This window comes from Lathyrus oleraceus, chromosome 1 (genome assembly GCF_024323335.1).
Source record: "Lathyrus oleraceus cultivar Zhongwan6 chromosome 1, CAAS_Psat_ZW6_1.0, whole genome shotgun sequence".
Classification (NCBI taxonomy): Eukaryota; Viridiplantae; Streptophyta; class Magnoliopsida; order Fabales; family Fabaceae; genus Lathyrus; species Lathyrus oleraceus.
This window is the reverse complement of record NC_066579.1, coordinates 419357800-419429888: the sequence shown is the minus strand read 5'-3', so window position 1 is coordinate 419429888 and position 72089 is coordinate 419357800. Positions and strand designations below refer to the sequence as shown.

At 36.7% G+C, this 72089-nt stretch overlaps 4 protein-coding genes and 2 non-coding genes across 6 annotated transcripts; 2 read left to right on the top strand and 4 right to left on the bottom strand.

Annotated features, from left to right (window-relative positions):
* Positions 1-4452: 4452 nt before the first annotated feature.
* LOC127078214 (derlin-2.2) lies at positions 4453-7358 on the bottom strand. The gene is made up of 6 exons (XM_051018770.1): positions 7004-7358; positions 6634-6733; positions 5302-5516; positions 5137-5220; positions 4958-5011; positions 4453-4863 (listed from the first exon to the last, which is right to left on the bottom strand). The coding sequence occupies exons 1-6, from the start codon at positions 7100-7102 to the stop codon at positions 4681-4683; spliced, it is 735 nt and encodes a 244-aa protein (XP_050874727.1). The 5' UTR covers positions 7103-7358; the 3' UTR covers positions 4453-4680.
* A 23278-nt stretch (positions 7359-30636) lies between these two features.
* Positions 30637-31540, bottom strand: LOC127078198 (15.4 kDa class V heat shock protein). The gene is made up of 2 exons (XM_051018769.1): positions 31228-31540; positions 30637-31003 (listed from the first exon to the last, which is right to left on the bottom strand). The coding sequence occupies exons 1-2, from the start codon at positions 31367-31369 to the stop codon at positions 30729-30731; spliced, it is 417 nt and encodes a 138-aa protein (XP_050874726.1). The 5' UTR covers positions 31370-31540; the 3' UTR covers positions 30637-30728.
* A 396-nt stretch (positions 31541-31936) lies between these two features.
* LOC127078166 (uncharacterized) lies at positions 31937-34514 on the bottom strand. Its single transcript, XM_051018767.1, has one exon. The coding sequence runs from the start codon at positions 34123-34125 to the stop codon at positions 32227-32229; it is 1899 nt and encodes a 632-aa protein (XP_050874724.1). The 5' UTR covers positions 34126-34514; the 3' UTR covers positions 31937-32226.
* Positions 34515-34815: 301 nt separating this feature from the next.
* Positions 34816-38392, top strand: LOC127078182 (RNA-binding protein L). Its single transcript, XM_051018768.1, has 6 exons — positions 34816-35228; positions 35410-35887; positions 37377-37432; positions 37551-37681; positions 37767-37863; positions 37955-38392. The coding sequence occupies exons 1-6, from the start codon at positions 34977-34979 to the stop codon at positions 38144-38146; spliced, it is 1206 nt and encodes a 401-aa protein (XP_050874725.1). The 5' UTR covers positions 34816-34976; the 3' UTR covers positions 38147-38392.
* Positions 38393-47119: 8727 nt separating this feature from the next.
* Positions 47120-47225, bottom strand: LOC127116191 (small nucleolar RNA R71). The gene has a single exon (XR_007801164.1). It is a non-coding gene; the product is annotated as a small nucleolar RNA R71 (small nucleolar RNA).
* A 17308-nt stretch (positions 47226-64533) lies between these two features.
* On the top strand, positions 64534-64640 carry LOC127117134 (small nucleolar RNA R71). The gene has a single exon (XR_007801894.1). It is a non-coding gene; the product is annotated as a small nucleolar RNA R71 (small nucleolar RNA).
* Positions 64641-72089: the final 7449 nt, after the last annotated feature.

The window sequence follows — 72089 nt, the reverse complement described above, 5'->3', positions numbered from 1 at the left end:
GCAATTCTGAATTTTGATTATGTTTATGTTTAAGGATTATATATGTATGATTAAGTTTAAAACTATTTCCGACTAAACCTTTCGACATCGGTATGTAAGGACCGTCGTTCCGACATGATTCGGGAATAATTAATGATAATTTTATGAGTTATTTTTCTGACTCTGGTTTCCAATTCTAATTTTAAAAGGTTTTTGCACGAGAGTGAAAAGTCAATAAGGTTATAAATCAACAGAGCAAGAGTTTGAGATTTTAACCGGATAGTGGTTTCTAGGCATTAATCCTAAACACAAGGAAAGCGCTTTAGGATTAATTAGGATTTATCAATTTCCAAAAATTACTTTTAATTCAGGTGGGTAAGCGAGAGCAAAACATTTTGACTTAAGAGTATAGCTCGGGCCAATAACACGAGAGTGTGAGACAAAAAGTGATTTATCTTATTTTAATGTTAATTGTATATCGAATCCTCGAAGAATGATGTGATTTACATATTGATGCCTCTTTATTTAATATTTTAATTATATTATTATTTCCAGTTAAATTTGATTTCCCCGTTTCTCTTAATCAATCTAAAAAAGAAAACAATCATTAGCCTTAGCTTTACATAGTAACTTTAGATAACGATAGTTTGATTTTCGGTCATTTGGGTTCGATATCTTTTTAAAACTACGCGATACGACTGTGCACTTGCAGTGAACCATTTCGATAGACACACTAAGTCGCATCATGACTTTCCTAGTTTTGAATAAAACGTACATACAGTTTCATCTGGTAATGGTTTGGAACCCATCACCTAACTTAATTCTAAATTTGGTATGGTCTCTACCTGCCACCCTAACTTATGAACCATGGACTTTTCAATGAAATTATGCGTCGTGCCACTATCAATTAACACCACCACCAGTATGTTATTGATTGTTGCTCCGAGTTTTAGTGTTTGAACTTTGTCACGCTAGGACTCTTCTAGTTTAAAGTGACTCAAAAGACTCATTTCACCACCCTTCTCCTCTTCAGGTTCATCCATATCTACCGCTAACAACTTCTCTTCAACATCTCCTTATTCTTCCTTGTCCGCAATCATGATACGAAGTTGTTTATCTGGGTACTGATGGAGAGGGTGATACGCGCCTCCACATTTGTAACACAAACCCTTTTTCTTTCGGTCCATGAGCTCTTGATAAGACAAATGGGTAAATCCCTTCTCACTCGCACCTCATTCCTCCTATTTGTAAGGTCGTGTCTGAATTCACGAGTTGGGCTATTAACACCTTTAGGCCCAACCCCATTATGATTTCCACTATTTTTCCCCCTTTGACAAAACCCAATTTGTACCTCTTTGTCTCACATGTTTAACCCGATTTGACCCACCTATTTTTGGATTTCGATTCCAACCCGACCCATTACTTATCTCTTTTTCCACTGCTCTAGTGACGTGAAGTAATTTACTCCTCTTAAGTTGTCCCATCACCACAAAACTTTAAACCCTTACATCTGATTTCGTCTTTCAATCCGTGCAATAAATACCCAAGGTACTGTTTTTCGGGCAACCTTGGAATTTAAGCAGTTAGATACTCAAATTCTTGTATATAGTCTTCCACTGTACCCTTTTGAAGAATCTCTGTAAGTTGCTCATAAACGTCACCTTCCCCCAAACTTTCATACCTTTCTAGTAGCTTCATCTTAAGCTCTTCCCATGTCAGATATGGGTTTTCTTTTGACAACGAGTTAAAGAAATGGATGGCCCGTCCATTCTCAACTGATTCAACCTTACCTTTATTGTGGCACTCGTGTCTTGAACACGGAAATATACTTATTCTCTAGATATCCATTCAGACGTACCGTCGCGGAGAACTTTGGTAGCTCCAAATTCTTAATTGACCTTCTAAATTCATCCATAGCTTCACCTTGAAACTTTGTGGTTGTTGTAACCTTTTTCAATGATGTCATTGGTGAGTTTGTGGTAACAACACTATTTACAGCTGATGTTATACCATCTTCAACTTTACAGCTGATGAACCTCAGCGATGGAATCATAGAAAGCAACCTTTATCAACGATAACTCTTGCTCCAAATTTGCAATCTTCTCCTCCATGTTTGCTACTGTTTTCTTCTTCGGTGACATCAACTGACATTTCCTTCACTGGCTCCCTCTACGGATCCGGTAGGTCGGACCAATGTTAGCTTTTGACAAAAAAGGTAAAATTAAGAGAAAAGAATAAAGATTGATGGAAAATAATGATTGTTTATTATATGATTGTAAGAGAGTTTACAGAAGATTCATTGATCTAATTGCCACAGTATGCTCCTATGGAGTGCTTGCTCCTATGGAGTGCTTAATAGTCCTCCATCCAATGATTATTTTATGATTCTTCTAAGATAAACTCTTAATTCCCTTCCCACATTATTAATGGCTATAGTCTAATAGGATTGGCTAAGATATCTCTCTCTCTCTCTCTCTCTCTCTCTCTCTCTCTCTCTCTCTCTCTCTCTCTCTCCTCTCTCTCTCTCTCTCTTCTCTCTCTCTCTCTCTCTCTCTCTCTCTCTCTCTCTCTCTCTTCTCTCTCTCTCTCTCTCTCTCTCTCTCTCTCTCTTCTCTCTCTCTCTCTCTATCTCTCTCTCTCTCTCTCTCTCTCTCTCTCTCTCTCTCTCTCTCTCTCTCTCTCTCTCTCTCTCTCCTCTCTCTCTCTTCTCTCTCTCTCTCTCTCTCTCTCTCTCTCTCTCTCTCTCTCTCTCTCTCTCTCTCTCTCTCTCTCTCTCTCTCTCTCTCTCTCTCTCTCCTCTCTCTCTCTCTCTCTCTCTCTCTCTCTCTCTCTCTCCTCTCTCTCTCTCTCTCTCTCTCTCTCTCTCTCTCTCTCTCTCTCTCTCTCTCTCTCTCTCTCTTCTCTCTCTCTCTCTCTCTCTCTCTCTCTCTCTCTCTCTCTCTCTCTCTCTCTCTCTCTCTCTCTCTCTCTCTCTCTCTCTCTCTCCTCTCTCTCTCTCCTCTCTCTCTCTCTCTCTCTCTCTCTCTCTCTCTCTCTCTCTCTCTCTCTCTCTCTCTCTCTCTCTCTCTCTCTCTCTCTCTCTCTCTCTCTCTCTCTCTCTCTCTCTCTCTCTCTCTCTCTCTCTCTCTCTCTCTCTCTCTCTCTCTCTCTCTCTCTCTCTCTCTCTCTCTCTCTCTCTCTGTGTTGTCTTTGAGATCCTCTTTTCTTTCTAAAATAAACATGTCGGATCTTAGCACTCTTAGGCCCAATATAATTGGTGACTTCCATATGAGGCATATTCATCACTTGGTCCGTGACATCTTCAAATTTTAAAATTTACATTTCTTTTTCAAAACTTTTTAACACTGTTTTGATATGTCTATTTACTTGTCATTAAGCATTAGAGAAATTATCATGTTTTCAAGCTTTTTGGGATAGAAGTATATTCGGATCTATAAGTTGGGAAGAGTACATCGAACTTCTTAATTTGAATTTTGATGCGAAAATGGTTACATATTTACATATATTTCGAAATGACATAGACTGAAATATCTTCCAGGCATTCTTGTTTATGGATATTTCCTTGCTAATAGCCTTTATTCCTAAGCTTTCAGAGCTGAAACCAATAAATCAAAGAGAACTACTTTTACGCCCCTGCTGATTTTGTAAAAACCGCAGCCATCTAGACTTGTCAATCTGAATGGAGAAAAAAATCATACTTTTCTCCATCTGAATAGATAAACTTGAACAAAATGATATCTACAAAATAATGAGAATTTTAAATGCAGACCTAGCAAAGTTAGCACTAGTTTGGAACTGCAGTGACTGTGCATTTCGTCACTCCTTCAAATTGGAGTTGGTAGTGGGATGCTAGAATCGTGTATATGCTACTGCCTAACATAACAAAACAGTCTTTGTATATTTTGCACCTTTGGATCGTATTGGGATGCTAGAAAGAATAATAATTTTCCACGTTTTGATCACATTGGAATGCTAGAATGTATACGCAGTATATTTTCCATGTTTTGATTGCATTGGGATGCTAGAATCATGTATATGACACTCCCTAATTAATCTTTGTATATTTTACACATTTTGGTCGTATAGGGATGCTAGAATGTATAAGTCACTGCCTAACCAAACATAGTCTTAGTTGAACATTAAGGCTGCTATTGACTCTTCCAAACGCAGGTTAGATCCACAATCATTTATACGAAACCGCAACTCAATCTATGGAAGACTTCTTCAAATACAAATGCACAAGGACAAACTATTTTTGTTTTGGCTTAAATACAGTTTTTTTGTTCTCCTAAAACCATTTCAAAAATCAAGTTTTAGACCCTTATTTTACAAATTTTGGGATTTTTGTCCTCACCATTTTTGATAATGTTACACAACAGAATTGAAAATCTAGAAATAAAAGTATAATCTATTTGTGAACTCAAACTTGTCAAGCTTTCATTCAATAAAGACAAATAACAAAACAACTGTAACTAGTAAAAGGAATGATAATATTATATCTACAAGATCAGAAAAGAGAAAATCTATCATCTCATTTCTGTAAAAACTTTGGCCATTTGTCGCGGTGCAACTAAAATCTTAATAATAACAATTGCACACACACAAAAAAAGGTTTGAAAATATTTATATATTACAATGTTTGGAAGACCACTTTGTTGTGTATTTTCTTGTATGTTCTTTCACAACAGTGGAATGGACAATTCAATCTTGGTGAAGTTCGTCAGCTTGTGGGGCAGCAAATCTAACATTGGCAGGTCGTGCCACAACAACTGGGTCATCAGCAAATAGCGCTTTGATGAGTGATGGTGTTTTTAGGGGCCTACGATTAGTCATCCTAGGATAGACATCTTCTAGAAAATAGTATGCATGGCCCGCAATCATTCCCTGGAAAATGTTGTCAAAATATACATTAGTTGTTGTAGAGATAGAAATCAGATGTCCACATCATGGTATATTTATTCTTTGAAAGGAAACATACCAGTAGGTCTACCCAGGCACTAGCACCAACAAGGACAGAGAACCCCAAGAGAACCTACATGTATTAAACTATAAGATTAGATTTCCTTTGATTATAAGTTAGAACTAAGTCAGAGAAAAAAAAGATCTTCCATACAAATCAAACCAAAATGTAACAGCTGTATAGTATAGCTTACGCACCCATGGAAGGTAGGCGGCGGTGAAAGTAAAAAGACCTAGGAAGCTCATGTGAATATAGGGATTCTGTTTGCTCCAAACATAAACCTGAAAAAGATATATCGAGGTTTTGAAATTGAGGTGGATTTGAGGGACTCGACAAAAAAAATTACACAAAATGTAACTCACCATCATAAATGTCAAGGAGTTGCTGAGGAATATAATTTTTGCAAATGACTCTGATAAGTAAGGTATCATTCCACCGAGAAGAACGATTCCAGTCAATACAGATGCACCAAATAAGAGCATGTAGAAAAAATCAGCAGTTCTTCCCCTGAATGAATTCTCTTCTAGAAGCTTGCAGTACCGAGCAAGAAAAAACATATGAAACAGGAAATCCAAGTCTGCATATTCCATAAGAAGATACAATGATGAAGTTAAATGTATGATTCACAATTTCAAATTATAAGGATTGAAAATAAACCCCATTGATCATCTAGTCCACATAGAAAAGGCAAAAGAAATCAGAGGTGTAAGGGGATGACGGAAACATCTTGTACACCCATTTATATCAAGAGATAATTGATTACAATAAATATTAAACACCAAACCATCAATGTGAGTCTCAAGTTTCAATCCTCTTATTTTATAGAATGCATTAAAAAATCTGCATAGTGTATCAATGTAAATGCACCATGACAAGAAAAGCATTATCTAATTTGCAATGAAAGGGGGTTCAGCAAATGAGGTAATTAAGGTCATGTGTAAATATGAAGCAAGAACTATGCTATGATCTAAGCAACAAAAATAAGTATGATAAAGAGGTTCTATTGCTTCTGATAAGTAGCACGGGTAAACAAAAGCTCACATCCCATAATCCAGTAGTTTAATAATTGGAACTATCTACATCCAACCGCCCCATGTTTATATTTTTGAACCAATCAATTGACACCATACCCAATAGGTGTGTACATCTCCCTATAGCAACAGCATCTCCTCCCTCGTGTTGTTTCCCAAACATAACTCTGATTTTATTAGTCCATTGCTCCTAAAATGTAGTTTTATGATGTAATAATCAAGCTTGTGATGCTTGAAAAAAGTCGACATTTATTTCAACAAATTACTAATGTGCGATACTCCTTTAATCACATTGACACACACATGTTGTATAGGAAAAGATAGATGCATCAGTATACGGTATGGTCTAGATAAACTGGAGTAAAATGAGCTCTACACATGTATCAGCTAGTATGGTCTTGAAAATCAGAGTCACGTGTATGTAAACACAAGAAGTTGCATAATTACGAAAACCGATATCTATTAAGTAACTGCCTCGCCAATCAATCACAATGGACAGCAGTCCCGTGTAGGCAGCTCGGTTGGTGAGCTGAGGGACACCAAATGAGCTCCAAGTAGGAGGATCAAAGTTCAAACACATTGAACAAACATAACACATCTAATTTACTAACAACTAACATTCCCCTAAAATTATAACAATGTGAAGAGTAAAGAATATTTTACCCATCTTCCTGAAGTACAAGAAATTAGTAACCAAACGCCAAAACTGATATTGCTTCACAACCAGTCTAGGGTTCAAGTACAAATGATAAGGAGAAATTATCTGCAAAATCGTAAACAAAATCATAAACAAGAGCACCAGACAAACAAAACAATTTCCAAAATCAGTATAACAAAAGAAGAAATCAAACCCTTCACAATGTGCGAAATGAGAAGAAAAGAAACCTAAATCACAATAAAGTAATAATCTGAATTCAAATTAGTGTACTAACGATTCCAAATCGAGAAATCAAAAAACAACAACAATTCCAGATAGCATAAAAAGGATTGAAACCCTAAAACCTAAAAACCGAAAAGAAAATTGGTATTATACCTCGAGGGAGCATCCGATGGTGGTGACAACAGCCGCAGTGAGATAGGATCTTGTAATAACCGGCATCTGTTTGTACCATTCTTCAACCGCTTGAGCCATTGTTGCTTTTTACCCTAATCTCTGCCTCTGATCCTAACTAAACTTTATAATAATAAGAAGAAGAACGATATGAAAAGAAAGTGAGTGTTTGGGTGTGATGCTTCAGGAAAAGTGGGAACGAAAACGAAAATGTGAGATTTGAGGGGTGTTTGATGTGATAGAAGAAGAGTGGAAGAAGAGAACGAGAGGAAGAAGAAGAGGTGAGAACACGACGAATGACAGAGGAACCACGAATCATAAAGCGCGTGGTTTTCACGAACCAATAGGGTTGTTTCTATCTGTTGTACTTTGTTTTCGGCAATACAAGAGGAGTTGGGCTATTTTTGCTGCGTGGGTTGGCCCGTATGTTGAGCCCAATATTTATTCACGACTTGATCGTGTTTTTCAGTTTCATACCAAACCAAATGAACTTTGACCACAAACAGAAAACACCATAACAATTATATGAAGGATAGTAGGGTTAAATTGATTTATTTTTCTATTACGATGAATTGTTAAATAAATTTAATGGTTATTGTTCTAGATCAGAAGTAAAAATTATTGATGAGATGATTGGGTGGTGTTTCGCTATGGAGGATTTAAACTTCTGATACGGTAGAAAGGGAGTTGATCTGAAAGGTTAACACTCTAGCGTCCAGGTTAACAAGCATTATACATTTTCTTTCATTTATGATCCTTTATATATGAGTTTATTCGGAGATTTCCAAATCTGAATCAGATGTTGGCTTCCTCTTATTAAGCTTTTCACTAACCCAAAAACAATTGCCTCTAAGGTTTGTTGTGGTGTGGTAGAGATAAGCCTTTTAGAGAACTAGGTCGGGTTCCTAGCACTGGGGTCGTCACTTTGAGAAATGGAAGTGGTTTGACATCTGACGTGAATAACCTTGGGAGCAGGTGAATTAAATGTAAATTCAATCATTGTGACGTTTTACATTATTTCTCTTACATGTAACCATAGGTTTCTAGACCAGGGAGTGACACCTCTTCACAGGGTGCTCAAGTGTCATTGTATTCCCGAGGCAAAACTCAATAGTTGCCTTTACCTCTCAATTTCCTTTCATTACGAGCTTTTAATTGATCTGTCTCACTTCTCTATATAAGGGTCACTTGGTGTTTCAAAGTTATTTTTGCCCTTTTAAACAAACTACAAGTTCTCTTTCTTCTACACACTTTGTTTTTCTTCAATGAACTTTGGCAATACATATTTCACTAAATCTCTTTTGGGTTACATATTTCATGGTCCAATGAATCTTCTTAGTCATCTTCTTTAATTATTATCTCCATATTTGAATCTCTCATGTACCATTTTTCTCTTTCTTATTTATAGTTCATTGTTTTCCTTCGTTGTTCTACTTATAGCTAATATAGGAAATGTACCTACAGATGTAATAAATATAACTAGTAGTGATTATTCCTTTTTTCTATTGGGATAATGGCCACGGGGATGTCAAATGTTAACCCTTTATAAGTTAACCAACTTATTGCAAACCTTATCGTGCTTAGCGATAACTTTGGATCTAAAAGGGTTTTTATAGTATATTTGTAAAGGACCTGACTAGAGCGATGACTATAAGTCGCCTCCTAGAAAATAAGATGATCATATGTCTCCCTCAAAGAGGTACTGTCTCGCCCCCTCAATACTTCCTTATCGCTTAGTTAAGGGGAACGTGAGATACGACGTTCCATGGGCATAGAGAAATCTGGGTTAGTAACTGATCCACATCCACTTGTAAATAGGGATTCAACAGTCCATCATTGACCAGGTGGGAGGTTACCTTTTCCAAGGAAACCTTAGGCCTAAAACCTCTATAAATATCTCTCACTCAATGGGAGAAGACAGATCATAACTTAACCAGAAATCTTAACTCATTCGCTTATTCATAAGCGCTCAACATATATAGAGAGACTCTCACCTCACTTGAGAAGGTCCTATAAGCCATCATAAACACCACGGTATAATGCTTCTCACTACCGTGGACAAGCCCCGACTACCATTATTTGTTATACACGTAATAAGGCCTTTGAGTGCCTCTGCCCTTGCGGGGTAACATGCACACATATACTTTTTGACCAGTATAGTGGCGTCGATCGTGGGGGCCCAAAAAAATAACTTATGTCACACTTCTTTCACTCTAACTCCTTCCATATCCCCTCTAAAGATGGTCGACAATATTCTATGTTCCAACACAAACACCATAGCTGGAGGTTTCTCTTATGGAGGTAGCTCTAGCTCCCCTTGAAGGAAATACACAAGCATATGCTTGCAGCAAATGTAATATCTCTTTATTTCCCTAGGGCGTGCGAGGGGAAATAGGAGTTAACATCACCTTTTTCAAGGAGGACACCACCAGAGCCAATCCTCACGATAATGAGCCCTTGTTCATCAATGTGCAACATAACAACTAGGATATCCAGCGAGTTTTAATAGATCCTGGTAGCTCAACTACGTACTATTTTGGGACGCTTTTTAAAGACTACAACTCAATACCAACGATGTTCAAGTGCTTAGTGGCTAGTTAAGAGGATTGTTAGATGAACAGGTGCAAGTAAGGGGTCATGTGACCTTGGAGATTGCACATGGCGATGGCATAAACGCTAAGGAGATTAATGTTAGCTACCTTATTATGGACTCATTGTCACCATATAACATCATCATCGAGCGACCCGTCGTCATCATACTATGGCAATCATTTCCACCTTGTACTTAGTTCTGAAGTATTCGCTACTTGAAGGGCAAGCCGATACAACCCGAGGAAACCAATAAATCGCTCAAGAGTGTTACGAAAAGTGCCTGGAGATAGAGCGGAAAGAGCCCGCCCTTGTAGGTGCCCATTTTTCTGAATTTCAAATATTGACCTTGAGTTTTGGGATCCTAGAGTGTGCGCAAAAGCTGAAATGTTCACACCCGCATGGGACTTAAAGGAAGTCCAAATAGGCTATTTCGCCCATCAAGTCCTAAAAATAGGAACTTCACTTTCCGAGGAGGAAAAACATGATCTATTTGACCAACTCATTAAGTATGTAAACTTGTTTGCTTGGGCTCCTTCTGATATGCCTTGGGTAGACAACAAAGTTGTCAATCATTGCCTCAACATCCACCCTTATGCCAAACTTGTGGCACAAAGGAAGCGAAATATTTGTTAGGAGAAAATGGTTGTCATTGATGAAGAGGTGGGGAAATTATACGATGTAGGGTTCATCACAGGAATAAAATACCCCATATGGATAGCCAATATGGTTCTAATACGAAAAGCTAACAACAAACGACGCATGTGTGTAGATCTCACTGGTCTGAATGACGCTTGTCCTAAGGACATGTACCCGTTGTCAAACATTAATCGCCTTATCGATGGATACTCAGGCTATCTCACGTTGAACTTCATGGATGCATACTCGGGGTATAACCAGTTCCGGATGGCCCCCTTGGGCGCTCCCAAAATAACATTCATGTCGAATAATGGAAACTATTACAACAATGTCATGCCCCTCCAACCTTAAGAACGTTGGTGCCATCTACCAGTGACTTATGAATGTTATGTTCACCCATCATATACAGAGGAACCTGGAGATATACATCGATGACATGATAGTGAAAACTATTTAATGAAATAAACATGTGAAAGATTTGAAGGATGTCTTGTAGCCATACAAGAAATATGATATGAGTCTGAATCCCGCCAAGTGTTCTTTCGAAGTTCAGGTTCAAAAATTCATAAGGTTCATGGTGACGAGAATAGGCATTAAGGCCATTATGAATAAATGCCAGACAACTTCATCACCATAAGAAGCTCTACCAATGTCAAGGAAGTGCAACAACTTACCTTGTCACCATATCTCGCTTCCTCTAGTGTGCGGGTGACATGGATTTCCTTTTCTTTGCCTCCTTGAAGAAGAAAGGGATATTCAAATGGAACACCGAGTGTGAATAGGCTTTCTGTAAGGTAAAGGTTTTCCTCTCATCACCCTCATTCTCACTTACTCGAGGGAGGAGTAGCCACTAATCCTCTATCTCTCGGTCACAGACCATACGATGAGCTCATTCCTTGTCCAGGAGGCAGACAAGGCAAAAATACATATGTATTTCGTAAGTTAGGTGTTCATATGTGTTAAGGCACATTATCAGAAGATTGAGAAGTTAGTGTTAGCTTTGTCGTCACGGCGAACCAACTGAGACCTTATTTTCAAGGTCAAAAGGTCTTTGTGAAAACCCACTATCTTGTTGGCCAAGTATTGAAGAAACCAAATTTGGCAGGAAGGATGGTATATTGGGTGATGGAATTATCGGAATATGACATCCAATATGTCATAAGGGGAAGCATCAAATCACAAGCTCTGACATATTTTGTGGCGGAATTTAGCTTTCATTTAAACGAGGATACGCCTTTATAACGAGCGCTCACTACAAAAAATATTATTCTTTTTTATAAGAAACTACAAAAAATATTTTAATTTTCAACGTGAAAATAATGTCGCAACCTAAAATATCACGCCGCTACACTCAAATTAGCAACGTGAGCAAGCACATCGTATGAGCACAAGTCGTAACCTTCTGCGACGTGAAAAACACGACACAAATTTGCCACATTAAAATCATGTCTCTATTATGTACATATGGATAGGTGCCGAAAACAACCACCACCACCATGTTCCTTCACCACCATCATCTCTCTTCACATTTCAAACCATGTTTCTTAAAACGACCAAAAACAAATTCTTGAAAACTATCCATTCGACATAATAACATATGTATACCAAACAAGAAACAATATACAACTTATACGGATTACAAAAATACACACACAAGGACACATAAATTTCACTTTCTTTTTCATCTTATACAACTTACATGGATGGTAGCGACAATTTCTCCAAGCTTATAACAACAAAGATGCATAAATCAAAAAAGGAAATTTTAACTAACCAACGGTTGGGTTGGTAGTGACGATTTCTCAAAGTTTGAGTTTATACAAAATAGTTGTCTTACCTGCAACATCAAAATCCTTATTTCCTTTTTCGTGAATAAGCTCTAAACAACTTCGTGAACGTTAACCTCATCTTCACTAACACACCAGTCGATGATCCATAAAAACAAATCGAAGATCCACAAATTCAATCAGATCCAAAAACAATTCAATAACTCAATAACAAAAACTTGAAAGTTAACAATTGTAATGTCAATTTATTTCCTATCTTTGTTGTTTAGATGAACCAAAACTAAAATTGAAAGTGAAACTGAAATTGAAATCGAACTGAAATTGAAATTTATAAAAAAAAGAAAGTGATAAATTTTGTACAAAGATGCTAAACAAATCAATAAACTAGGAAGATGCATGAGAAATTCAAGAGAGAGAGAGAGAGAGAGAGAGAGAGAGAGAGAGCAAGTAGTCTCCCCTTCTTTTAGCGATGTGTTTTTCACGTCACAAAGTCCTTTTCCCAAATTTCAAAACCCCTCACGTGAAAACCTGATTTTTTTAATTTTAAATGTTTATCGACATGAAACGTGGTAATATCCTTTTTAGAGACGTGTTTTTCACGTGGCAAAATATGATTTTCATTTTTTTAATTTAAAATGTTAGCAACTTGGAAATCACACGGCAATATCCTTTTTTAGCAATATGGTTTTCACATGGAAATATCACGTGGTTGGAGCCTGCTTTTTTTTGTAGTGGTTATCTATAAATGGCGCCTCCAACATGAAAGGAACTAGCGCTGGGATAGTCTTGGAAGGGTCTGACGACATACTCATCGAGCAAGCACTAAAGTTCTAGTTCACTGCCAACAACAATCAGGCGAAGTATGAATCCCTTATTACTAACATGGTTCTCACCTTAGAGATGGGAGCCTTCAGACTGGAGGCCAAGTGCGACTCACAATTTAACGCCAACCAAGTCTCCGGGAAATACTAGGAAAAAGAACCCTAACTGATAAAATTTACGCAAAAGGTACACAATCTATCCTCTCATTTTACTTCTTTTGAAATAGGATATGTTCCTTGCGACCAGAACTTCATAACAGACCTTTTGTCCAAGCTTTCCACTTCGAAGACAACAAGGTTTAACATAACATTTTATCCAGGAGACGCTAACCTCCCCTAGCATCGAGTTGGGCAAGGTACACTCCTTGGATGTTGTTCTAGAGACTAGCTGGATGTCGCTCATATTTTGTTACCTACATACGAACGAGCTTCCACTAGACGGTAGAGAATCAAGGAGGATTTGAAAATGGGTTTCCAAATACATTCTCTTCTCTAAAATCTTTATAAAATGGGGATGGCTTCTCCCATGCTACGATGCCTAGGAGAGCATGAAACTGTCTTGGTGGTTGCAGGACTACACAAGGGAGCCTGCAACGGCCATATTGGTGAAAAAGCCCTTGCCCATAAGCTGTTAAGGGCAAGATATGATTGGCCTACTTTGACGAAGGATAACATTGCCTTTGTCAAGAAGTGCGACCAATACCAGAGACATGTTGACCTCACTACTATAAATAAGACATTTTACGATGAAACTTTCACCTCGAATAATAAAAAAATCGAGGGGATATATCCTTGGAGCGCCATATTTTATTTTAAAAAGAAAAAATATATATACAACATATTCCATAAGTTTTTAAAAAAAGTTGAGGGAATATAGCTATAAGGGAGTTCGCTTCGAATCCTCGTTACTACACTTTATATATTTTTTAATGGTTTAATTAGTATTTCTCGATTGGCGCCTTTCCAACATCCTTTTTTCTTTGTTAATCTTTTTTTATTATTATTAGTATTAAACTCGGTTACATGGTCCAACTAAGAGGTAACATATTTTGCATTGATATTTTCAAATCAATTTTTTCAAAAGTTCATTTTAATTTTTTATTTTATATATTCAAATCCCTCGGTTTTTTTTCAAAAACTGACGTGATAGATATTTTAAATGCATTCCCAGAATATCGCGTTGTGGTGATTTTTATATATTTTTAATTTTTAATTAATACATACACATTGTTTTTTATGGAAAACCGACGTGGTTCCTCTTTCGTATGAAATACTTCAGAGAACTAGACTCTAACTTTTCATTTACAACACTCTAACTTCATAATGGTATTCTCTTCTTAAAAATACTAGGCGATTCTCATCGTCACTCTGATCAAAACTCTTCCAAGATTAGGCGTTATTCACCAACACTCGAACATCAAAAGTCATCATGTTTGAGGTATGTTTGTTCTTTTTTTTCACATTTGTTCTTCTTCCAACAGTAGGTTTATATCACTGAAATGACTTTAGTATCACTGAAATGGATTCAGTTTCTTTTGATCAATTATTTTTCCATTTTGAGCATTTGTTTCGACACCTATTGAACCAATTTATTTTATGATTTATTTTTCACTTGCACTTGTTTTTCCATTTGGATCATTTGTTTTCACTGAAATGATGTTACTTAGTATGTTTCTACGTGTTGTTTATCACTAAAATGATGTTAGTTTGTATGTTTCTTTATTTAGATGGTCATGACAGATTCTACAAGCACCTTCCATTCAACATTTATTGCAACCTTTGTTAATACAAAATGTAAAAGAAAAACTAGAGGTGCCATGGTGTATACCAAGGTGAAAAAGCCCACGAAAATGTTGTTCGCTACCCGATTACAATTGATACTGCAACCGACAGAACTTGTGGTGAACATGCTGGGGATTTTATAGGTTACATTGTGTTACAAGGTAGAAGTAAAGTGAGTATTTTGATATATAGTTGGTACGACATTGACGAAGAATTAAAAAACATCATATGGACCAATATTATGGTATTTATTTTTAATTTTATGATTTGTTTTACAAGTATATATGATCATTTATTTATTTTTTGTTTAATAATGATAACAATTGTATTTTGTAAATATATGAGGTGTTTATTGTTAGTAGAGAGGATAGTATGGTGAAAAATAATTTGCTTACATATGTCGGTGAGTGTTTGAGGGTCTTTAAGACACAGCTCACCTGTGATTATATTAATCATCCAAATGATCAAGCTAAGCCTTCATACTCGATGTATTCATTTATCGTGCCACATCTAACTTCTTGGTTAAGAGCTAAAAATAAAGGATAATAGATCTAGAAATATCTATCCACATAGATTGTCTCGTGGAGGATATGAAAAACTTGAAAAGAAGATGATTGAAAAAAAAAGAAAACAAAGGGAATTGGAGTTGGGTGATTCTATAAGCCTTGATCACACCACATCTCCCCTGTCATGCCATGAGAAATGGAAGAGGGCATGTCAAAGAAAAGGCGATGAGTTCACATCAGAGGCTACATGTGAAGTGACTGAAAAGATTGTAAATAGATACTTTTTTCAACAATATTTATTTTAGTTAAATCAATTTGGTAAAGATGAAAATTTATATGTGTTGTAGGATGTACTCGTTGAACAATCCAAATCCGACCTCTTCGTTCCATAAGATCGTCATGACATCTTGGTATAAGCGATTAAAATCGAGGAGCATCCTGGGTGTGTTTGTGATCTTGGAAGAGACGTTGGCTTCAAGTCACATTTAAGACCATCTAAATCATCTAGAAAAGTAAACCATAGGAGAGAGATTGAATAGATAGTTGTTATAAATATGGGGGAGGTAAGGTAGGAGTGGATTCAGGAGGAGAGGGGGAGTTTGTTGCAACAGGTGCGGGAAAGTGTCTAGAAGGAGCAAAAGGAGCCAAAGAGGTTGAATGAGGAGGAGAGAAAGAAGTCGAACAAGGAAGATCTTGAAAAGATGTTCGAGAAGTGTACTCGTGATGTGCTTGAGGTATAAGTATAAGTTAAAAAATTTGTTGTATGCTATTGTTATTATTGTATGCCTATTTTAAATTTTTTTATTGTATTTCTGTGTTTTTATGATGCAGAAATTGAATTCATCGGGTCTATTCAACAAACAATTTTAAATGCTCAGTATACATTCATGATAAAGTTATGGGTGGTACAAGCATGAAAGAGAGTTGTTCTGCCCACCAGGGCAATATTGAAACCACACCACCACAACTAGATAACACTAAGAGTCTTTTAATGATATTAGATAATATTTCAGACATCTGCGAGAATATTAAATTAAGTTATGATCCAAATCAGTTTTACATACTTCATAAGACTTATATTATAGAATTTTTGAAGGTAGATGAATGGCTAGACAATACCATATTATAATTGGGGTGCTCGTAAATATACTTTTTTTTGTTAATTTTTATTTATATTCATACATTCTCGTACTTTAACATAAAGATTTGTCTCTTTTAGGTTCTTGCATGAGATTCATGTTGAAAGAAATTTAAGAAAGTATTGTTTCATAGATCCATGACACATTAGTCTTCATGGTGGTATGGTAGCAAACAATATCACGATTCACGTATAAGAGAAGTTGTTGAAAGAGAACAAAGAATATTATTTTGCCTCGTTTTACCATGTGTAAGTATATATTACTTTGTGTTTTCATTTTTAAATCAATTTTATACATATTATTAATTATTATGAATGTTTAAGCAGTAATTATTGACAACTAATTATTATATGTCTCAAGCAAAATGATGTAGTTATGTTTTGCTCGTTGCACAAGGACATTAATAAGTTATGATTAACGCTTTGAGTAGGTAAGTGATATTACTTTTAATACTCAAATTTTACTTTTAGTTTTGAATAGTTTTTATTTATGTTTAATTTTAACCAACATGTGTAGAGCGATATAGGGATACAATGCAATCAAACGTAATGCACATGGTAGAAAGTCAATATTCTATTACCTAAAAGTAAGTATATTACTTGTGCTTTTTGATATTATTTTATTTGTGTGTATTAGTGATATAAATATATGAAAACTATTTGTAGTCACAAAAATAACATGACATCTATTCTTGTGGATACTATGTTATAAGGCAAATGTTTGATATTATCTTCGAAGATATTACAAATGGATGGGTTAAGTTTAAGGTATTAGATTAATCCGCATACATGTAATTTATGCATACTTCTTAAGTTAATGTTGTTATTGTTACCTTATTATAATTTAAATTTTCTTCTAATTATAGGAGTTTCACGACAGATCGTCATTCTCACAAGAAGATATAGATGACATTCGATCATGTTGGGTCAATGTCTTCTTATCTTGTTATGAACCTAAACAACAATAGTTTTTCTGGGTTGTTATGAGCTTTATATATATATATATATATATATATATATATATATATATATATATATATATATATATATATATATATATATATATATATATATATATATAGAGAGAGAGAGAGAGAGAGAGAGAGAGAGAGAGATTTGTCATTTTTATGTGCAAATATGTAAAGTTTGTATTTTGTGTCGATGAGAACAATGTATATTTGTGCATTTGGTTTTGAAAACAATGTAAAATTTGTATTATATGTTTACAATATTTAAAACAATTTGATTTTGATTATGTCAATATTTTGTAGTTTCTATGTAAAAAATGATGCAGACCAGTCAAAATGATTTTAAAAACAAAATATATATGACAATAGATAAGATTTAACCCCCTTCGGTTATTAATTAAAATCGTCGTATCAATATAACTTATTACCACAGATATTAAATAAAACTGAGACGTAAAATGGTGCACGCTTCATAGTTTTGAAAATAAAAATATGTTGTTGCTAGAGATCAAACCAAAGACCATTTCCATTATAACATCGGTCTTTTCGAAACTGAGGGGTAAAGTGGCAAGTTTTCATGTCGCCATTCGTTACCTCAACAGTGAAACCGAGGCAAAACCCATTTCGCATTTGAGGTGAGATATGTTATTTGTAGTAGTGCCTTCACCATGCCCTAGTTGAACTTGTTTACTATATGACTTCGCCATTTCCTTTTTACTAGTGAGGCATGTACCTGGTCGACGAATTGAGACAAGTCATCCATGTCCAAGAATTTGTAGCCAAGCATAAAGCAGTAAAAAGATATAAATCCAATGTCAAACCAAGAGATATGCAAGAGGGCAACTTGGTATTACAGGAGATGGTTATACCCATACAATAGGAAAAACTACAACCCTACTAGGATGGACCATATCTCATATTCCAAAATCTCCCTCATGGGATGCACAAGTTGCAAGAGTTGGAAGGACCATTACTGCCTAAAACCTAGAACATTCTCCACCTTAAATATTGTTATTGTTAAATTATTTTTAATTTCCTAATAGGCACCATGGTTATGTACGTAGGAATAATTTTTAAGTGTTTACGACCAATATGAACGCTTTTCTAAAATATTTTGTATCCTGGAATTCTTGGCGAAGATCTTTTTCGCCCCTTGAGGCAATATTTGTATGTTGGACTTCATGATGAAGATTTTTATTTCCCCTTGAGGCAATGTTTGTATAATGGTCTTCATTACAAAGATCCTTAACGTCCATCGGGATAATGTTTATATGTTGGACTTCATGGCAAAGATCTTTACCCCCTCCCCCTTGAGGTAATGTTTGTATGTTAGACTTCATGGAAAAAATCCTTGTCGCCCCTTGAGGCAATGTTTGTATGTTGTACTTCATAGAAAAGATCCTAGCCTCCCCTTTGAGAAAATATTTGTTATACTTCATGGTGAGGATCTTAGTCGCCCCTAAGGGCAATAAAAATAAGCTATCAAATGTCTCGCATAAGGGACTTATAGTCTCATCATCCATACTACATATAACTTTGTCTGAGTGACTTAGATTTCCCAATCTAATTAAACTCTCGCCTAAGGGACTTAGAGTTTCCTTGGGCATAACCAAACATAGAAATATCTCCTAAGAGGGGCGGCCAAATTCTAGCCTAAGAAACATAGGTCTCATATAAGGGATTGATAGAAGTCTCACCTGAGAGTTCTAATGCCTCGTCTAAAGGACTTATAGTCTCATCATCTAGACTACATATAACTTTTTATAGGGACTTAGATTTCCCAGGGTAATTAAACTATGGGCTGAGGGACTTAAATTCCCAGGGTAATTAAATTATCGCCTGAGGAACTTAGAGTTTCCTCAGGAAGAATCAGACATAGAAAAGAGGCGCGACCAAAGTTTAGCCTAAAAGGCTTAGTCATAAGTCTTGTCTGAGGGCTTGATAAAAGTATTACTCGAGAGGTCCAGCGCCTCGCATAAGGGACTTATAGTCTCATCAACTAAGCTACATATGACTTCGCCTAAGGGACATAGATTTCTCATGCTAATTAAACTCTCGCTTGAGAGACTTAGAGTTTCCTTTGGTGGAATCAGACATAAAAATCTCGCCCAAGAGGCGCGACTAAAGTCTAGCCTAAGAGATCATAAATATTGTCAAATGGCTTGATAAAAGTCCCACCCGAGAGGTCCAACGCCTCTCCTAAGGGACTGATAGTCTCATCAACAAGGCTACATATGAATTTGTCTAAAGAACTTAGATTTCATAGTTTAATTCAACTCTCGAGGGACTTCGAGTTTCCTTGGATATGAGCAAACAATGTAACTCCTCTTTAAAAACAAAATTTAGAGACTAATAGACCTAGCACGTCACACATATCATCAAGAAATTCAGGGCCTCAGGATACTTCTATGTACCACGGTCTAAAATCACTTCATCCTCTATCAAGGGCTTCATGCTTAAAGAACTATGTAGTGTTATATTTGTAAAGGATCCAGATAGGGAGATAACCATAAGCCGCCCCCAAGAAAGGCGACAATCATATGTCACCCTTAGGGAGGTACCACATCGCCCCTAATACTTCCCTATTTCCTAGTCATGAGAAACGTGGGATAAGACGTTCCTTGGGCAGAGAGAAGTTAGTGCCAATAACTAACCCACATTCCCTTAGAAATAGGGATTCAACGATCAACCTTTAACTAGGTGTACAATGAATTTTCTCAAGGAAACTCTAGGCTCAAAGTCTTTATAAATACCTCTCCCCCAACAGGAAAAGACAGATCATAACTTAACCATAGTTCTTAACCCACGTGTTTATGCCTAAGCGCTCAACATACGTACAAAGTCTTTCACCTCACATGAGTAGGTCATCTAAACTAACAAAAAAACTATAGTACATGGCTTATCACCGCCGTGGGTAAGCCCTAACCACCATTTTTTGTTATACACCTACTAAGGCCTCTGAGTGCTCCTGTCATTGCAAGGGTAATATATACACTTGTAATTTTTGACTAGTACAGGTTTCATTGAAGATTCCAGTGACCCCTATAATTTTCATTATATTGAAGGTGTAAATGATTCCCCTAAAGGCGATGAAGGGACATATCATGGTTGTACGTTGTCAGGGGTGTGAATGTTGGTTCACCCTATACCGTCTCATATAGATTTAGAACCTGCTAGGGTTGCATGGGATAAGCGATTGACTCATTATTTTATTAAATCATTTATGGCAACGAATGATTGGGATCCCAATGATAATGAGGTTAAAGACCATGTTAAATTTCAAAGCCATTACCAATATTATACTTTTCATGAATATTTGGGGGACATGGTTGAAAAGGAATGTCGGGGTTTGGTGCCTCCTAAGGATGTCATTCAATACCACTTGGTGGATGAGGAATCGTTGGAGTTGGCTTCTTATTTTGATAATGTCACTCGTTCTAATGGTGTCTACATAGACGTAGGGTCGTCATATGATTGGTCGGTCTCCAATGTCGATGGTTTCAAGAGAATTTGCAGCTCGTTCGACGACTGTCTGATTTCATTCTAAGGATTCTTGTTTTCCATATTGAGGTTCAAGTTGTTATTCATTAATTTTGAGGAAAGAGTGGTGAAAAATCTCTTGATAGCACTATCCCAACTGCACGTGGTAGCCTAGGCATTCATAGAAGTATTCTAGTGTTAGTGTGAGTACCAAGAAAACTAACCTTTGAATTCTTTCTTCAATATATTTACCATAAATAAGATCTTTGCTGACGGAAATAAGGGTTAGGTGTTGCTCTCGCTTTGCCATTGTCAAAATATTTGGTGTGTACCTTGAAAGTTGAAAGAATTTCACGGGTCATTATTTTTTGGTAACTCATCTGACCCCAAAGAATCATTATGTCTTTTGCAATGCCCTATAAGATGGAGTTTCCCTGTGCGAACCCTCAAGTTCTGAGCCGGTGAAATTCAAGGAAAGAATTTTTAAATGTTGGGTCTGGAACTTCAAATGGGGATTAAGGACTTGTGTTTACTTGTTCAACTCTCTGACCTTGAAGGTGAATTCAATATCCTTTTGCAATAATTCATTTTGTCACATCGCCATGTCCATTTTACTTCTATGGCGTGAACATCCTGGGTCCTTTCACTTGGCCTCAGGGCAACTGAAGTTCATAATATTTGAGGTAAACTACTTCATAAAGTGGATAGCGGCGGAGGCCGTATCCAAAACCATGATAGAGAGAAGGTTCAACATTTATATTTACAACAAATTATATAAATGTTTGACCTACCTAAAGTCATCATCTCAAAAAACAATAATAATTTTCAAGTTGGGATTTGGTGAGATTTTGCCATCAATTGGGAATACAGATGAAGTTCATCTCAGTCGTCCATTCGTTGTTGGTGTAAGCCTTATAGACTAATAATTTTATTAGAACTTGGTACATATTATGCACTTAAGTGGGATTTTTCATATTGCATCCCACACAAGTGATTCTATAAATGGAATATGTTGGTTGGAAATATAAATAAGAAAAAGGCATAAAGGGGGGGGGGGGGAGGTGAATGGGCTGATCCCTTTTAAAAATAATTTCACAAAAGATCAGAGATTTATGGACGGAAGCAAAAACAAAATAAGATGGAAGCTTAAAAGCTTATCAACACGATTTCTAACCAAAATATTTTAATGGTGTCATTAAACTCATTATCCTTTCAAGGACACAAGCGAAATAGGATAATTTAAGCGACTTGATCCAAGCAATTTAATATCCCAATATAGACATGTTTTTTTATCATAATTGACTTAAAGACGATTCAATAGGTTTGATGCAACGCAAACCTGTACTTACACAATAATCTGCTATAAGCATGATCTAACCTATATGACATACACACTATGTTATGATGTAACATTTACATAAAAATTACAGAGAGATAAAGGAGAAAGAGAGTACATAGAGATATATATTGGTTCAGTGCTATCATCCTTGCTAGAACCTGCTCTAGTATTTAATGGTTTAAAACCATTGAAAATAATCATGTCTTCAACTTTTTCCAAGAGTCGATGTACAAGTATTTTGATACAATGAACTATCATCAATCCGAACACTAATAGCCACACTGCATTAGCCTACACATACATCAAATGATAATTCTTTCTGTTGATGCAGATACTTAACTGCTACATTCAAGATCCTCAATGATCTTGATCCAATATTCTTGCTATCCACAATAAACTACACCAAGATTCATTTATGCATCATTTTTTCCTCAAATTTGATGAAGACTTGTTTGAGCGATTACCATTAGCCTTGAATAATTGGATAACTCCTAACTTTGTTCCATGACAATCTTCACATGGTTTCACCAAAGTATTCAACTGAATATAAATAAACTCTTCTCTCTTTGTGAGAAACACACAACCATAATCCATGTCCAAGAAACGATTCTTCCACCCGATACACAAAAACATAACTTCAAAGAAAAAGATTAGATTCCCTAATGTAACTTTAGTCCACCCTTCACACTTAACCTTTAGATATGTGTGAGTGAAACTTTCCATTAAATGTTTTTTGTATAATGTCAAAACTAGGATACTTTAGGGTTAATGTATATTGAATAGTATCCTCTGGTTTTCAATGTGCACCTTAGCATTAGGAAACATAAAATCATTTGAAAACAAGTTTGAAAAGGGTTCTACATAAAAAATGCATCAAAAGCAATTTTTATGAAAAATCAACCTATAGGTTGACACATGCATATTTCAGGTCGACACATAGAAGATTTTTTTTCTATGTGTCGACACATCCGTTTCATAGATCGACTCATTTACTGCATTATTAAAGCATGTAGGCTCTGTTAGATGTGTTGCCTCTATAGGTCGGAACATAGGTAGCACATGACCTTTATAGGTTGACGCATGACCTGTATAGGTCGACACATGCGTCAAACAGGTCGACACATGGCTTTCATAGGTCGACCTATGCAACAAAATTTTCCAAAAATTCACAATTTTTTCAAATATTTTGCATTCATTTTGCCTCCAAACATGCATGCATATAAATACTTCATACACACATCATTTTCCAGTAAGGTTTCTAGAGAGTAAAACATATACGAAACCAGGATTTCAAAGCATCTCATCATATTCAACCTTCATTCCATGTATACATGCAAACAAACTACACATAATAATTTTTTGGTGGGTGTCATCTATAATTATAGTTGATAACGTCCAATTTAGGATTGGTGAATTATAAATTGGGTTGAGATCTTTTAGGGTTTCAAATAAGAAAACCGAGTTGGGTTTTCCTTTAAGATCGATTAGGGATTTGAAGGTTTTGACAAGATTACTCAATTTGGATCCGATCAAGTGAAAGCTTTGAAGAACGATAGTTTCTTGCAAAGGAGTAGCGTGGAACAGTGGATCATATTGGTAAATATTGGGTTTCAACAATTGCGCGTTCTGGATTCGACCAAGTGAAAGCTTTGAATAACAATGGGTTTCTTGTAAAGAAGTAGCGTGAAACAGTGAATTAAATCGACATTGTTGGGTTACTTGATCAAGGTTTGATCAAGGGAAGAGAAACTATTAGAATAAACATTAAGCTTAGGGTTTGTGTGATTGGTTTGTTACATTTCTCTTCTATACACTTTTTACGAAGTAAGGTTAATTACATTATCTTAATTCTAGGTTGAATTGAGGACAGACATACCCATAACGAGGTCGATTGGGGAACTGCTTAAATAAATCCTTGTGTACTCTCTCTCTCTCTCTCTCTCTCTCCAAATCTCTCTCTAAATCTCTCTCTTTCTCTCTATATCTCTTTTATTTATAGTTTGCAATTTGTCGATTTCATCGATCATGCGATCAAATTGTATGGATAATAATTTTTTATTACATTTTGAATTTGGCGTTGTTGAGTTGATCACAATTACTTAGGTTGTGATTGAGTTTTAATATAAAGAATACCACATAAAGTTCCAAACAATATTGATTGCACGCTAGGTGTTTGGCAAACTTCTTCAATTGATTTTTGTGTGAATTATCATTGGAAGTTGACTTTTACTATTGCTTTGCATTCAACTGACTGTGTTTAATTATGTTCAATCAATTGACTATTCATTATCACACTGTTGTCACTATTATGCATATCTGAGATTTTTGATAGCGGGTTCGGTTAGACAATTTTGACCCGGGATATTTCCATTTGCTTCCGTGCCATAAATTTTTCAAAACTATTTTTTGGCAAAGTTTTAACTCGGGATCTATTCACCCCTTTTAGATCTAAGCCTATCGTCTAACAAGATGTAGATCACAATAATGGTTTTTGACAAAGGTTGAAGATGATGAATAGTATCTGAAGAATAACACACACAACTAGTTCCAACAAGATCCAAATTCTAGGAGGTTAATCACAAGGTATTAACAAGGAGATAATTGTTGGTGAATGAAAAACACATAATTGGTTCTTGGCAAAAATGGGTTTCTATGATTATTATGAGATCGATCAACTCCATAAAAATTGATTGATCATCTCTCTGTCTCTGTCTCTGTCTCTCTCTCTCTCCCCCTCTCCTTCTCCATCTCCCTCTCTCTCTCTCTCTCTCTCTCTCTCTCTCTCTCTCTCTATATATATATATATATATATATATATATATATATATATATATATATATATATATATATATATATATATATATATATATATATATATATATATATATATATATCACTTATTCTCTCTCTCTCTTGATTTTTTGTTCTACTAAAAAATACACAACAATGTTACAAGAGACAATACTACCACATACTTTCAGAGAGATTCTCTCTTTTTATATTTTTCATTGAAAAAAAAAGATAGGATTAAAATGGTGCTAGAAGGTAGAAACACTATAAAATATCAAAGAAACAATGATTTTTTATCAAATCATGAAGTAATGATTCAAATCAAATAAACAACAACTTAAATCAAAGGTTGGAAAGAAAGGAAGAAAGCTATGATTCAAGTCATGTGTCTCTCATGATTTGAGTCATAAAGAAATGTGATTCGAATCACATTCTTCTATGATTCGACTCAAATGAGGCAGAGGCAATTCCCAACTTTCTCAAGATTTCATGATTCAAGTCACACTATGCATGATTCAAATCAATCATCTTTGCATCCTTGATTCAAGCATTATAACTTCTGATTCTAACAATACTTGATACATCGATATAAAACAAATTCCACCCTAAAAAGAAGACATTTCCATGGATACAACTTCTAAATCAATGAATGAATAGGTTCTAAAAAGTACAAAACCAATTATAGTCGAAGTAAGCAAATATGAATGATTCCAGATGAATTACAAGCATGAATTACAACAATAATTCACATTTATATAATTGACAAAGTACAAATACACGAAAATCAAATAATGCATGTACACGCAAGTTGACAAATCATTAAAACTAAAATGGCACTGACGATGACTGAAATTTAAAGAACCCTTATACATAAGCTTACATGCTTAATGGAATTCGATTTTGAACTCCCTCTCTCTCTCTCTCTCTCCCTCCCTTTTAAGGTGTTCATTCGTATTAATTAGCACTAAGACTGAAGGCACTCTATTTGTATGGACTGAGTAGAGGTGTTGTTATTTATTCACCGCATGTGATCGTTCATGCGATTATGCATGAAAGGTGTTAATCACTACAAGAGCTAATTGTTTCTATTACCGATCATGATTATTCGTAAGGATCAACTTAAGGGAATTTATTCATTTTCCGCTGCGCTTATATCACGATTTCCTTTCATTCGCAAAAACCAAGAAACAAGTTGAATCCACAAACAAGGTTGTATTAAGCAAGATAAAGGAAAAAAATTGACAATGTGAAAGGCTTATGACCTGAGCAACTTCACAGGGTTTTCTGGTCATATCAGACTACCCTTAATAAATCATAGAGGAATCACCATTTATAATGGTCTACGGTACCGACTCCATGTCGCCACTTGAAATCGACCTGCACACTCGGAGACGCACATAAATCAACCAAGAAAAGAATGAAACATAATGTATGTGTACAATTAATCTGGTTGATGAAACTAAGAAGGTCACCCATATCAGGGCATTCGTCGCCAAACAAAGGTCCACTAGAATAGACAATTTAAAGGTGGTTCCAATGGGAAATCTAAGAAGGCGGCCTTATACTTAAACAAGTAATCGCACCTAATTGGCTGGGCAAGTTACTACCTACTTGGGAAGATCCATATCGAATATACCAGAAGCTACCGTACAACGTCTTTAAGTTCAAAGAACTAGGTTTAAGACTTATTCATAGGACATGCATCTCAATTAATTTGAGATATTATTATAGTTAATTAATTAATGTTTCCTGCTGAATAAGGAGAAAGCCTTAGTCTGCAATTGTATGAATACTCTAAAAGGTTTAGTTCAAAGTATCAAAGGTATGCGCCACACTCTTTTTCCATGCGAATGCATGGTTTTTAATGAGGCACTTTGCCTTTTTAATTGTTTAATGTTGCACCAATTGTACGCTCGTTGGACCTTTAGTGAAGAATCCTTGTCGCCCATAAGACAATTATACGCCAAACCTTCATTGAAGTATCCTTGCCGCCTATAAGGCAATTATACATTGTGTAACATCCTAAATTTCCCCCGTGTAAATTTAAAACATTTATCAGAGTAAACAAATCAACATGCAATTTAGGATGCTACACTACAACATACAATACACCCGTTCAATTGAAAAGACATATAAAATTTGACATTTATAAAAATAGTAGTAATAACCATATGTCTGAATGTTAACTTTTATTAAATATCAGCGGAACAACCATAATAAACAATTAACTCCACATATTCAACATCAACATAACATGTCAATATAAGAAATGTTAAAACTTAACGAAAGACACAACATTCTAAATTCCCCGGTGTTAGACTTTAGAGCAGACATTGACACAAAAATAAAATGGAAGACTTCATCTTCTACTCACATCTGAGCTCCTATTGCGGATTATCTACACGTTACCCACGTGGATGCAACATTCAAAGAGAATGGGTGAGATATCATAATTATATAAAGGAAAACATAATAATAAGTAAGCATTATATTATCACATGCACATCACCCATTCCACAACACAATTCCACATAATCCACACAACGACTATTCACACATAATAACAACATAACAACCATCCAACATAATAACAAATGCAACCGATGTACAGTGCAATGGGACTCAACAACTCGATTCAATGCATGTAGTACCAATACGTGAACACTTAGGTTCACCACTTTGATCCTCACCTCCTAGGATCAAAGTTATCAATTCGTTACCATAATCTCCGATAACATCTCACTGATTCCATCACCTCCGAAATCAGCTATCGACCCAATCCACACAATGGGATTGAGGCTCACCAACGACTGACCATTTGTCCAACAATATGAATGCATGCAACATACAATACATGCAACAACAATATCATGCCCAATGAACCACCTCCACAGTCAATGTACACCGCCAATACTGACCATCATGCATCAAACACATGTTATACAACTCAACAACATCAACACACAACACAACATGCAACAACAATGCATTTAAGGTTATATCACACCACCACATAAACATTTCAATGCCTATCAACATCATCAAAAATTAAAATATTCATGTTCAGGTACTGAAACCATTTTTTAATGACAATACACGCTCTCAACTTTCCGACGCTTCGAACGACACTCGAATCAGACACTTAAAACAAAAGTTATGAATTTTTAAATTTTTTAAGAAAATGATCTCAGGGTAACCGATTACCCCAAAACCAATAACCGGTTACACTACATCCACTAGTGCAACCCATACTGTCATGCACACACGATAACCGGTTACCTAAAAACTGGTAACCGGTTACACCCCCATTTCTAGCCCCTGCATGGCCTCTGTTACATAGGGTAACCAGTTACTTAAAAACCAGTAGCCGGTTACACCCCTCAAATTTTGCCCAGAAACATATTTTTAAGTAGTGTAACCGATTACTTTAATTCTGGTGACTGATTACACTATTGCATAAACACTTTTCTGTAATTTTTCCAAAACGAAAATCATCTAAAATCCATCCCAAAACCCCATTTTCTCACAAATCGTTTATACCACATTTTAACTTGAAAATCACTTTTCCAAAGTTTAAAACCCCAATTTATTTACACCAAAAACCTTCATAACTCAGTTCCGACTCTGACCCGAAATAACATCAATCACCCAACACTGACAACAAACAATCCAATCAATTTTATGATTCTAACAACAATTCATCACACACACAATTCAACAATTAATAAATATCACCATGATCATGAATATAGAGAAGAAAAACACAAAATCTACATAGCATAATCTATCCACCATCATCATGTTAACCCTTAGATAATCAAAACCTCAACCTTACCTTAAAGTTCCTAGCAATAGATTCTTTGACCTTCAACAATGTTGAATTTTTCCATTGAGCCCTAACCTTTTCTTCTCCCTTTCTCCCTTTTTTCTCTTTTCTCCCAAATGTTACGTTCTCTGGGTTTCTATCCCACAATCCCATTTTCTATTTTTATTATAATTCTTATTATTTTATTAACTTATTATATTATCACTATTTCTTAATAATAATAATAATAATTCATTCAAATTAAATAATTAAATTAATATTCATATAATATTAATTATTTAAATTAAATAATAACTAAAATAGTCGTTTAGTTTTACTAATCACACCACCCTTTCTACATTTTTGCTCACACACCCCAAACACCTTAATTTCTATAATTCTAAGACAACTACCCCACACAAAGGGTAACAGAACACATCAAAACACCAATCAACACATCACAATCAGAACTATCACATAATTAAATTACGAAAAATAATTTAAATAAAATCAGAGCGTTACACGTTGGACCTTCACTGAAGGACCCTTGCCGCCTATAAGACAATTATACGCATGGCACATTGAAGGGTCTTTGTCGCCGATAAGGCAATTACACATTGTACCTTCATGAAAGGATCCTTTCCGCTTAAAAGACAATTATACATGGGACCTTCATTGTCGGATCTTTGTCGCTTATGAGGCAATTACACGCTGGATCTTCACTGATGGGTCCTTGTCTCCTATGAGGCAATTATACAGTAAACATTTACCGAATGATCTTTGGCGCCTATAAGACAATATGCGCTGAATCTTTACTGAATGATCCTTGTTGCATATAAGACAATTATATGCCGAGCCTTCATTGAATGATCCTTGTCGTCTATAAGGCAATGATACACTAGACTCTTACTGAAGGATCCTTATCGATTATAATACTTGTATGTTGGAACAACACTGAAGGAACCTCACCAAGGAGTACTCTATTGAGAACTCCCTCTAAACGACTCTTGAGGGACTCGCCTCAAACAATAAATTCTTGCGACCAACGTAACATGAGCTTCAAAATTAAAGGTAAACTACGACTAGTTTCACACACTATAAAATTAAAGTATGAACATTTTATTGACCTTAAAGAGTATGGTTGCCAAGAGGCCTACAAAGGGCGAGAAAATAAAGACAAATATAATTTGTTCCAAAGAAAATTATTTATATGGATCGATTATAAAAACCGATTATAATAAATGATTTTATATTGATTATGAATTACTTATGTCAATAATACAAAGTTGAACATCCTTATTTATTTTTCCTCTTATGACCATTTAAAAAAATCATTCGTCACATGAGTCATCACAAAAATTTCAAATTCCTAAAAACAAGATAAAGGTGGTGAGTTACTCATCACATTATTATTACTGAAATATATTTCCTTTTCAACAAAATGTAAGTAAAAAATTATATATAAAGAATATTTAAAAATTCTAAAATATTGATTTAATTGATTCGTCCTCAAGTATTTGCATGTGCTATCGTAACATCAAATTCTGGAAAATTTTTTAAGGCAAAGTTTGTAACGTTGTGTAGTATTTGAAATTAAGTTAGTAATGTTATTATGAATTCAACAACATTTCCAAATAGAGTAAAATTAAAATTAATTAACATTTCAAAGATCATTTTAAAATATTAGTAATATGATGAATTAAGTTGATATTACCTTACAATTTTAAAATTATAATTATAATGTTTTTTTAATAGTATTTACAAGGCATTCAATATATATTTTAATGTTTTTAGTTGGTTATTTTATTAAAATTTGTTTTTTGTTTAAACACATGAAAAGGTAGACAAATAAGGATTATATGTTCAAAGAGTTGAAAATTTTGATTTTTTTTTGAACCGTAGGAAGAATATAATGAGATTAAGATGATTGATATAAGCACTTTGCATACAAGAATAACTAAGTAGAACAAGTGCCATGCAAAGTAAATTTTTTATTTCATTAATTCTAATCCACAATTACTCAATTAATCCATTGGTAATCAAATATCTCCTAAAACAACCTCTCAAGCAGCTCTTGCAAGAACTTCCAATCTCTCAGGCACAGTAGCAGGGTCAATATAGAAACCTCTCCTGATTAACCTTGGAACTGTAACAGTTATGACTCCATTTTCATACTCAGCAGAGATTCCATCAATATCAACCCTCCCAGGTAGCCGAAACTTCCTCTTAAACTTCCTCAAAGGCACCGTTGATTCTCCATCCATTGCAGCAGCTTCAGTTCTAATGATAAGGTAACTTGAGTCCTCAACCTCTACCCTTAGCTCTTCTTTCCTAACACCTGCCATGACAACCAAACACAAAAGTTTGCAATATTCGTTCCACATCTGTACAATCTTGCAAGAAATATTCGTTCTTAACTCTCTCTGAACTTTAATATAAACAAAAAAAGTACATATATACGGATCCACATATCTGGTTCATGGTCCATATTTATATGGACCATGAACCAGATACACGTGTTTATTTGTTTGTATTCAAGTCAAGAAAATTAGGCTTAATTACCTGGGATGTCAGCTGAAAATATATGAGATTGAGGGGTTTCAGTCCAGTGAACATAGTTTTCTGGGGTGAAATTATAGGGAAATAGAAGGTTGGAAGGGACAAGGTGCCATGGAAGATAGTGAGGTGGTGCAGGGAACTCCATTCTATGGTTCTGTGAACGAAATCAGAGTTTTGAATGGTATTAGTGAAAGGAAAAAGTTAGGTGGTTGGTTGGCCTTTCAAAGACCAAGTGGGCAACTTGTGTGTATCTAAGATGTTACCTTACCAATGGTTTTTCTTATACATATGTTAATTAATTGGTCTTGAAATAATGTGGGACAGTGGTTGAAAATATCAAGGACTCTTCATCTTTATATTATCCTTCACTATCAACAATGGAGCAGTTTTTAAATAAATAAATAAAATAAAGTAGTATCACATGATTCACCAATTTTGGAGCAAAGGCAACACACTTCTTGACCTTTCTTTATCAAGAGGAAACATAATCAACTAAATAAATAGACTAATAAATAAAATATCTAAGTTTGAAAAGTGAGTACTTCAAATTGTAATTTACGAATCTGTCTAAATTTTTACAGGTTTGCAAATATGGATACACTTGCTCATATGTCTAATTTTTTTGTAAAAAAACAGTATTTATATATTTGATGCAATATAAAGATAAACTTCACTAGACAACCTTTTGTAATAATCCAGGTGTTGCACAAGATTCAATGAAAAATGAGAAGAATAAGCTTCATTGTTACAATTGACAGAGGACAGATGAAAGAACTCACCAAACTCAAACTGGAGTGAAGGTTACATAATTGTGTATATAATCTTAGGATCCATTATTCAGATATTAATACTAAGAAAAATTCATAATCAACACAACATAAAAGGACTTCCGTAGTTTAGTAGTCTTTATGTTTCACTTAACCACATGACAACTGAGAAGATTTGAAGTTTGCAGCAAGCTTGACGAACACTCATTTTCAGAGTTTCTAGGAGCGACAGCATTCAGGTGTTAACACCAAACACAAAACCGTTACTGTATGAAGGAAGATTGCTAGAAGGCGTGAGATTTTTCACAGGCGAACGAAAAGGATTCGGTGTCACTGGATGTGTGATGTGAAGTCCAGCATTACGAAGGACTTGTTTAGCATTTACACACGAAGCTTCAGATTGATCAGTAAAGAAAGCAGGCACACTGATTGATTTAATTAAATCAAGTGCTCCACCCCAACTAGAATAATTTTCTAATTTTGAGTTTAGAGCAATAACAACATGTGGAGAAGGTAGGTATGAGGCTTCCACCTGATAAACACCTCTCACAAGATTCACTCTTACTCTGCTTCCTATTCCTGATGTTGTACCTGATAAATTTGCTGGAACTTCTGGTCCTACCATCACTATTTGTACATTTCCCATTCCATTAAGTAAATGACCCACTTCTGCAAATGCTGGCATCCAATCTAACTCGCCTTCGGGTCCAAGGTAATGAATAATCACTTCCTTCCCTTTCAATAAAAGGTTCTTTGAACCTACATTAAGAGTGGTTAGTATGTGATACACAGTCAACGGATGCGAGAGTATATCGGCAACAGGACTTGACAATGGAAGTGAGCGAAGGTTGTAGTACTCCGACCAACCCGAGAGAAGTAACAGGCTTGGGGTGAAATTGTTATTGAAGGAAGTGTCTTGAGGATATTCAAATTCATCGAGTTCACCCCATTGTTCGTGCAGGCCACCTTTCAATGGAAGGAGACCAAATGAGCAGTGAGAATAACAACTGCATTTTCTCCTCCACATACCCTTCTGGTGAATATCTAACGATTCAAGCCACTTGCAAGGTTGGTCAGCAGAACATGGGAACAAGAAAATATTTATGGCTAGTTCTTCTTCCCTTTCCATCATCGCTCTGTAAAGTCCACACAAGCTTTTGTGTGTCTCATTCCAGTGTTGCTTCTGGCAAATTGAACCGCAATAAACTACCGTTCTACATCGGCCACAGCAAATTGACTGTTCTCCGAACACTTCTCTCTCGCACATTGCACACTGTCTCAAACCAGTACTCGAGTATGCATTTGTATCGATGAAAGTGTCCTCCATGGGCGGTTCTACATATTTAGTTGGCGTCGAACCAGCACTCACACTACTAGATTTTTCATCATATGCCCGACCAGGTGGATGTGAGACAGTAACAGCAACAAGGTCATAACCTCCCTTAGTTACTTCCGGTGGCCACTGAACATCAACTGTTTCTATAAAAGGTTCAAAGTTCACCATTGTTGAATACTTCGAACCACCTTCCCTGTCTGCCACCAGAAGTAAAGGGTGAACCATACAAATGGCCTTCATGAATGCATAAACAAACCTAAGCTCATCAAGAGTCGGATTTCTAAACTGAAGAGCACCAGCGACCGTGCACCGAGCAATATCAATAACAGGAAATCGTTCACTCCCCGACGCTTCAAGCGACAATGACTTAATCATCCTGCGGTTCAAAGGAAACATCAAAGACTCCACCTCATAAGTAACCCTCAGAACCTCAACATTCGGAACACGGACAGTCTCTCTAACCCCAGTCATTTTCTTAGCATCACTCTCTGATCTATACATATAGAAACCAACATCTCCTCCATCACCTCCAATGAACTGAACACACGGAAAAGGCTGTTTCTTAGCATTCCAATCTGAATCCCTTCCAACCCGAACCCCAAAATAGTGCACCGGACGCAACCTTTTCCACGGCTCAGTTCTATACAAAGCTGCAGAAGCTTTGTATATAGATCTGATGAAATTGGGAGCAATGCCATCCACTTTCATCAAACATGTCCCAGATCCAGGACCAAGTCCAGGTCCACACCCAAACTGTTCCTGATACCTATCAAACAAACCCTTCAAATGCAAATCCATTCTCTCCCCAATAAACGAATTTCTAAACCTACAACTTCACTGAAACCAAATCTATCATCATACACTTGAAATTACACAGAAACTAATCTCAGTATCACCAAATGTAATGATCCAAAACCCTATTTCACTTCAACAAACCAAATTAACAGCATATACACTATCTATAAGAAATCAAAGCAAAATCATCAAGCTCAATGCACATTCAATTCTTCCATCAAACAAAATAAAGAAGGAAAACAAATAAATTATTCCAAAATCATGAAAACAAATGAAAAAGAAAAGATCAGAGTTTAATGTGATTCATTACAGGTTTCAGCTCTTGGAAAAATGCTGAATTGCTTGTTTTGATTGAGACAAACGAAGGAAAAGGAATCGGAGTTGACTGTGACATAGGCTACGGTCGTTCTCATGTTAGATTCAGTGAGCTTGGAAATTCTATCAAGAAATCAGTGCCATCGAAATAATCAACGGTCAAAATAAGATCTATTAAATGTCAACGGTTGTTATACGATCTACGTGGAATCAACGGTTATTATAAGGTCTCCGTGGAATCAATATTCTTCGTAAAGGCAAAGCAAGAGCTATTCAACCAACCAATGAGAGTCTTCCAGCGAATCATAAAGAGATAAAATCATAAAATAAATTCTTATTATTAATTAAATTAATTAAATAATTTATTATTTATGATAATTTACCTGCGGAAAATATCATCCATTGCATCAGTATCATTATTTTAGGGTTAGGGTTTGAGAATTGTTTAAATACACAACAAGACACGAAATTCTCTCCCTCTCTCTTCGCTCACTTCTGCTCCCCTTTCTCTCTCTAGAATTTCAGATTCGGTGAGAAAGATGATGCAGCCTGGACATGGTATGGCTCCTCCAAGCTTGGGACAACAGCCACCGCAGCAATACCAGCAGCCTCCACCGCAGCAACCGTACGTCATGATGCAACCTCAAGCGCCGCAAGCCTTGTGGGCCCAATCCGCCCAGCCTGCTCAGCAGCCAGCCAGCGCCGACGAGGTCCGTACTCTCTGGATCGGAGATTTACAGTACTGGATGGACGAAAACTACCTCTACACCTGCTTCGGTAATACCGGCGAGGTAATATCTCTTTCTTGACGTGTCCCTTATTTTGCATAATTAGGGTTTTTTTGTGTTTACTTGAATTACGAATCGATGATTTTATGGATTGGTTATTGGTAATTCAAATTATTTTAAGTGTAGGAACCATGGTTGTTTAATTGCGGAATTGAAATTAGGGTTTTTTAATTTTGGTTTGTAGGTGACATCTGTGAAAGTGATTAGGAATAAGCAAACTAGTCAATCGGAAGGTTATGGTTTTATTGAGTTTAATACCCGTGCTAATGCTGAGAGAGTGCTTCAGACATACAACGGAACTATTATGCCGAATGGTGGCCAGAGCTTTAGATTGAATTGGGCTACTTTCAGTGCTGGGGAGAGGTCGTCTAGGCAGGATGAAGGTCCTGATTATACCATTTTTGTCGGCGATTTGGCTGCAGATGTTAGTGATTACCTTCTTCAGGAGACTTTTAGGGCTCGTTTTAACTCTGTCAAGGGGGCGAAAGTTGTGATTGATAGACTCACTGGCAGGTCTAAGGGTTATGGTTTTGTGAGATTTGCTGATGAGGGTGAACAGATGAGGGCTATGACTGAGATGCAAGGGGTTCTTTGTTCCACAAGACCCATGAGGATTGGACCAGCCACAAATAAGAACCCGGCTGCCACCACTCAGCCCAAAGGTTTGTCTCTTACATATGTGTGTAAATGTTTGTTCTGTTGCATTATCGAAAATTGAGCTGTCTTTGTTGTCTTGCTAATTTATTTGATTTTGATTAACTGTATTAGGATCCGTGTCACTAATTATATATTCTAGTGAATGCTGAATGATGCTGTTTAAGTTATGTTCTTTTAAGTTATGCTCTTGAAGAATTAATATCCACAGTCCTTTCTTCCTGCAATTTTCCTTTTCGAAATTTGGGCTAAATAAATGATTGTATTTGTAGTAATAAAAACTTATAGAACTCCTGTTGTCTCAAAGCAGGGTGTCAGGAGGCTCTGTCATCTCTGAGCCTGGAAATGATTTCAGCTGAAATGGTTACCATTTTAGTGCATGTCATTGCTTAGGTCAGTTATGCGTTTATGCTTGCCCATTATTTTGTTTGCGGCATTTTCTTTTCAGCCTACATTTTCAAGTTCTTTCCATTTTTCTTTTGGCTTAGTTTAAACTCAATTTAAGTTCGCAATTTCTCTGCTTACTTACTTTTCAGTCCACCTTTCTTAGTTTCAGCTCCTTTAATTTACTCTTATTAGTTTTCCATAGGAACTACAAGCTACAGCTTTAATTTCTTTTGTAGCTTTTCCTTATGCCAAAGTAATCTTATTTACAATTAAATATATCTTCTGTTCTTCTATCATATGATTGTTTATTTCAGTTTCCATTCTCTTAACAAAAATTTATTGGCTGGTTAAGCTTTACACTGTTGTTTAGTATTTTCATGATGACTAGGTTTCTGTTCCCTTTCTGCGTATCCTATATCTGAGCCTGATGCCATGCAGTTAAAATTATAGATACCAGTCTTATATTAAGCTGAAAGCAGAATAATTGGTGTATCCCAATAAAGTGTTTGTGAGCAAGTGATTGGATTATTTTCTGTGCAGAGTCTTTGTTATATAATAATTATAGAGGTTTTTGCCCCTGAAATTACTAACGTCTACTTTTTTTTCTTCTTGGGTTAGCCTACGATTGGCGAATCACTTTTTCAGATTTTAACTGTGAGATTGGTGTTATTTGGTCTTATGCATTTGTGGGTAATTAATACCAGTTTTCTGTATGTTGTCCCTTGTCTTGATCGCATCCCAGGTGTCCTTACAGTGCAAACTTGTGATGACTTGCTGACAACTATGTCCTTTGTATTATATAATTGTTTGGCAAACTTATAACTTATTTAAGTTTCTTTTGGTGAAACTTATTGATTTCATTTCTTTTAGCTTTTGTTTGATGGTTTCTGGTACGTGGAAATCTAAGCTACTGCCCATTCTGTTGCTTATGAGATTGCTGACTAAATATTTGTTTATGTGAATTGCCCCAGCAGTGAGACTTCTAGTATTTTATTAAGTTTTTAAAATATTCGTTGTGCCTTTGGTTGTTATTTCAGAGTTAGTTGCTTTATGAATTAATTTGAAATTCATTTAAATAATCATTTTACTTCACTTTCATTTGAAATGCAGCCTCTTATCAGAACCCTCTAGGAGGACAAAGCGAGAATGATCCTAACAATACAACTGTGCGTACATCTTTTAAATATGTTGAAACTGCTTTATTTGCTACTAGTTAGTACATCTTTTCAATATGTTGAAGCTACCTTATTTGCTACTAGTTAGTGATTTATTGTTTCATTGCAGATTTTTGTTGGCAATTTGGATCCTAATGTCACTGATGATCATCTGAGGCAAGTGTTCAGCCAATATGGTGAACTAGTTCATGTGAAGATTCCATCTGGCAAGCGATGTGGGTTTGTCCAATTTTCTGACAGGTAATATAACTTGCATATTTGTTATTTTTAATATGTACAAAGTCATTTTCTAGTCTCATTGTGCCATCATTTTTCATTGCATCAGGAGCTGTGCAGAAGAAGCAATTAGAGTTTTAAATGGAACTCTATTGGGTGGACAAAATGTCCGCCTTTCATGGGGTCGTACTCCCTCAAACAAACAGGTAATTGAATTTACCGAGCCTTGTAATTATGGGTTTTATTTGGAATCAAAGTCTTTTTCTTTTCACCGACTGTGTGCTTTTTTATTCTCAGACTCCACAAGATCCAAACCAGTGGAGTGCTGCTGCAGGTGGTGGATATTATGGTTATCCTCAGGGTGGTTATGAAAATTATGGTTATGCTGCTGCTCCTGCTGGACAAGATCCCAATGTGTATGGAAGTTATCCGGGTTATGCTGGTTACCAACACCCCCAGCAGCAACAACAGCAAATGGGATATAGCTAAGATCTCACTGCAATATATATGTCCATTGTGACTGTACTGTTCTGCCGGAGTTGCTTTCCCCCTTGTGGATTATTGGATTCTTAAGGACCTTCCTTCTTCTCCCCCTCTTGATTGCTAGAAACATTTAAAATTTTCAAAAACGGCTCTTGTATCCCTTTAAATTTGCTTGCTGATTTCTTTTTGGTGTTTAGATTTGGTAACATTGGCTATCTGTTGTCTGTTAAATTATATCATGTTTGATGATCATTTCTCTTTTTGGGTCGGCCATTGTTTCTTACCCTAATGTTTCTTCAAAAATAAAAAATATTAGTTGAATGGATTTTATCTTAAACATGAATTATCAATCATGGTACTATTTTTAATTTTCCCAATTTTGAGGGATCAATTTTCTAGGGTGCATGTTTGACTTCTCTAAATTGATCGGTCATTGATTTTAAGAATCTTATCTTTTAATTGTAATTTTTTAAGCTCGTACATGTAAATAGCATGATTGATTTATTCATTAAGAATTGGTATTATTCACTTAAGTGTGTAATCTGTAAAGGAGTCTCTGGTATTTGCCTTCATGCTTATTTTGGAGTATCTCGACTTTCCATGTGAATGCCAATTTTGTGAAATGATCTTTCAAATACATGTCATATACTTTTTCATGTTATTCAATTTAATCCTTTACTCAAGTCTTCAAGCTCTTTCTTTAAGGCTTCGTGATGTCTTTTTTCGCGGTTCTCGTAGTTAGCCACCACTTTATTGAGTCTTTACTTTTGCAAAATCTTTTCAGCTCCCATGAATTTTTCCCACTTCTCTACTTTTAACCTTTTGTTCGTCTTTTCTATTAAAATATTTTTTCTAGTTTTTCTTGTAGTTCCTCCTTTTCCTTTTCAAATTTTAGTAAAACTACAAGTTCTTTACTTCTTCAATTGTAATGGGATCTGGTTCTGGCATTTCTTGTTTTCTCGGGGGTGCAATAAGGAAAGAATTTAATTTTACAAACTCTGTTTTTAACCGGTTGGTAAGTAGGGGTGAAATAGGTTGGGCTAAGTTAGACTTTGTTAAGTCTGTTTTGTTAAAAATTCTGAAGATTTTTTGATGCACCATATATGTTTCTTATGCACCACATGAAAATACAAAAATGTTCCCAGTTTTTAAAGATATATTTTCGGACGCATCTAATACACACTCAACGTAGGTCATTCTAAGTGACGTCCTACAAGTTGAGTTTATTTAATTCGGAGATGCATCTCTGGTATATTTTTGTAGATACATTTTTGGAACATTTGCACATCAGAACCAGAAGCAGACACCAAAAACATGTAATTTGACAAAATAAAATTAACATTGATAACATAAAATAAGCATTACATAGATGATTTAAACAAAAAATGCAACATTTGAGTAAAAAAATATAAAATACAACATTACGCTTCAATATTCATGTGGACGTCTCAACATCTTAAGAATATCTTTGATCGATCTTGGAATTATCGCTTTCAACTCGAGTGGAATATTTGTTTCGAAACAAAAAAAATGTATTCTACATAACCCTTATACCTGCATTCGTCTTGAGCTCAAAGTTGTTGAACTCAATCTTTCCTCTGTTGTCAATCGACGGTGAACAATACTCAAGTTTCGCAATTTTACGATTGTCTCTGTAAGGTAGGAGATAATATATTTTATCTATAATATCTGTAAAAGATGTGTATTCGGTGAGCTTAAAGTTTTGCTCGGGAGTTTCGTTGGAGAAGGAGACATTTGCGACATACCAGTTGATGCTTATTTGTGACATTTGAGACATTTTCAGTTTGTGCGAAATAGAACCCAAGAGAACCTTAATTTATAGAAGCGGTAGACAATTACGGAGCATTTAAATATGACATGCTTATTTCAAAGATATATCTCCTATTCCACACTCTATTATCTTATTCTAGAGATGCATCTCCGAAATCTCTCCTGAACATGTTCGAAAACAGAACCTTTCACAAACAGAACTCTTTTTTTGACAAATGAACAAATATTGTTATGGGAAAGATAAAAAAAAGTATTAAGACACATTATGACAAATTGAATAAATTAATCTTCATTAATATTGAGACACAATTAAATACACTTATTTGTCTGACTAAACACAAAATTAAAACGAATTGAAAAATTTGTCTTCGGTTAAATCTATGGGCGATACTCCCGTTGACTTTTGTGCATTTGATTCTCTTTCAACGTTGCTCAATTTTTGGAACTCTTGCATCCTTTTCATAAAATGGTTCGACCAAGTCTCAAATTTTATTGTTGAATGAGCCGTCCACTCCGGTGATGTAAGTAGTACAAGGTATCCCAATTTTAAATAAACTTGAACAAACAATCGTGATTTCGAAAGCCACCCAATACACATAATACAATCATTTGAATTTTGAGATGGGGCAGTACGCAATGATTTTTTTTGTTTGAAAAATCATATCGTGTAAGATCAACACACATTATATCATACACACAGGCTATGAGGTCATCCATTTCAGGGAAGCGCATCCACTAAGGCAAGGATCAAGAGACTTATAAACTTCATTGAAGCGTTCTTTCTTTCCGTTCAACCGTGTGTATGATTCTTTATGAGTTCTCAACTCTTAAATAGGTTGAAGACAGACAAGTGTATGACTATCTTCTTCATTACCGAGTAAAGCAGAAACAACTCGATATCCACACATACCATCCCCCTCAATATTGACGATCCGCTCGATGTATTTGTGCATAAAAACCGGCATCTCGTCAATGAATGAAATCTTTGGTGAAGGTGACGTAGGAGGTGCGAGCTTCTTTGAAAAAACTTTTTTTTTTTGTTGAGATTTTAGAGTTTGTGAGTGTGGAAAAACTTTGTCAACATGTTCAAACTATGAAGGAGACTGTGTAGTCGAATTGTCATTCGATGTAGACTTGATTTTCTTCGAAGCACCTTTTGTTTTTATCGGCTGAGATGATGGTTTCAAATAAGTGGTTTTCAGATAAACAATCTTCCTCAGTTTTTCTTTGATGTGGAGTTTTATGTTGTCACCGACTTTGAAAAATATCTCTTGTACCACTTTCCATCCGGTCAAAATAGAAAAAAAACAGTGACAACAATGGCTTGTGATCATACAACCGTGTCTTTTATCAGATTATTCCGGAAATGCATCTCCAAAAATATCTGACATGCAAAGGTGATAAACTATTTCAAAATCCCGCTCAATCTTTCAGAGATACATCTCCGAAATATATACTGAACTGATCAATTATGAATATATTTCTTCAAATATCCTGGAGATGCATCTCGGAAATAAAAAAAACCTAACTCATAAGACGCCACTCATAATGGTCTGTGTTGAGTGTATATTTGGTGCGTCAGAAGATGCATCTCCAAAAATTGAGGGCATTTTAGAATTTTTGTGTGGTGGCTAAGAAACATATAGGGTGCATTAAGAAATCCCCAAATTCAAAGCCTAAGTTTGACATGTAGTCTACCTTAGATTTTTTTTAGGCACGAGTTTGACATTTTTGAATGCCTGATTGACCTATTAGTCTAGTTAAAAACTTATTTCATTTGAACATTTATAAATAACAATTCAATTAATGTTTAAATAAACTAAAAAGTTAAAATATCAACGAGACTAAATGTTTTCATAGATTGACTTATTAGAGTTTACCTAATAGTATAAATTTTTTGATCATATTTGTTTGAGAGAACTTATTAAAATAACTCATGACATTGTTCATAAGATTTTTTCAACTTATTTTCATAATTTCTTCAAGATATCTAAGCTTTATTTTTTGTACTTTAATTTAAAGTACAAAATACAATATTATAATACCAAAGTTATAAATATTTATTTAAGTAGGTAAACTAGATAGGCTTAAAAGATTTTTTATATATCATGTAGCCTAGACTTTTTTAGATAAATATGCTTATAAAAAAATCTAGACATTTTCTATTGAAAAAATGTTTGGTCAGATCTGAACTTGTATAGGCTAGACCTTAAGCCTCTGTTAGTCGGTCTGACTTATTCCCACCCCTATCGGCATTGCAATTTCTAAATTTTAACTCATGTAACGTCCTTGATTATAATCCAAGAGATCAAACATTATTTTAAAATTCCCATTTACTTTTAAGAATGTGACGATTTTTTGTGTGTGTTTAAACAAAGCAATCATCCATGATAAATGTTAGAACAAGATTTGTTCAAGCTCCTATTTTTTTATGATAACAAAGTATTTATAGAATAATATGGCTTACTAATGGTTATTCTAGTATGCAGGATCAAAAGAAATTACCCTTGAATAAATCAAGTTAATCACTCAAAAGAACCATTAAAGGAAGGAAATCTGTTATGAATTTGAAGGATCAGAAGCAAGCTTTCTAACTATGGTGAGTCTACTCAAGTCTTCCAAATGTTGAACCTAAGCTTACATGAAATACAAAGATCAACAAAGCTCTGAAGACTGGAATCATTTGAAGCAAGTACACTATACTTTAAAGAAATGACTCTGCATCTTCTAAACAAACATCATCAACAGTTCTGAAGATTCCGCTTCAAAGGAATATTTATCTACATCAAGTCATCAACTCTGCAAGTGTTTGTCCAAACTAGTTCAAATCAAGACTCTGATGAAGACAACCTCAAAACCTGTGAACTCTAGACTCTGAAGTCTCACCCAACCAGGTTTTAAAGACATACTTCAAATTGATCAAGCTTTAACTAATTCTATAAAAAGCCTTTGAATAAAAAAGTTAAGTATAAGGATAACAACGAATCTAAACAAGTTATAACAAACGTCTACAAGAAGATTTCAAGTCTGAAGTTATCCGTAGAAGATCACGTAACAACGATACACTACTTTATATCTAATTAACATAAAGCAATTGTCAGGATCTTATCTCGTCAACTTCTCTGAACTCAACTATGCTTCTCCCAACGTCTTTATGCTAGATGAGTTTTGGCTCACTCTATTGTATAATGGCTAAAGACCTTCAACGACTACTTGTACCTTTAGTAGTCTCAATCTTCAACATATCTATTCTTAGCACCTATTTATAGAAGAAGATTGAAAACATTCAAACTGTTTCTTCTGACCAAGATGAATGTGAGTTGAAGAATACATGACTGTGTTTACAAAGATGAGATACCCATTAACAATATTGGTTAAGGGAGAGATTATGTTTATTCAAAAAACACAGATCTAAGAAACACACACTTAACAAAAAATATAACCACAATGGTTAAGTGTGTGAAATCAGAGTGAAAATAATCAAGGAAGACCATCAGAATAGAAGGGCACAACAAGAAGAAAATCCGTGCAAGGAGAGAAGAAGAATAAACTCTTCATTCTTCCACACTCCATAGAAAACAACTCATGTTCTACTCAAGAGTGTAAACCTTTCTATATCTGCTTATCCAAGAAGCACTCACATAAACACAAGGTTAATGCCAAACTCTTTTGTTAAGAGAATCTGAAGACTTTAGAGTAAGTCTCTTTTTGATTAGATTGGGCAAACAAGTCTCTTGCTGGGTGCTCGAGCAAGCAAATCTATTGCTGGGTGCTTGAGCAATTGAAGTCCCATGCTTGTGGGCAAAGCAGGAAGTCATGAATGGGTTGTTTAGTCATTGATGTCCCATCCTTACGGGCAGAGCAGTAAGTTCAGACATGTTGTTTAGGCATTGAAGTCTCATACTTGCGGGTAGAGTAGGAAGTCTCGATCAAGGTGATTGACCATTAAACTCTCATGCTTGCGGGAAGAGCAAGAAGTCTCGATATGGGTGATTGAGCTAGTGAAGTCTCATGCTTGAGGGAAAAACAAGGAAGTCTCAATCTAGTGTGATTGTGCAGGAAGTCTCCAGCTGTTGGTTTAAACAATTGTAACTGGTTTGATTATAGTTAAAAGCTCTTATGCTTCAAGGGGACTGTACTACTCCTAGTTTGAGAGGAATCAAGATATACCGTGTGTCTATTTATTTACTTATGCATTTATATTCCACCGTGCAACCAAACTCTGAAATCAGACTCTGATCTGATTCAGCATCTTACTTGTATCAGAATCTGAGCTTGACACCTTAGGTTCTAAAACAACGTTGAAGAAAAGGAAGTAAACTTCTCACTGCTGGTACTCACTATAGTACCAGACACTGAACGTTGTCCAAAATCTGATGTTCCAGAATCAAAAGTGAAAAGAGATTTTTAGGCATACACAATTCAACCCCCCTTCTTGTGTATTTTTCTCACCTTCATTTGGTATCAGAGCCCTAATATGCTTATTTCACTTAATAGCGAAACAAAAAAGATCCGGTGAGAAAAAACTACTAAAGCAGAGACTCTGATTTCCTTGAAGTTTCCTCTATCAATTACAAAATGGAAACTACAGAAGAAAAAGAAAGTTAAGCTAGAGGAGATTAAGAAACTTGTTTCTACTCTAAGTCTCTTGTTTTGTGATTATGAAAGGATTTTTAATCTTTAAGACTGACTCGTGGGACAAGTGTGCTTATTGAAGAAATTAAGAAACCTTTTCTGCTTTAAGTCATTTTCTTTGTGAGTATGAAAGGATTTCTTAATCTTTAAGATTGACTCGTGGAATAAATATGCTTGCTGCATTAATCAAGGTTTAATCTTGATCTGCTTATTTAAAAGGAAGACATATCAAATCTCTAGATTCTCAAAAGTCAGAAAAACCAGAAGAAGTTTCTATTTGAGAATATTCTAATGGGGATTCTGATAATGAGGAAATAACCTTCCTTTTCAAGAGACTTCACATTCTAACCAAGAGTAACAAGAGACTCTCTGGTAGTATGATAACACGAAAACGTATCGTATTTTTGGCTTCATATGCATTGCTTTTTACTTTATTAACCCTTATTATTACACAATATTTTATATTTATTGTAGGTATTTATCGAATAAAAGGTTTAAAAGTAAGCAAAGTGGAAAATAGCAAAAAGGAAAGAAAAAGAGAAGAAAATGGAGAAAAATAGAGAGAATGGACCACCACACAAAATGGGCTTGTGGCGCCCATCACTTGGATGTGTGGTGCCCGTCACATGATCCAAAGAGGGTGGTGGCACCTGCCACAAAGCATGAAGATTATGGCGCTCAACCCTAAAAATGTGGCAACCGCCACGGAGTCCAAGACTAGGGTTGTGGCAACCACCATAACCCAGTCTTCCCTACTTTTTCTCCATGATTTTAGCCACGAATCCACTCACCTTTGGCTACAATTTAGGGAAGTGGAAAATATATAAGGAGGGTAGTTTCTCCACGCCAGACGCTCTCTCTCTCTCTCTCTCTCTCTCTCTCTCTCTCTCTCTCTCTTCCTGCTTTCGATCGTACGCTTAATTTTAGTCAGATTTTATTTTCTTTTAGTTTCCTAGGCAGTTTTTCTTACTTTGTAAAAGTGATAGTTTCTCCACATCGGGGACTATTGCAATTTATTTTATGCATTTGAATTCAATTATAACGGTTACTCATTACCAAATCCTGCCGACATTATTTTAATTGAAGAATCAAGATTCAGTTCCAGTTCTCAATTCGTAATCCAGGTTTTATTTCGATTGCTATTTTATTTATTTATGCCTAATGGTATGTTTGATTTTCCAAATACCATGTCTGTTATCGAATCCATGTCCGGCTAAACCCTTAGGTATCGGTATGTAAAGACCGTCGAAACGACGGGATTCGTAAATAATTGGTGTTAGTTTTTATAAAATTTATTTTTTCGGTTTTTAGTTTCTTATTTTAATCAAACTGTTTTTCGTACGAGAGTACAAAACAAACTAAGGTTATAGTCAACAAGAACGAGAGTTTAAGATTTTAACCAGATAGCTGAAACTAGGCATTAATCCTAAACACAACGAGAGTGCTTTTGGATTAATTAGACTTTATTCATATTCAAAAATTACTTTCAAATTCAAAATGAGACCGCGAGAGCCAAGCATTCTGGTTTAGGAGTATGGTCAGAGTCAATAAAATGAGAGTGTGAGACTAAGTCCTTTCTATAAATAATTTCTATTGAAGAATATTTTGACCAATAAGATTACACCAAATATCTATCGAATCCCCGAAATTTGATGTGTTACATACCGATATCCCTTTATCAAATATCTTTATTAATATTCTGTTTACGTTACAGTTATTTCTCTTCATCCCTCCAATCTTAGAACAATCATCAGCTTTAGATTTACATAGTAACATTAGATAACAATACGTTTGATTATTACTCCTTGTGGGTTCGATAATCTTTAAAATTACGCGATAGGACTGTGCACTTGCAGTCATGATTCCCATAGACTTACTAAGTCGCGATCATGTTTTTGGCACCGTTGTTGGGGACTAATTTAGTCGATATCGTAACTCCAGTGTTGCCCAGTATAGACTAAGGCAAACAATTCTTTTTCCCTTTCTACATTTGTCGAGTGTATGCCAAGTACTCGCTCTCAAGACGAGAAGTTAAAGCTACCGTCCGACGAACCTGAGCGTTATCTTAGATTCAAATGCCGGGTACGAGATTTGATACGAGAACATCGTATCAAGCTAAACCTTCCCGATCTTAATATCCCTATTCCTGAACCAGTTATTCAACCAGAGATGGCCGAAGGACTGCAGAACCGTCCTCTTAAGTACTATACAATCCCTTCGTAGGATGAACCGCATAACAACATCGCTGTCCCTGCCATCGAGGCCAATAATTTCGAGCTAAAACCTTTGTTGTTGTCATCCGTATAGCAAAACCAATTTTCAGGTAGTCCCACGGAGGACCCGAACCTACATTTGTCAGTGTTTTTGCAATACACAGACACAATGAAAGCAAATTGTGTCAACCCTGAAGCTATAAGACTATGTCTTTTCCCATTCTCACTAAGAGATAGAGTTAAAGCTTGGCTCAAGTCTCTACCGTCCAACTCTGTCACTACGTGGAACGAGGTGAAGAAAGTTTTCTTAGCACGATATTTCCCACCTAGTAAGACGACTATGCTAAAAGCCCAAATAAACGGGTTTAAACAAAAAGATAATGAATCACTTTTTGAAGCGTGGGAGAGATACAAAGACATGATGAGGCTTTGTCCACATCATGGTTGATCGGAAAAATAGCAAGTGTACTATTTTTACCGATGTAGTAATAAGGAGTTTATTTCCCAGTATCGATCTCAAGGATTGCGTAGGAATTACTTACTTTAATTCGATTCTATCAGAACAAAAAGATAATGGTTGTGTTGTTTTGGAATTTAGAATAGTAACACGAAAATAGTAAAAATAATTGATTAAGATAAAAGATGCTAGGGTGAGTGGTTGAGTTAACCGGTTATGAATTAGTCCCGATTTCCTTAATACATATGATACATTCAATCTCCTAACCTCAGAATGTTCTTACTTAAGTCCTTAAGGAAGAAACTATTAAACTACCAATTCTTACTCAAATGCCCATTCAATTAATCATTGGTTTTAATCATACAAAATATCAAGGTTTACGGTGATTTATGAAAGGTTCTAGTCCTAGATGATGCATTCATAAACCCAATTGTGTGAAAACCCTACCAATCACAATCCTGTTATTGGAAGTCATAGATTAATTCGTATTTGTCCGATACAAAAACATAATAACATCACACAATTGAATTGAAATACATAACATAGTAATCAAGGAATCATTGGTTCACATTCATAGCATACGATAACATCAGGACCACCCCCATAGCATCAGGGGGTTTAGCCTCTCATAGTACTTAAAGAATTCATAAAGGAAAGATTAAACATTACAAAGAATTAGGAGAGTTTGATCTTCAATGGTGGCTACCCTTGAATCTCGCCGTCTTCGAATCCGTCGTATTCGCTATCTCCTCCACTGTAATGCTTTCGCTCGTCTGTCCAAAGGTCCCTTCTTCTTTCTCTTCCAAACCTTCTTATAGCTTCAGATGACTCTCTTCCAAGCTAAAGGTCCAAACTACCCTTAATGAGCATAATCGGGTTAAACAGCAAAAATTAGGTTTTCCAAGCTGCGTTGAATCAACACGGCCGTGTGGTGGCACACGGGTGGCCGTGTTGTTCTTCAGTATTAATTAATTTCAGCATACGTTACAGTGGCAACAACACGGGCCGTGTCCCTACACACGGGTGCCCGTGTTAATGCACTGTTTTAATCAACACGGCCATGTGGTGGCACACGGGTGGCCGTGTTGATTTCTGTTTTCTGCTTCATCTTTGCTCTGCTTGATCAACAACACGGCCGTGTGGTGGCACACGGGTGGCCGTGTTGTTCTGCTGTTCTTTCATATTTTCGTCCTTCAGAGTGTCCAGAACTTCACCATTCTTGCTTTTAAACCTGGAACAATGACACTACCAAACCAAGCATAAACGAGATCTTTTTTTGACATAAACTCTTAATCGAATGCAATGCAATACCAAACCAACAAAACATGATAATTGACTCAAATGCAACTAAAAGCAAACATAAATATTACCAAGGTGATGAAAATATGTCGGATTAGCGGCGGGAATTCAATGGAAATGGTGACCGATCACAATCCCAAACTTGTCTCATTGCTTGTCCTCAAGTGATGTATTGAGTCCAAACAAAGGTCACCCCCGAATTCGTTTTCCACAATGCAACCTAGTCTTTCACCATTCGTGTTCTTCCTTTCCAATCGAGTTTCAGGTCTCTCCGAGTCAGGCAGTTTACCACATTTCCACATCCGAAACCTCTTCACCTGCAAGCTTTTCACACACTCACAATATCTCTCAGGGTTAGGTGTGTACACTCACAGCACAGTATCCAATATCAGACTCTTAACTTTGAATACATTCTAATGTCACTACCACAGCAGATTCCACACACTTTTTGAGGTCTTTTTAGGTTGTAACGGGGCTTGGGTACGGTGGGATAAACAAAAAAAATTGGATAACAAGGGTTTTTGAACTCGGTAGTCATGTTGTGTACTTTTTTTTTCCGTGCATCACTTATACTCTGGGGTAAAAACTCTTTTGACTTTTTTCCTACTCACATTTTCCGAGCATTTTATATCTGTTAGAGTCTAAGGTCTCGGCAAGTGCATTTTTCTCTTTTGTGTTTCTTTTCTTTTTCTTTTTTTTTTTTCTCTTTTTTTCTTTTAAAGAAAATACATACTGTTTTTCTTTTTGTATGATCTCATCTTACGCACTTGCCTTCTCTTTCAAGATTTCCACCCCAAACTTAGTTTTATTGCACATCTTGCAATTCAGACAATCATACCGAGTTATGACACAAAAGGAAATGGATGATTAAAAGTTAACAGGGGGTTTATGATGAATAATGCTTAAACGTTAACATGGGGTTTACAATGAACAAAATGGCTAAGGCTCAACGGGGTTTACGAAGGGAAACATACATATAGGGATGGCTAGAAAGGCTCTGGCTAAACAAACAACTTGCCTCAGTGTGTGTTGTCATGCTGTGACGTGTCAACAGAACATACGCAAAATCAGAGTGATAAAGTCATACCTAGCTGAACTCTCATGTTGATATTTCGTGTTTGGCTTTTTGTGATCTCACCATGTTGGTTAGCTCGCAAGCTCTGAAGTCTCTTCGTGTTATGTGGTTCTTTCCTGACTTGGTCTTTCCATACCGCTTTCTTGGTCCGGTGTCCCCAAAATGTGTCCGACTTCTTTTCTCAAGGTTGCATCAACTTCTGGGGTGCCTTATCAGCCTTAGTTTGAGGGGTGTCGTTCATCCACTACCATTGACCCCGGGCTCGTCCAACCGTTTCTCATCACCCTGTACACACAGTAGGTCCAAAAGAACCGAAAACAAACAAAACAAACACATACTAATATAATGATAACATAACAAAAACAAAATAAAAACAAAACAAATTAAAAGAAAATAAAACATGAAAGGAGAACCCCCCCCCCCCCACACACACTTGAACTAAACATTGACCTCAATGTTTAAATTCAAACACGAAGGGGACTTACAATGCTCACTGTTGAGGAGGCGGAGGATCGTGCGGGAAATGCAACATCAGACGTTGCATCATGGCCTGCATATCATCCATGACTGTCCCTTGCCGGAACAGTTCCACACTCTGTCTATCAAGTTCCGCACCTTGCCTGGTCTGCTCGGTACGGAGGGTTCCCATCTCCGTCTGGATCCAACCCCACTGATCTTGCGACATAAAAGAGGAGCCTTCACCCGGTAGGCTCGAATCATGTGGGGGCGGCATACCGTGGGTCTCATCTTCTTCCATCTTCTCACCTGAAAGCTCATGGTCAAACTGTTATTCTTCCCCTACCGCATGGGCTGAACCTGTGTATAACCAATTAGCAGCATTGGCAATGCCAATGGACCCGGGTGCCGGAAGTGCGAGCACTTCCACATTGTGAATCATCAGCGCGTAATGAGTCGGCCTGATGGCTATCATTTGTTGATTGACTAGCGTGTGCATGTCACTCCTATTCTTGCCCATTACTGCAGTCTCTTCCATCAGCAGTTGATCATACCCGAAATGGCCCGCAATCTGCGTGATCATCCCACCTACAGAAATATCCCCAGTAGTTGCATGACCAACCTGTTTCAAATGATTGGCGGCGAAAGCTGCTGCATTGATTCGCTCATTGTGAGCCATGCAATATAGAAATTATAATTCTCTCTTTGCCGCAACCCCAGTACTATCACCCCGTCCGAATAGGGTGTATGCTAACCCTTTTTATGCATACCTAAAGCACGGGTTGTGAATTCCAGAAGCCTTTCCCGAGCTGGGGTTATACCCAGTTTTACCTGTAATAGCTTTTCAGAAATCAACAGCAGAAAAAGTGTCCGGTGGGGATCCGGGTCCAGATACCGGGAGTTTCAGAATACTCCCCAATTCCGCAACCGATAACTCATGATCTTCATCAAACAGTCGGAAAGTAATTTGCCCATAAAACTCTAACTCCGACCCTGTCCACCTTCTCCGCATCTTGAACTCAACCGTACTAAAAAATTCAAGGGTTATCCGAGCGAAGGTCGGTGCCTCAAATTGCATGTATTCCAACATACCAATGGTGTGGAACATGCGGTGCACCTCTTCTTTCAAACCTAACTCATCCAGGGTGGCATCACACATGTATCTGGTTGGGATAAGCTTACGTTCTGCTAGAATGACATACCTCTCTTGATGCTCCTGTTGGTCAAACAAAATGCCATGATTGTTTGTCGAGCGTCTAACCCGTTGCTTCGGTCGAGACGACGTGGCTACCTCCTTCTCCTTGCTTGCACGGTTTGGAGGCATAATGTACCTGACAAAAATATCTCCAAAAATCCAATGAAAAGGTTAGTGAAAACTGCAACCGTCACTGTGTAGAGGACGGCGAGGGGAACACTTTTTGTGAAGGTGAGTGGATGTGAAAGTGAGTGGAGCTAGAAGAAAATTGAAGCTTAGCTTGATGGAGGCTAGGGCAACAATGGAGGAAGTGGGAGAGAGAGATTGCCAAAATCAGAAAAAGTGAGATTGAGTGGTGAGGAAGAGAGATAATAGAAAGTGGGGCCCATTACTTAAAATACCCAAAATCCAAAATTTTGAAAAATTTACCCGTTACAAACAACACGGTCGTGTTCCTGCACACGGGCACCCGTGTGAATTTTCTGTTTTAATTAACACGGTCGTGTGACAGTACACGGGTGTCCGTGTAAACTTACTGTTTTAATTAACACGGCCGTGTTCCTGCACACGGGCAACCGTGTTAATTTTCTGTTTTAATCAACACGGCCGTATGTCAGCACACGGGTGGCCGTGTTGATGCCCCTGTTTTTCACATTTTCTGAATTCGGAAATGCTTCTTTGGTCTGGCATCCTGTCACTGCGATGCTAGTATGATTATGGTATCCTTTCTCCTTACCTGCAACAACATGTCACGCTCATACAGAAGAGAAACGAAAAAACAAAATAAGTTAGCCATCGAACACGTGGGTTGCCTCCCACGAAGCGCTTCATTTAACGTCGCATGGCTCGACGGTTGCCCACCTCATTAGGCGAGGCACATCTGGTCAATCAAACCCGGTTGTTGGCCTCTGTAATATGGCTTCAGCCTCTGACCATTCACCTTGAAGATATCTCCATTGTCTTGGTTCTTAATCTCTATTGCTCCGTGTGGAAAAACCTTATGCACGACAAATGGCCCGGACCATCTGGACTTTAATTTCCCAGGAAACAACTTGAGCCGCGAATTGAACAACAAAACCAGTTGTCCTTCCCAGAAATCTTTCCTGATGATTCCCTGATCATGCCACCTCCGTGTTTGCTCCTTGTACATCTTTGCATTCTCATATGCCTGATTACGAAATTCTTCTAACTCATGTAGTTGAAGAATTCGGGATTCATCGGCTTTTGCAAGATCACAATTTAAGAACTTGGATGCCCAAAAGGGTTTGTGCTCCAATTCCAAAGGAAGATGACAAGCCTTACCATAAATCAGCTGATACGGAGACATGCCAATTGGTGTTTTGAAAGCGGTCCGGTACGCCTATAGCGCATCATCCAATTTGATTGCCCAATCTTTCCGTGAAGCACTGACTATTTTTTCCAAAATATTTTTAATTTGCCGATTAGACACTTCAACTTGCCCACTCGTTTGGGGATGATATGGTGTGGCAATCTTGTGCTTCACATTGTATTTCTTTAATAAGTTCTTCATGAGCTTATTCAAGAAATGTGTTCCTTCATCACTGATAAGTGCTCGAGGCACACCAAACCTGGAGAAGATATTTTGTTTAAGGAAGCTTACCACTGCTCTAGCGTCATTAGAGGGGAGAGCTACGGCTTCCACCCATTGTATGCACCTAACCAAGCACCTGTTGTACCACCAGGATATCATAAAGCTGCCACAAATACTCAAAATGCTCCTAGGAAGTCGAACCTAGAAATAATGATGGAAAACTTCATAGCCACCCAAGCCCAAACAAATAAGGATTTCCTAAATCAAAAAATACACACTAGTGAGCAAATCAAGCAGTTAGCAAACAAGGTAGACGCATTAGCCACCCATAACAAAATGTTGGAAACACAAATCTCGCAAGTGGCTCAACAACAAGCACCTACCGCTGCTCCTGCATGCACATTTCCTGGACAGTCGTAACCAAACCCGAAAGGTCATGCAAATGCTATTATACTACGAAGTGGGACAGAACTAGACGAACCAACCGACCCTAGAATTCAAAACCCATCCATGCACCAAGATCCTAGTAAGGAAACTGAGAAGGAAGACGACCAAGAGGAAGATAAAAACGAAGAGGCCATAGAGAAAGAAGAACCTTATGTGCCTCCACCACCATATAAACCCCCTATCCCTTATCCTCGAAGACTTGTTAAATCTAAAAGTGTAGGGCAATTTAAAAATTCGTAGAGCTTCTAAAACAATTGAATATCACAATACCCTTTACAGAAGCCATCACTCAAATGCCCTCATATGCTAAGTTTCTCAAAGAAATCTTATCTAACAAGAAGAAGATAGAGGATAACGAAACTGTTACACTTAATGTTGAGTGTAGCGCCATAATACAAAACAATATGCCTCCTAAGCTGAAAGACTCAGGTAGTTTCTCCATACCCGATGTAATCGGAAAGTTTGTCATAGACAAAGCACTATGCGACTTAGGAGCCAGTATTAGCTTAATGCCCTTATCCATATGCGAAAGGCTAAAATTGGGAGCACTAAGATCTATGAGGATGTCCGTACAACTTGCAAATCATTCTGTTAAATTTCCCGTAGGTATGCTAGAAAACATTCCGATACGCATAGGACAATTCTATATTCCTACTGATTTTATAATCATGGATATAAAAAAGGATTCCAACATCCCTATCATATTAGGAAGACCATTCCTAGCTACAGCCGAAGCTATTATAGATGTTAAGAAAGGTAAGCTAACATTCGAAGTTGGTGAGGAAAAAGTCGAATTCATTTTGACGCAATTCCTAAAGGCACCAACTATAGACGATACCTGTTGTCTACTAGATGTCATCAACGAATGTATAAGAGAAATGGAGAATGAACAAACATCATACTCCGAAATACTGAAAATTCCAAGGCCTCCTACTTTTGAAGATGCAAATTGGAGTAAGGAATACCAAGATGATAGCCTAAGCGAATGCCTAGCACTAAAGCCTGATCATATGCCTTGCCCAAAGAAACCAGCCCTAGAACTTAAGACGCTACCCAAAAATCTAAGATACGAATTCTTAGACACTGAACTCGAGCGACCTGTGATAGTCAATGCAGACTTAGAGCATATAGAGACCGAAAAGCTCCTACACATTTTGAGAAAATACCCAACTGCTTTAGGCTACAATATCTCAGATCTAAAAGGAATAAGCCCTTTCATATGCATGCATCGCATAATGCTAGAGGAAGACAATAAGACCTCTAGAGAACATCAAAGAAGGATAAATCCCATTATGAGTGATGTAGTAAAGAAAGAAGTGTAAAAGCTGTTAGAACCAGGTATTATCTACCCGATATCCGATAGTCAGTGGGTCAGCCCAGTACATGTCGTACCGAAGAAGGGAGGCGTCACAGTTGTCAATAATGAAAAAGGAGAATCTATAGCACAAAGAGTGGTTTCTGGAAGTAGAATGTGCATTGATTATAGAAAATTAAAAAAATCCACTCAGAAGGATACTTTTCCTTTACCGTTTATTGATCAAATGCTTGAACGATTGGCTAAGCATTCTCACTTCTGCTACTTAGACGATTATTCAGGATTTTTCTAAATTCCTATTCATCCCGACGACCAAGAGAAAACGACCTTCACATGTCCCTATGGTACATTCGCCTACCGACGAATGCCATCCGGACTGTGTAACGCTCCCACAACATTCTGATCGCTCGACTTTATGAGTCGAATTGGGGTACAAACTGCAAGTGCACAGTTCTGTCGCGTAGTTTTAAAAGATATCGATCCCACAGGGACTTATGAATCGATATACCGTTATCTAAGGTTACTTCGTAAAGCTAAGGCAGGTAATACTTTGATTTTTGGGGGAAAAAAAACTAAAACTAAAATAGGATCTAAAGTTAATATCTAATAAGCGGATATCGGTACGTAATTCGTCGTAATTAGGGAATCAATTCTTATTTGGTTTCTTGGTTTTAAAAATAAATCTTTTCAGTTAACGCTATTGGTTAAAAGTTTTATCTCAAACTCTCGCTCTGTTGAATAAACTATGATTTTATATTAACGTAGCTGTCACTTATAGTTAAGTCAAAAACCACTTTTTGAAAACAATAGAATCCGTAGAAACTCCTTTTAAGAAAACACTAATCGTTTAAACACCCTTATCTCAAACTCTCGCTCTGTTGACTTAGGTTATATAATTAAATTCAAATGCTTAACTCTCGCCCTCACATTCAATCTTTAAAAATACTTTTTGAAAAAGGTTAGAATTTAATTAACTCTAAAAATTGCTCTCGCCCTGATCTAGAATTAATGTCCAATTTACATTGTCCAGTCAAAACCTCAAACTCTCGCTCTATTGATTTTAACTTCTTTATGTCTTTTACTTTCGTACAAAAACTTTGTTATTAAACTTGTAAATTGAGACCGTAAAAAGAGTGATTTTAATTTTAAACTTAAATAAACCAACTTAGTTTTGATTCCTTCATTCCGCTTACTTTACGTACCGATACCTAAATAAATTAGCCAGACATGCTAAACAGACTTAAATAAATATCATGCATAAACAGACTCATCGCAGGCAAACAGTATAAATTAATAGTAAAAACAAGCATATATAAATTCAACAAATAAATATAGAACCTGAATAATTAAATAGCAGTCTTGAACACTCCACCACAGACCGGTTGGATTTGTTCTTGAATTCTTCAATCAGGCAGAAAAATAAAACGAAGGAATAAAAAAAAAACTAGATTCTAACGTAAGGTTAGATCCGTTAAAAGGTACACAATAGATCCCGGTGTAGAAACTATTGTGCGAAAAATTAATTAAGTGCTAGAAAATAAAATAGAATTGCTAAAGAAACAATATAACAATTATAAAAGAGGTACTATAAGGAATATGCTTAAGCTGCTGGAAAAAGAAAAAATGCAAAGAAAAACTAAAACTGGAAAACTGTTTGGGAGCGTGGAACCGAGGAAGGGTTTGCAAAGCTGGTATTTATATTGGCACTTTCCGTAACGGTCTTCAGAAGTAGTCCACGTCAAAGGGTCTTCACGTAACGGAGGTATAGGCGTGGAAATAGGATTCAGCGTGCAAATAGGACTCAACGTCTCTGAAGGCAAAAATGTAGGGGAATGGTGTGACGTCCGTCACACCATGTGTGACGCTCGTCACAGGCATGTATACAGCGTGCCGCTCGTCACAGCCTCTGTGACGCTCGTCACAGGCACAACGCCTGTGCCTTCTTTGGACTGGGCTTGGCTTTTGCTATTTGTTTCCAAAAACTTCTTTTTGCACCTCCTTTTCTTCCTTTTTTTACTTTTGCTTCAAATAGATACCTGAGATAAATAGAAAGGAAATACCGCGTAATATCTGATAAAATGAAATAAATTAAAGTAAATAATAATATAATTTAATTGAATTAAGTCCTAAAATGTGATATAATTTCATGTTATCAAACTCCCCCATACTTAGATCTTTGCTTGTCCTCAAGCAAAATACGGTATAGAACTTGTTTTAAAATTTTTAGCCAGATGAAATTTCAAAACACACATCAATTCGTACTAGGTTGCATGTAAACCTTGTTTAGAAGTGACTTGAGTTTAATCTTGACATCGACAACCACCGTCACAACCTCAGATAATCTCACCTTATGCAAACCAGTTCAAGTAATGCCATTATAGCTGTCCTAGTTCCTTTACTCTTATTTCACCCGTTTTCATTCTAGCGAAATCACATTAAGCCCTTTATCTTTTCGCGCACATAGTGGAGTAACCGGTTAGTGATTCTGATCCCCTTTCAGCTAGAAGTTCTGGTACATAAGTCGGATAACTTCGTTATTCAGTCCATTGCAAATTGCGGGGGATCGGACCGTAGTCCGCCCTACCAAGTTCAGTACCAGATACCTACTGAACCAACTCATAATGGATCTCTCGTATTATGCTTTTGTATGATCTGCAACTTTTAGATTAAATGATCTGGTAAGGATCACCTAACTTAATTAGTGCATTTCCTGATATGTATATATATATATATATATATATATATATATATATATATATATATATATATATATATATATATATATATATATATATATATATATATATATATATATATATATATATATATATATATATATATATATATATATATATATATATATATATATATATATATATATATATATATATATTTTATGTTACTTTGGGAATCATTCACTTATATTCATCGGCTCTCCACGTAGTTTGCTATTAAGATGGTGCTGACTTCTCGTATAAACTACTCGGGGTTACTATAAAACTAAAAGTTCAAGGGATTGGTATAATAGGTACTTATCCTGATCTAACATGTTGAGGTTCTTAGAGCGTTGTTATGGTAATAATTTTTGTCTTGATTTCACTCAAGTTTTATAAAATAAGCAACTTTTATACTTACTGGGTGTGTTAAATTTCTGTTATGGCTCAAGAAAATTGAGGGGAATAGATAATACGAAATTTTCACACTCGGGACTTGACTTAAAATAAATTATTCTTATTTTATATATATATATATATATATATATATATATATATATATATATATATATATATATATATATATATATATATATATATATATATATATATATATATATATATATATATTTATATATATTTTTTTTGTTTTGTTTTGCTCCAGATTATTTTATTTTGCTATTTAATTTTCTTGCACGTCATTCTACTTTGCACAATGATGCATAAATATATTGTTCTTTAATAAGTCATGTAGGCAGCAACAGTAGAGAGCATAATAGATATTACATAATAAAATGAATAAATAGCTTCAATAAAATAATCATAATGTAACAATGGAGAAAAACAAAAAGTGCGAAAGAGAAACAAATACGAACATAATTTGAAATAACATTAAATAATTAATCTAACTTAAGACTAAATAACTAAGAAAAATAAATAAATTCTATCCGTCTGCACGATCTCTGGCCGGAGGAGCAAAGGAGTTAACACGGTATAGCAACTCGTGAAACTGGTTTGTCATACTGTTCATGTATCCCAGAAATTCGTGCCTTAAGCTAGTGAATTCTTCTCTGAGGGCATCTTGTTCTGACATCAAAGCTTCCATGGCAGTGTTATAATCAGTTCCGGGCATATGATGTCTAAGGTCGGGTATTGCCGATTCTTCGGTCTGAGCAGGTTGAGGAGGAGGATCAATATCATAATATCCAGATGGTGTCTGAGGATCTGATTCAGCATAAGGAATCTGGTCATCATAAATCTCATAGTCATCACAAATCTCATAGTTCTGGATGGATTCAGTGGATCTAGCAGGAGAGGGGGTTTCGTTCAGGTTGTAGAGCTAGTTGTTGCGGTTATGAACACTAGTCCTAGGATCGGGCATGGTGAATAGGCAAAGAACTTGGTTATCAATAATAAGCTCAAACTCATCAGACCCTAGGTTTGCTATAAACAAAGTGTTGAAAAGGAAGGGTATACTCATAGTAGTAATGCCACAAAAAGGGCTTAAGTCAAGCATAGGCTGACGTAATCCAATAGCATTACCTATCATAGTTATCAAACCGCCTATTCGAATTGGTGCTCGCTCATCTTGGATAAGGTGGTCCAAATTTGCTAACATAAAAGTGGCACCGTTTACTGGACGGTTCTAAGAAGCGCAAAATATGATGAAGAGTTCATCACGTGAAACTGTGGTACTGTTTGGCTTCTTCCCAAATAAGGTGTGGGTCAGGATCTTATGGAAATAACGAAAGGCCGGATTATGTATGTTTCCAGAGAGAAACTCATGTTCCTCGGGATCGTCATTTCCAGTCAAGTTACCCCAAAAGTGTTCGAGTTCTCTATATTCGAAAAGTTCCTCTTGACTCACTGTGAATGTGTCAAAGGATGTAGGGAAGCCTAAAAGGTTGGTAAAATCTTGAATATTAAATTGGTACTCCATGTTAAACATTCTGAACTGTATAAAACCTCTGCTTATTCCTTTTCCATGGCTGGGTAGATAGATCAGAGAACTAAGGAATTCTAGAGTCAGTCTCCGGTAAGTGACAGATTGTCTACGGATAGGAGCGGTTTCCCACCCTATCTGATTCAGCAAATACAGGACACTTTGTCTTAGTCCAAGGGCAACCATTGCCCAGTCATCAGCATACAGGCTAGGTAGCATCTCTCTCGTGGCTAGTTCCTCAAACTTTTGTTTCTGAGCTGTTCCTCTGAATTTGATACCCATACGATCAATATGTCCCATCAGGTTAGTGTTAGCTAGAGAAAAGAAAAACAAGAGTTTTAGTCAGGATTTGGCCAAATGCCGAAAGAAGAGAAAAGTTTTTAATAAATTAAGATAAATTAAGAATGAATACTAAACAGAAACTAAAAGAATAATTAAGGAAGAAATAGAAAAATAATAATAATAGAATAAGGAAATAATAAAATAATTGTGGGTTGTCTCCCACTAAGCGCTTTGTTTAATGTCGCAAGCTCAACATAAAAACAATCAATTATAATCTATAAGTTCTGGAGGCATTTCGTCTAAGTGCAAGACTTGCGAATCTTCATTGTTTTCTGCATAGTGATAATGTTTTAGACGTTGCCCGTTTACGGTAAATGGTTCCATAGATTTGCCTTTAATTTCTACTGCTCCACTGGGAAAAACATTGGTGATTTGAAAAGGACCTGACCATCTAGATCGTAGTTTTCCCGGAAATAACTTTAGTCTGGAGTTAAATAAAAGGACTGTATCACCTTGTTTGAAGATTTTCCTCGATATTCGCTTGTCATGCCATTGTTTTGTTCTTTCTTTATAAATTCTGGCATTTTAGTAAGCGTCTCTTCTGAGTTCCTCTAATTCGCTTATATCAAGGATTCTCTTTTCACCGGCGGCTTTATAGTTTAAATTTAGATTTTTAATAGCCCAATAGGCTTTATGTTCTAATTCTACCGGGAGGTGACAGGATTTTCCATAAATTAGCTTAAATGGGGTTGTCCCTATGGATGTTTTGTAAGCAGTTCGGTAAGCCCATAAAGCTTCTGGTAATTTCAATGACCAGTCTTTCCTTGAAGTGGCGACTGTTTTCTCTAGTATCTGTTTGATTTCTCTGTTAGATACTTCCACTTGCCCACTGGTTTGAGGGTGGTAAGGTGTCGCTACTCTATGTCTTACGCCATACTTAAGCATTAGTTTTTCGAGTACTTTGGATATGAAATGCGATCCACCATCACTGACTACTATTCTTGGGACACCAAACCTTGGAAATATTATATTCTTAAAGAGTCTAGTTACTACTCGTGTGTCGTTAGTTGGGGAAGCTATAGCTTCAATCCATTTTGATACGTAGTCAACTGCCACGAGTATGTATTTGTTGCCGAAAGAGGATGGAAAAGGTCCCATGAAGTCTATTCCCCACACGTCGAAAATATCTACTTCCAAAACGCCCTTTTGTGGCATCTCGTCACGTCTAGATATGTTTCCTGTGCGTTGACATCTGTCACATTTCTTAATAGCTGCATGCACATCCTTCCATATACTTGGTCAGTAAAAACCGGCTTGTAGGATTTTAGAGCAGGTCTTGGATGTACTTGCGTGTCCACCATAAGGAGCGGAGTGACATTGTTGGTTTATACTTTCTGCCTCTTCTTCGGGTATACACCGACGAAAAATACCATCGGGACCTCTTTTAAAAAGTAAGGGGTCATCCCAGTAATAATGTTTTATGTCGTAGAAGAATCGTTTCTTCTGTTGGTAGGATAAGGTAGATGGAACTATTCCGGCAGCTAAATAATTGACGAGGTCAGCATACCACGGTGTAACAGATATTGCTAAGGTAGTTTCTACCTGTTTATCAGCATTATTTTCTTCTAAAGTAGCTATAAGCTTATCGTACGAGAAATCATCGTTAATTGTTGTTCTTTCCGGTTCAAGGTTCTCAAGTCTAGAGAGGTGATCTGCTACTACGTTTTCAGTTCCTTTCTTGTCTTTGATTTCCAAATTGAACTCTTGTAGCAACAGGATCCACCTTAGGAGTCTAGGTTTAGCATCCTTTTTAGTTAAGAGGTATTTGATAGCAGCGTGATCAGTGTAGATGATTATTTTGGCTCCGACTAAGTAAGAACAAAATTTATCTAGCGCAAACACTACTGCTAGAAGTTCTTTCTCGGTTGTGGCGTAATTCATTTGTGCTTCATCTAGAGTTCTACTTGCATAATATATAACATGAATCTTTTTATCCTTTCGTTGTCCTAAAACAGCACCTACAGCGTAATCGCTGGCATCACACATTATTTCGAATGGTTCATTCCAATCTGGTGTCTGCATTATGGGTGCGGAGATCAGTGCTTGTTTAAGCGTTTGAAATGCTTCTAAACATTTATTGTCGAATATGAATTCAACATCTTTCATCAATAATCCGGTCAACGATTTAGTTATTTAAGAGAAGTCTTTAATGAATCGTCGGTAAAAACCGGCATGTCCTAAGAAGCTTCGTACTTCTCTCACAGTCTTCGGAGGTTGAAGGTTTTCGATTACCTCTATTTTGGCCTTGTCTACTTCAATTCCTCTATTTGAGATGATATGTCCTAAAACAATTCCTTCTTGTACCATAAAGTGGCATTTTTCCCAATTAAGTACTAGGTTTACTTTTACACATCGCTCTAGAACTTTCTCTAGGTTTTCAAGACATTCTTCAAAGCTTTGTCCGCATACGGAAAAGTCATCCATAAATACTTCCATGATGTTTTCTAGAAAATCGGCGAATATTGCCATCATGCATCTTTGGAAAGTTGCAGGAGCATTACACAAGCCAAACGACATTTGTCTATAAGCGAAGGTACCAAAAGGGCACGTGAACGTTGTCTTTTCTTGGTCATCAGGGTGAATTGGTATTTGAAAGAAACCTGAGTAACCGTCTAGATAGCAGAAATGTGAATGTTTTGCTAATCGTTCTAACATCTGGTCAATGAATGGTAAAGGGAAATGATCTTTTCGGGTTGCTTTGTTTAGTTTCCTATAGTCAATGCACATTCTCCATCCCGATTCGATTCGTTTGGTTATAGTTTCTCCTTTTTCATTTTCAATGACTGTTATACCTCCTTTTTTTGGTACTACGTGTACAGGACTAACCCATTTGCTATCAGATATAGGATATATGATACCTGCCTCTAATAACTTGGTTATTTCCTTCTTCACTACCTCACTCAGGATCGGGTTTAGTCTTCTCCGGTGTTCCCTAGAAGTTTTACAGTCTTCTTCTAACATGATGCGGTGCATACAAATAGAAGGACTTATTCCTTTAAGATCGGTGATGTTGTAACCTAGTGCGGTTGGATATTTTCTTAAGATATGCAGGAGTTTTTCTGTTTCGAGCTTTCCTAGGTCAGCATTAACTATCACTGGTCGTTCAAGCTCTAAGTCTAGGAATTCATATCTCAGATTCTTGGGAAGTGTTTTTAGGTCTAAGGTTGGTTTCTTAAGGCATTGCGTAGGGTCCGGTGTTATTGCTAAACATTGGTTAAGTTTGTCTTCTACAAGATAGTCAGATGATTTGTCTTTTTCTAACTCCGTTTCTTTTATGCATTCATCGATGATATCCATGAAGTAACATGTATCTTCTATTGCAGGTGCTTTCAAAAATTGGGAAAGAATGAACTCAATTTTCTCTTCTCCTACTTCGAAAGTGAGTCGTCCTCGTTTTACGTCTATGATTGCACCGGCAGTTGCTAAGAACGATCTTCCCAGTATAATGGGTGTAACTTCATCTTCTCTAATATCCATAATTATAAAATCCGTTGGAATGTAGAATTGACCTATGCGCACTGGAACATTTTCAAGAATTCCTACAGGATATTTTACGGAACGATCTGCTAGTTGCACAGACATTTTAGTTGGTCTTAATTCTCCCATTTCAAGTCTCTTGCATATGGATAAAGGCATAACACTAATACCGGCTCCTAAATTGCATAAGGCTTTGTCAATGACAAATTTTCCTATGTGACAGGGTATAGAGAAACTACCTGGGTCTTTAAGTTTAGGAGGCATATTCTGTATTATAGCGCTACATTCAGCAGTAAGTGTAACGGTTTCGCTATCTTCAAGTTTTCTTTTATTAGAAAGAATTTCTTTTAAAAACTTGGCATATGAGGGCATCTGCGTAATAGCTTCTGTAAACGGAATTGTGACGTTTAATTGTTTTAGTAGGTCGACAAATTTTTTAAATTGGCCCGCATCTTTGGTTTTAATAAGCCTTTGAGGGTAAGGGATAGGTGGTTTATAAGGTGGTGGAGGTACATAAGGTTCCTTCTTTTCTACGGTTTCCTTATTACTCTCTGCCTTTTCCTTAGGTTCACTTTCCTCAGTTGACCTTTTAGAGTTTTGGTTTTCTATCCTTGGGTCAGACGGTCCTTCCACTTCCGTTCCACTTCTCAGTATAATTGCATGAGCGTGGCTTCTTGGGTTAGGTTGGGGTTGGCCAGGAAATGTACCAGTTGGGGCAGCAGTAGGGGCTTGTTGTTGAGCTACTTGTGATATTTGCGTTTCCAGCATTTTGTTATGAGTAGCCAGGGCATCTACTTTACTTGCTAGTTGTTTAATTTGTTCGCCAGTGTGTACATTCTGGTTTAAGAAATCTTTATTGGTTTGCTGTTGAGAAGCTATAAAGTTTTCCATCATGATTTCCAAGTTGGATTTCCTAGGGGCGTTATTGTTAGATGTAGATGGGGTCGGCTTCTGATATCCCGGAGGTATAGCTGGGGCTTGATTTGGAGATTGTCCAGGTGCGTATAGAGCATTATTACTCTTATATGAAAAATTGGGATGATTCTTCCAATTTGAGTTATAGGTGTGCGAGTAGGGGCTTCCTTGAGCATAGTTTACTTGCTCCGCTTGGATTCCTGTTAGGAGTTGACAATCTGCAGGAGTGTGACCTTGGATTCCACAGACTTCGCAATTCTGAGTTATGGCAACTACGGTGGCTGGAGGTGATACATTTAAACTTTCAATTTTCTGGACCAGAGCATCCACTTTTGCATTAACATGATCAAGGTTACTTATCTCGTACATGCCAGTTTTTGTTTGAGGTTTTTCCACCATTGTTCGTTCGGTTCCCCACTGATAGTGGTTTTGAGCCATGCTTTCGATAAGTTGGTAAGCGTCAGCATAAGGTTTGTTCATTAGTGCACCACCTGCAGCGACATCTATTGTTAACCTCGTGTTGTACAGGAGACCATTATAGAATGTATGAATTACTAACCAGTCTTCTAAACCATGATGTGGACAAAGTCTCATCATGTCTTTGTATCTTTCCCATGCTTCGAAAAGAGACTCGTTATCTTTCTGTTTAAATCCATTTATTTGGGCTCTTAACATAGCTGTTTTGCTTGGCGGAAAATATCGAGCAAGAAAAACTTTCTTCAACTCGTTCCATGTGGTGACTGAGTTGGAAGGAAGAGATTGAAGCCATCTTCTAGCGCTATCTCTTAGTGAGAAAGGGAAAAGACGAAGTCGAATTGCCTCTGAAGTGACACCATTAGCTTTAACAGTATCAGCGTATTGGACAAATACGGATAAATGAAGGTTAGGATCCTCGATAGGATTTCCAGAGAATTGGTTCTGTTGCACTGCCTGCAACAGTGAAGGTTTGAGTTCAAAGTTGTTTGCTTCGATTGCGGGTGGAGCAATACTTGAATGCGGTTCATCTTGCGATGGAGCGGCGTAATCTCTAAGAGCACGAGCTGGTTCTTCCATCTCGGGTATCGAAGGGAAAATATTTTTGAAATCAGGAAGTTCTACAGGAGGTAGATTGTTTGCAGCACGATATTCCCGAATTCGTCATAAGACTCGGAGATATAGTTCGATATCGTTGATTCGTAAGCAGAGCGGCTCGCCTTGTGAGCGAGTGCGTGGCATACAAATCAACGAAAGAAAGAAAAGAGAAAGAAAAGCCTTAGTCTCTACAGCGTAACAGGAGAGTTACGATATCGACTAAATAAAAGTCCCCGACAACGGCGCCAAAAACTTGATCGCTCGACTTTATGAGTCAAATTGGGGTACAAACTGCAAGTGCACAGTTCTGTCGCGTAGTTTTAAAAGATATCGATCCCACAGGGACTTATGAATCGATATACCGTTATCTAAGGTTACTTCGTAAAGCTAAGGCAGGTAATACTTTGATTTTTGGGGGAAAAAACTAAAACTAAAATAGGATCTAAAGTTAATATCTAATAAGCGGATATCGGTACGTAATTCGTCGTAATTAGGGAATCAATTCTTTATTGGTTTCTTGGTTTTAAAAATAAATCTTTTCAGTTAACGCTATTGGTTAAAAGTTTTATCTCAAACTCTCGCTCTGTTGAATAAACTATGATTTTATATTAACGTAGCTGTCACTTATAGTCAAGTCAAAAACCACTTTTTGAAAACAATAGAATCCGTAGAAACTCCTTTTAAGAAAACACTAATCGTTTAAACACCCTTATCTCAAACTCTCGCTCTGTTGACTTAGGTTATATAATTAAATTCAAATGCTTAACTCTCGCCCTCACATTCAATCTTTAAAAATACTTTTTGAAAAAGGTTAGAATTTAATTAACTCTAAAAATTGCTCTCGCCCTGATCTAGAATTAATGTCCAATTTACACTGTCCAGTCAAAACCTCAAACTCTCGCTCTATTGATTTTAACTTCTTTATGTCTTTTACTTTCGTACAAAAACTTTGTTATTAAACCTGTAAATTGAGACCGTAAAAAGAGTGATTTTAATTTTAAACTTAAATAAACCAACTTAGTTTTGATTCCTTCATTCCGCTTACTTTACGTACCGATACCTAAATAAATTAGCCAGACATGCTAAACAGACTTAAATAAATATCATGCATAAACAGACTCATCGCAGACAAACAGTATAAATTAATAGTAAAAACAAGCATATATAAATTCAACAAATAAATATAGAACCTGAATAATTAAATAGCAGTCTTGAACACTCCACCACAGACCGGTTGGATTTGTTCTTGAATTCTTCAATCAGGCAGAAAAATAAAACGAAGGAATAAAAAAAAACTAGATTCTAACGTAAGGTTAGATCCGTTAAAAGGTACACAATAGTTCCCGGTGTAGAAACTATTGTGTGAAAAATTAATTAAGTGCTAGAAAATAAAATAGAATTGCTAAAGAAACAATATAACAATTATAAAAGAGGTACTATAAGGAATATGCTTAAGCTGCTGGAAAAAGAAAAAATGCAAAGAAAAACTAAAACTGGAAAACTGTTTGGGAGCGTGGAACCGAGGAAGGGTTTGCAAAGCTGGTATTTATATTGGCACTTTCCGTAACGGTCTTCAGAAGTAGTCCGCGTCAAAGGGTCTTCACGTAACGGAGGTATAGGCGTGGAAATAGGATTCATCGTGCAAATAGGACTCAACGTCTCTGAAGGCAAAAATGTAGGGGAATGGTGTGACGTCCGTCACACCATGTGTGACGCTCGTCACAGGCATGTATACAGCGTGCCGCTCGTCACAGCCTCTGTGACGCTCGTCACAGGCACAACGCCTGTGCCTTCTTTGGACTGGGCTTGGCTTTTGCTATTTGTTTCCAAAAACTTCTTTTTACACCTCCTTTTCTTCCTTTTTTTACTTTTGCTTCAAATAGATACCTGAGATAAATAGAAAGGAAATACCGCGTAATATCTGATAAAATGAAATAAATTAAAGTAAATAATAATATAATTTAATTGAATTAAGTCCTAAAATATGATATAATTTCATGTTATCACATTCCAAAGATGCATGATGTTAATTTTTGCTGATTTTATAGATGACATCATGGAAGTCTTCATGGACGATTTCTCTGTATGCGGACAGAGCTTTGAAGGTTATTTATCGAATCTTGAAATGGTACTTAAAAGATGCATAAAAGTGAACCTCGTGCTAAACTGGGAAAAATGTCATTTCATGGTCCGACAAGGGATTGTACTCGGACACATAGTATCTGATAAGGGGATTAAAGTCGACAAGGCAAAAATAGAAGTTATAGAAAACCTTCAGCCTCGGAAAACCGTAAGAGAAATACGAAGCTTCTTAGGACACGTCGGTTTCTACCGGCGATTCATTAAATATTTCTCGAAAATCACCAAACCTATGATTGGCTTATTGATGAAAGACGCCGAATTCATCTTTGATGACAAATTCCTAGAGACATTTGAATAACTGAAAACAACTCTTATTACCGCACCTATCATGCAACCGCCCGATTGGAGATTACCCTTTGAAAACATGTGTGACATTAGTGACTATGCTGTAGGCGCAGTCTTAGGACAAAGAAGGGATAAGAAACTTCATGTAATATACTATGAAAGTAGAACCCTAGACCCTGCACAGATGAACTACGCCACCACATAAAAAGAACTTTTAGCCGTAGTGTTCGCTCTGGATAAATTTTGTTCCTACCTAGTAGGAGCAAATATAATCATCTATACCGACCATGCTGCAATTAGGTACCTGTTAAACAAAAAGGACGCCAAACCAAGACTCCTAAGATATATCTTACTATTACAAGAGTTTGACCTAGAAATCAAGGATAAGAGGGGCACTGAAAATGTTGTGGCCGATCACTTGTCAAGAATGGAAGGTATTGAACCTGAACGAGTGCCTATAAACGATGATTTCCCGTATGAAAGACTCATAGCCCAACTGGAAAGCAATACACCATGCATTAACCCATAGTACGCTGACTTCATCAACTACTTAGCAGCTGGGGTGCTTCCACCAGACTTGACTTACCAACAAAAGAAAAAATTCTTCCACAATCCTAAACATTACTATTGGGATGAGCCTCTTCTTTTCAAGAGAGGCGCCGACGATATTTTCCATCGATGTGTCCCCGAAGATGAGGTAGAAAACGTAATCTCCCACTGTCATTCTGCTCCCTATGGAGGACATGCAAACACCTCGAAGACTTGCACTAAGATCTTGCAAACTAGCCTCTTTTGGCCCACTCTGTGGAAAGATGTCCACATCGCGATCATAAATTGCGACTGGTGTCAACGCATTGGCAACATATCTAAATGCGACGAAATGCCACTTAAAGGCATTTTGGAAGTAAAAGTCTTCGATGTTTGGGGAATCAATTTTATGGGACCATTCCCATCTTCCTTTGGTAACAAGTATATCCTTGTTACGATCGATTACGTATCAAAATGGATTGAGGCCACAGCCTCTCCAACGAATGACACACAAGTGGTAATTAGACTCTTTAAGCGTATAATCTTCCCTAGATTCGACGTGCCGAGACTTATCATCAGTTATGGTGGCTCCCATTTCATTTCAAGTATTTTTGAAAAGCTATTACTAAAATATGGAGTCCGGCACCGCGTAGCAACACCCTATCACCCACAAATGAGTGGGCAAGTAGAAGTCTCAAACAGAGAAATTAAACAAATCTTAGAAAAGACGGTTGCCACCTCTAGGAAAGACTGGTCTTCAAAATGACACGAAGCCATGTGGGCATATATGACAACTTATAAGACCCCAATAGGAACCACACCTTTTAAGCTAGTTTATGGAAAATCATGTCATCTGCCGGTAGAATTAGAACATAAAGCATATTGGGTCATTAAGACACTTAATCTCAATTATACTACCGTAGGAGAAAAAAGAATATTAGATATCCATGAACTAGAAGAACTTAGACTAGATGCGTATGAGAATGCCCGAATCTATAAAGAAAGAACTAAGAAATGGCACGACAATTGCATATCAAGGAAAGAGTTTAAGGAAGGCGACAAAGTACTTATGTTTAACTCCCGCCTCAGACTCTTTCCAGGAAAACTTCGTTCTAGGTGGTCCGGTCCCTTCAAAATTACCAATTTCTTTCCAAATGGAGCGATAGAGATAAAGGGAAAAACGAGCGAACCATTTACAATAAACGGTCAGCTTTTGAAAAATTACCACAACATTGACAACAATGATTTCATTGAAAATCTAAAGGTTGCAGAGATGCCCACTCATTCACAAGAATAACATCTATTCTATTTCTGTCGAGCTTACGACAATAAACAAAGCACTTAGTGGGAGACAACCCACACTATATCTTTAACTATTTAATTTAATTATCTAAAATTTTGATTATTACTATTGGTTATTTTTCATTCTTTCTTTCTTATTACTAATAAAGTAAATCATTATCTTTATTTATTATTGACCATTACTAACTTAATGTTGTTATCTACTTGATTTTATCTAGCTACTAACCATCACAATGCAACAAGTAAATTACATGAATGTAGTCTTTAGAGGCAGAGCTCAAAGGAGACGTTTTGAGGCTCTAGCTTAGAGAGAAATGGCACTAACTCTATACCCAGATGGACGCACCATGACCAAATTAGGTATAAGAGACAATGTTATGTTCCTAATTAACCAACTAGGCTGGGACACCTTTTCCATCAAAAGAAAATTTAGTTCCTACAGTAGGTTGACTTTAGAATTCCTAAGCTCCCTAGTTTACCTGCCAAACCATGGTATGGGATTTAACAAAGGCCTCATCACCTTTAGGTTGTTCGATAATGACTACCGCTACACCCATAGAGAGGTAGCTGAACTCCTAGGATGCCCTAAAAGTCCTGATACCTTTACCATTACCCAGGAAGATAGGCTTGTATACCTTGAATTAGATAACTTTTGGGGTAGCATCACAGGAAACGACCATCCCGAGCCGGACCTTATGCATTCAAAGAACATCCATAACCCTTCCATTTTTTATTTTCATAAGATCCTAGCTCACACCTTATTTGGAAAGAAACAGAACAACACCTTCGTGTCCAAAGATGAACTCTTTATAATGTACTGTGCATCACATGCCCGACCTGTTAACGCCGCTACATTCATGATAGCTAGTTTTCACCGTATAGCACAAGAAGATCATGGACCAATCTCAGTGGGAGGCTTAGTGACCATGATAGAAAATGCCATGTGACTGAAATACCTACTCGTCAGGGTTATGCGACCTATGAACATCCGATTTTGTGTCAACACCAGTATCATTAGGAACCTAGGTCCGCATGTGTTTGAATTCCTAATTAACAGCCAAGTAGTACACCTGTTTACCCTGCCAAACCATAAGACGAGTGTACATGATAGGAACATCTGGCTCTATGATTTGGATGGAGCACCAGATGCACCATCTTCTCCTCCATAGACACTCCAAATCTATGACCACTATGACAATTATCTCTCTGACGCTGAATCACACGCCCCAGTTATACCTTCTGCACCTTTCACCGATCATGCTGCTGCCATCGAAGCTGTTCAGACAGACGTCGCAAATCTGAAAGCGAGCTAAGCACCTTGCGCGTGGAATTCCACTACTTTATGGATGTAGTGACAGAGAACCTGAATCACATTTACCAACACTTCTACTCGTTTTCTCCTCTTACTAGCAGCCGCCGTAATGACTAACTTATTTGAATATTACCGATTCACTGACATTTATTTTATTTTCTTGTTTGGAATTTTTATTGTTGTTTTTACACATTGGGAATTTATTTAATTACTTCATTTCTTTTATTCTAGTAGACGAATTATATTATCTTTTCCCGTTTACCCCATTCTTTTATTCTTCAATTTTGCATTTTAAGGTCACTTCACTATATCTTGTTTCTCATTCCTACCTATATATTATTTTGGTTTTCTTCTAACTAATCATTAAACCATTACTTTATGCCGGTAAATTAAAAATTCAAGTGAAAATGGTGGTCAAACCACACTGCATGTGGCGCCTGCCACACACAGGCTGTGGCGTCCATGTGAGGACTGTGGCGCCCATCATAAGTCCCTAGTGGTGCCCGCCACGAGCATAAAAAGTGGCCCCAGCCACTACATTGTCTTTCACATGCACGTTGTTGTGCACTATTTGTCACATCAAATCCCTTAATGGCTTTGTCCCTTGCATGCTTGACAATGTCTTAAAGCCTTTTCAACCATTTTCAAATTCTTTGGCCAAGGCATTGAAGACCGTAAATGAAATTTATTTCATCAATAAATTTCCAACCGCCATCATCTATATATAAACCACCAACATACCCTCATAAGCATAATTCTCCCCTCTCTTGCTATATTCTTACTACATTACACAAGAAGTGTAAAAATTTATCATGACACAGATGAGGGAATACAAAATAGTGTTCAGAAACGGTGATCCAGGTGAGTTATAGGAAGAGACGTACACGACTCTAAGCGCAAGAAAGATCAAATCAACAAGGTATGCCGACGAACCCTGTTTATTTGCCTTAGGAATTTTAGATAGTGTTAACTATATACTAGACACTTTAAATTAAAATTATTTCCTATCTCTTAAGGACCCTGTATATGCTCAATTAACACTGGAATTTTTAAGTTCGTTAATTTTTAGTCCCACACCCAACCCAAACTGTTCCAGTGGGACTGCTCAGTTTCAGTTGTTCAATGTCGAATATGCCCTTACATTTTCCCAACTAGTGGACCTGCTACATTTACCCCATGGGGATGGCGTAGTAAGTGAGGTCTCAGATACTGAGGGTTGGCAATGTGCCTTTCAACCATTTTGGAGGGCAATAACCGGTACAGTAACCCATAGTTTTGAGGGAAATAGAGCCATTTTAATTCACAAACTGACTATTCGATATTTCTGCCAAATATTGGCATCCACCATTTTTGTCTGAGCAAATTCTAACAAGGTGAACGAAAAAGAACTCTTTTATTTGTTCGCCACATTTTTGCCACAAAAGGTGAATACCGTCGACCGAGGCAACCCCTTACTCCCTGGTGTATGGTATGGAAGCAGTCCT

Bases quoted from the DNA above. Each gene is read 5' to 3' on its own strand.
- LOC127078214 (XM_051018770.1), bottom strand. From the start codon at position 7,102: ATGGCTCAAGCGGTTGAAGAATGGTACAAACAGATGCCGGTTATTACA. The intron at 5,517-6,633 runs GTAAAATATTCT...TGGAATATGCAG, and splicing joins CTTGTACTTCAGGAAGATGG to ACTTGGATTTCCTGTTTCAT. The intron at 5,221-5,301 runs GTGAGTTACATT...TATCTTTTTCAG, and splicing joins ACTCCTTGACATTTATGATG to GTTTATGTTTGGAGCAAACA.
- LOC127078198 (XM_051018769.1), bottom strand. From the start codon at position 31,369: ATGGAGTTCCCTGCACCACCTCACTATCTTCCATGGCACCTTGTCCCT. The intron at 31,004-31,227 runs GTAATTAAGCCT...TTGTCATGGCAG, and splicing joins ATTTTCAGCTGACATCCCAG to GTGTTAGGAAAGAAGAGCTA.
- LOC127078166 (XM_051018767.1), bottom strand. From the start codon at position 34,125: ATGGATTTGCATTTGAAGGGTTTGTTTGATAGGTATCAGGAACAGTTT.
- LOC127078182 (XM_051018768.1), top strand. From the start codon at position 34,977: ATGATGCAGCCTGGACATGGTATGGCTCCTCCAAGCTTGGGACAACAG. The intron at 35,229-35,409 runs GTAATATCTCTT...TTTGGTTTGTAG, and splicing joins GCTTCGGTAATACCGGCGAG to GTGACATCTGTGAAAGTGAT. The intron at 37,864-37,954 runs GTAATTGAATTT...TTTTATTCTCAG, and splicing joins GTACTCCCTCAAACAAACAG to ACTCCACAAGATCCAAACCA.